This window comes from Lytechinus variegatus, chromosome 3 (genome assembly GCF_018143015.1).
Source record: "Lytechinus variegatus isolate NC3 chromosome 3, Lvar_3.0, whole genome shotgun sequence".
In the NCBI taxonomy this organism is placed as follows: Eukaryota; Metazoa; Echinodermata; class Echinoidea; order Temnopleuroida; family Toxopneustidae; genus Lytechinus; species Lytechinus variegatus.
In genome coordinates this window covers 12,583,329-12,655,417 of record NC_054742.1, presented here as the reverse complement: position 1 = coordinate 12,655,417, position 72,089 = coordinate 12,583,329, and the positions used below count along the sequence as shown (strand labels likewise).

Here is a 72,089-nt window from a genome sequence, read left to right as displayed (position 1 = left end):
AAAATTGGAGGAGGACCAGAGTTATCCGCATTATTTTGATGCTGCTATTATCCGCATAATAGCAGCATCAAGACAAGATTTTGAGTTTATGAACGCATTTCCAAACAATGCGGATAATTGCCATGGTGCGGTCACAAGGTCACCCTTTTCCAACACAACCGCATCGGAGGGGGCATGTCCAGTTGTCATGACGATTATCCGCCTTTTTTCAGGACGGGCGCTCGTAAATATAATGCGGCTTATTTTCGGAATTTGTGAATGCAATTTTTATTGAATTATCCGCATTACTCTTAGGCGGCTAATTGGAGGATAGGTTTATGAAAAGGGTATTAGACAATTCATAAATGTCATGCAGGCCTACATGTAGGCCTATACTTTTTTAAGATTTATATTTTATTCCACCTGTGTATCACAATTATAAGCTTACATGCACAAGTACATGTAGGCTTACCTGTTCAGAGAAACGTTTGTACATGTGCTGAAGACATTCATTAACTTGATGAGCATTAAAAAACAGAGGTGAACTACATACAGTAGAATAACCTTGGGTACCTCAATGCAATCACTTCTGGCTCTATACAACTTAATTGCATACTTGTTTTTGGTGACAGGAAGACCCGAAGAAAAATAGTCAATTAAGTGTAGCATGAAATAGTGGCTATCCACTACATACCTCTGGTGGCAGTGCTCCAAGCTTGATTACCTTCACATTTCACAGTTGGTGTCTCCCAATGAATTCAAATTAAAATTCAGATCAAAACAAACTGATCAACTGTCTCTAGAGATCCATGTCATCATACCATTTTCTTATTTTGGGGAAGCCACATGATCATTTTCATAGTTTATTTATTTTGCTTCAATTCAAATACACTAAGAAGAGTACAGACTCAAAAGGGGTGACATTTATACCGTGTTTACACAGTGACACGGCTCGGGGGTTCGACACGCGAGCCGTGCTCAACACGGCAATTTTATGCTGTGTAAACGCGATCAGTGTGATCCGCGAGCCGTGTCGAACACGGCTTTTTTGATCCGCCAAAATCGTAGGTTTCAACCCACGAGCCGAGTCAGACTCGGCAATTTTTTCGTGTGTAAACAGAAAGCCGTGTCGAACTCTCTTGACCAGGTCACTGCGCGCGCTTTCACTTTTGGCATTGTTGTTGTTCGCACGGACAAGATTCGATTCCGGCGGTGAATTTCCCGCGTTTAATTTGCGACGTCATAATTCTTCTTCCGTTCGAGATCCGCGAGCCGTGTTGAACTCGCCTTTTTATATGTACGTATAAACGCGATCTCTGATCCCTTCTTCGCAGTGTTCAACCCGGCTTGCGGATTCAACACCCGAGCCGAGTCAATGTGTAAACACGGTATTAGGTGTACATGTAGTTTGCAAAACAAAATTAAAGCCCATTCATCATGTAATCTATTGCAAGACACACGGTATATCATATTATGATTGCTCATGACCTAATGTACTATTTTCAATTTACTGCAGAACAGAGAATAAAGATGATAATTACAAAGAAATACCAAAATTGTAGTATTGCCCACCCAATTTAATAATTTCACCATTCTACCAATCTACAATTTTGTGTATACAGAAAGATGGCCACCCCTCCGATATTTCTTATGATTTGATTTTCTATTAGAGATAAGTATCATCTTACACACATTGGTTACTTGATATCCAATGGCAATTCCATATTGGATGATGTGAGTTTTACTGAACAAGTATGGATAGAAATGCTACAGTACAGTATATCAACCCGGGGGGGGGGGGGCACTTCCATTGACGAGTGGATACCATGCGCGACCAAAAAACATGTTAAAAGGATGTCTTTTTCAAGATAGGGCACGTTACGTACGTAACGTGATAAGGGTGTCAAAAACACAAAAATAATGAAAAAAGGATGCCCTTTTATTGTCCCAAAACTACGTGTTTAGAGTCCGATTTGGACCAGCTGTGGAAGGTGGGGCCGTACAAAACCAAATGATATGTACATGTAAAGGTAAAACCGACGACCCACAGACCAATGATATACATATATATATTTAAAAAAATCACCTCAAAAGATTGAGAAAATTTACATTTTCCCTCTATAATACCAGCAGGGGCTTTTTGTAGTGCTAGGTTGAATTGCATTTTATAGAACTGTATGGTTCCTAATAAATTATTCTAAAGTTCTTTTTTACATACAAAGACACAATGAGAATCTTGCATTTTGTGGTGCAAAATAAGTGATCAGACAGGCATTAATTCATAAAAGAAGTATCACTCTATCTTCAACCTTTCAATTTTGATAGTAAGCAGACTATCAAATTGAAAGGAAATTGTCTCCCAAACAGACAGTCTCATGGCACTCCCATAATCCAAGTTGTTATTTTAGGACTGAATTTAGGGTTCAGAGATTTTCAAGAGACTAAAATGGTACAAACTTCTTCTTGATCCAATTTTTAAAGGAACGTAGGATCGTTAACAAAAGGAAACAAGTAATTTAGAAAGCCTAGACTCTTCCTACACCTCACCTCACTCAGTCAGGAACTATTCACAGCAGAGAATATTTAAAGGACAAGTCCATCCCTACAAAAATTTGATTTGAATAAAAAAAGAAATATCAAACAAGCATAACACTGAAAATTTCATCAAAATTTGATGTAAAATAAAAGTTTAATATATGACATTTTGAATTTTCACATAATTTCACATAATTATTAATACATGTATATGCATCCTGGTCAGTATGCAAATGAGGAGACTGATGACATCTTCCACTCACTATTTCATTTATACTTTATTACATGAAATATGAAATAATGTGATTTTCTCCACACTGTCAAGTGAAACAACAATTAATTTCTCCATGAACATACAGAATTAGCATTGTTTAATACTACAGTATATATGGTTCAGTCAAGTTGGTCCTTATTGTCAAATCTGTACAAAATTAAATTAAATAATGTATAATTCAAACAACAAAAAACAAAAGAAATAGAGAGGGGCATCATCGACTGTCTCATCTGCATATCGCCCAGTTGTGCATTATTTTTGTGAAAAATAAGTGAAACTTAAAAATGTCATGACTTTCTTTTTGTAAATCAAATTTTGATGAAATTTTCAGCATTTTGCTTGTTTGATTTTTCTCTATTTATTCAAATTGATATTTGTCTGAGGTGGACCTGACCTTTAAGGAAGTCTTCCATGAAGCGATCTGGCTGACACCTCTCACATACAAAATGTACACGTAAAAATATGTGGTTACTTTGTTTTTATATGTAATATTATGAGTTCTTTTTACGATATAAAATATATGACATCTCCATAGAGTCCATACATCCTTATTGCCAAAAAGTGCAAAATACATGTAAGATATCCTAATCTATCTAGACTCATATAATCAAACATATATTGTACCATCATACAATATAACACAGAAAATATGCAGAATTTTTTAACATACACGTATTTTCAATGAGCAAAGAGCAAATTCATAGCAAAATTAGTTGGTTTTTTGCTATGCTGAGGTATTACTCTGCCTACGACTGTGGTTTTTTCTATGGGCTACTTCATAGGAGTAAATCGGCCAAGCCTACATGTATAAGGAGATATAGGTCGATTCAGACCACCTCGTAGTTCGTCAGTTCCAGGTATTTTCTGATCGGGAAAGTTACCCAATCAGAAAATACCAGGTAATATTGGCAGTGTGAAAGCAAATTACGCATAATCTCCCCGAAAGAAAATACCCACTAAATAGTGAAAGCAATTCATGGGAACTTTTAGCCCAGCGTGTAGTTGGGCACGGGCGCCGTGGGTGGCTGCTGCTGTGCTAGTGATTTTTAATCTTGCACCTTGCCTGCTTATCAGACCATACTTCGCATGCTCGTAACTTCAAGAACTTATCCCGAAGTGTATGTTTCAGGAATAATTAATGTTTATTTTTCAGCCTCAAAAAATTCTTATGATCAGGGTGGTTTGAAACCACCTTTTAGGACATTCCACTCCAAAGTGGAAGTTCGTTCACAAATTATCTTGCACTTTACAAATGTTTGGAAAAAGCTACATGCATAACAGTTTTCCAGTATTAGCATAATAGCCTACTTTTCATTCAAGAGTAGGCCTACACTGTGCATTGTTTTTCTTAGGAACTTGGAGTTTGTTTGGAAAAGAGAACTATGATAATGATAATGATTAGATGGTAATGGTGATGCTAAATGATGATGAATTATTGATTAAAGTGATTATAATGAATAATGATGATAAAGAATTATTAATGATGGTCATGTTAAATGGTGATAATAATAAAAGTCATTAGATTACAAGATTAGGCCTATATGGTGATTCTTATGATCAATTAATGATTGCGATGACAAAGATGGTAATGATGATGATGGTGGTGGTAATAATGAAGTGGTGGTGGTGATTGATGATGATGATCATCATCACTATCATCTCATTATCATCATTATTTCATCATCATCATCATCACCTCATCATCATCATTTCATCATCATCATCATCTCATCATCATTTCATCATCATCATCACCTCATCATCATTTCATCATCATCATCAACTCATCATCATCATCATCATCATCACCTTATCATCATCATTTCATCATCATCATCATTTCAGCATCACCTCATCATCATCATTTCATCATCACCTCATCATCATCATTTCATCATCATCATCATCACCTCATCATCATCATGGTTTATTGATGAACTGGTGGTGGGGATGGTGAAGGTGAGGGTGGCTGTAAGTACATATGATTGGGATGATGATGGTGGTAATAAATGATTGATGTTTGTGATGATGATTATGATGTTGGTGGTGGTGACAGACACTCACACATATTGCGACATTTGTATTAGTAATTACATGTAACCTTGCACCATGAACTGCGTTTGGTAGTGGATTTCTAACTAGTGGGTCGTGGCTGCTGCGATCCCACTTCTGGTGTCCACAACACACGACTTCTATGGCTTGATTTTTCTGTGCCCGGCGTCATGTAATGAACCCTTGGTGACAGACTGCTTTTTGTCTCATTGGACTACTAACTGGTCTTTAGTTGATTGGTTAAGAAGTGGGGGGGGGTCACATCTTCCATTACAAATTAAATAAATAATAAGGTCCACATCTACATTATTTAAAATGATGTACAAAAGAAAGATAAAGTTTTACAAAATAGAACACTTCTGAAGCGTACAGATCTAAGTTAGAATCTTGTGTCATCTCTTTTTTCTTTTACTTTTTAGCTCTTTAAATGAGTAAACAGAATATACGAACCGAAAATCCTGCCCAATAAGGACATGCATTTCTAATCCTATTTGAAGTGGAGAGGGCGAAAGCAGTGAAGCTAACACCAACAATGGCCAGACCAAGAATCACTTGAGTAATGCCAAATGCCAATGTAGTTCGCCGGGGTCTCTGCATACTGGCACCCCGACGGGCACGGGCAGAACGACGTAGAACAACTCGGTCCCGTTCACTGATAACGGTTGTCGCCCCATTCATAATACCTTCCTGAAAAGGGGGAGGGATGGCAGGGTTCAAAGAGCCATTTACACTCCCTCTTGCCATGATGTTATTGATGAAACATTAAATCTCGACGCAAATATCCAGAATTACAAAGTAAGGACCTTCCACTCTTGTTTCTCAAACTCAGCTGGTAAAATCTAACGTTATAAAAGACGGACAAGACGGTAAACAGAGTCAATCCAACTTTGTTAACTTGCACTTTTTTTATTCCAACATGATCAATCCAAATAAAAAATATTACCCCTGTCCCATCGGCCATGCATCAAAAAATGTTGCCAGGAGAAAAGTTTTGTTGGCAAAGAAAGAGTTTTTCGTATTTATTTTCACGTCCCATCGTCCATCGACTATCAAGTCGTCATGTAAACAAAGCTCAATCGTCAATGGATCCTACAAAATTTTAGCGAACACGCAGTCGATAAGTGTCCGGGTAGGCTTGGCTTGGCCTTGGCTGCATGTTTGGCACTCGATAGTTTCTGCCGGGGTAGTCGGTACAGTACCGGTACGCCTGTGCAAGCCAGCGGCAGCAAGGGAACGTAGCAATACCAGTGGACATGGTATAGGTACCGTACTTTCATTTAACCACAAACAGTCGGTAGATGGAGCTCTAAATGTAAACATAATCATCAACATTAACTCAATAAAATATTCATATTACAGTACAGTGAATGGACATTCATGCCTCGAGCAAACAATAAAAATCAAATGATAGAAGCACTTGTTTCACGACCAAGCAAAACAAAAAAAAAGCAAATTAAAGGAAAGGGATAAGAAACAGAAAGAAAAAAAGAGCAGGAAAAGGAAAAGACTAAAAAATCATCTAATACGCCATATCTGCCCTGTATTTTTATTTTGTTTACTCACTACGCCACTGGATGGCCTTACTATAGTAAAAAAAAAGAAAGGGTGACGAATGGAAACCAAATGAAAGCTCGATTGATTTAGTGATATTTGATTGAGGCCCCTTATTAGGTATAGGTGTATACAAAGAGAGAGGGGAAGGGAGAGATTCTATACTGAAATCAATTCACAATAAGATATTTTCAAAATAGCTTACTAAATTCAGATATATACTTTCAGTTAGGTATGCTTTCACAATAAATATAATTATTTTTATTTAAACGTTAATATCCTCTGATGTCCAATAATTGATAGGACAGTAAGATTATGATGGAGGAGGTAGAGGCAGGATCAAACATAAGTTTGCATTTGTATCACGCATTACCACAATTAAAACTATATAGTAAGATATTTATATCTCTCACGGCTAATCAAAGTTCGTATAATCATTTCTTTTTTAATATGGAATATCATGAGAGATTCCTACTATCTGTATTTGCCGTTACAAAACATCCATGTCTGCGTTTATATCTCAGTGATGTATCATTTTCGTCTAATTAGCCTGTTTTCAATGTTTACCACGAACAAGTCAACTATGCACATTCGTCGTGTTAGTAGCATGTTTTGGTTTTTTTAACAGAAGGCAAAGTTTAAAAGGATTAGGCAAATCAATAAATACGTTTTATGTACAAGAAGTATTATTGGTCTTGTGGATCCTCACACTCATTGGAAGACCAATGTTTTTCTTAAGCCTTGCTTTAGGGCAGGGCATTGGAACGATTTTTTTTTGGTCCGAGTGTGCTTGTTTAAAAAAAATGAAAGCCCCCTCCAAAAACGATAAAATGAAATAAATAAACAAAACAAAATGAATAAAAGAAAGATGAACAAATAAAAATAGAAAAAGTTTTTTTTTACTCACTATTAAGGCGATTTTGGTAAATTTTCTACTTTTTCAGCAAACCCAAACAATCTGTAGGATACGCTGCCTATGTTGTTTAAAGGTTTAGTCTATCCCAGAAAAATGTTGATTTAAAACAATAGAGAAAATTTTAACCAGCATAATGCTGAAAATTTCATCAAATTCGGATGTAGTGTAAAAAAGTTGTGATATTTTAAAGTTTCGCTTATTTTTCTCAAAACGGTTATGATTTTTTAGGCACAACTCAGTGTCTCATTCTATCAAAACGTCGTAACCTCAAAGGAAAAAAACTAGGAATCGACGAAGATCTAACGAAGCAAAATGCAGAGCTTCTGAAAAAGACTAAGGCTATGACAAAAGTCCTAGCTGCCTGGACTTCCGACGGACGAATTATAGCTCTCCTCCCAGCGAGTGGAGGAAAGACTATTAAACGTGTCATCAAAGAAGAGAGTGAATTGGACTTGATATAAATCCTTTTCCGAATGATTGTCATGCTTAATTCAGTATAACTAATGACTTTTTATGCATTGGTGCATTCTTCTTTAATTGTATTAAAATCCAATTAATCCTGTAAGTTGTTGTTGTTGTTTTTAAGTTACTTTAGATATATATATATATTTGCATTGTTAAATGGTTAGGACCTTTTCATGTGTAAGTTGCCTTAAAATTGTAAAAAATAACCATAGGGCATTACAGTGCACAAAGTGCAAAAAGTGGGTTCATATATGTTGCACTGATATAAGTATTAAAACTTACAATGATCCTTCTCACCATTTCTTTAATTGGGAATGTTCGAAATGTCTTTTTAACCACTTACCCTTCTTTGGTATTGATGATGACTTTTTAAATGATATTCAAAATATTCATGATATATCTGATTATGATTCCACCCATGTAATGAATGTTCAAAATCCTTTAAATGTTGACTGTTTGAAAGGAAAAGGCCTTAAATTTGCTCATCTTAATGTCCGGAGTCTTCTCCGTAATATAGATGAAATCAAATTGTTTTTACATAGTAACGATATTCATCTTCTTGCATTAAATGAAACATTCCTTGATGATTCTATTTTTGACAGTGAACTAAATATTGATAATTTTAACCTTGTTCGAAAAGACAGAAATAGGAATGGTGGCGGAGTGGCCGTGTATATACGTAATTCTTTGTCTTTTGAACTTATTAAATATGATGTTGTAAATTCCTTAGAAATCATCCCATTAATTATTCGACCAAAATTCTCTAACCCAATCATTTTTCTTACTTGGTATAGACCACCTAATAGCAATGTTCATTTATATCTTCAATATGAAAATTTGTTATCATTCTTGGATACTTTTAATTATTCAATCATTGTCATGGGAGATACAAACTGTGATTTACTGAAAATATCTGGATCGTCCGATTCAAACCGTTTAAGTGATATACATAACTTATTTTCATTACAGCAAATTAATACAACAGATTATACCAGGATTACAGCAAAAACAATGACACTTATTGACCATATGTTAACTAACTCAATTGAGAAAATAAAATCACATGGTGTTTTGCATGTTGGAATGAGTGATCACTCTTTAAGTTATTTAATATGGAAGTCAAAGACTGAAAATTCTTCTCGAGTTATTAATTATAGAAAATTTTCTGGTTTTGATTTAGAATCTTATTTAGATGATTTAAGTAATCAACCTTGGCATGAAATTCTTGATTGTACGTGTATCAGTGAAGCAGTCAGTAAATGGGAGGCTTTACTTATGAATGTTGTTAACCAGCATATGCCTATCAAGAGCAAGAAAATTAGTAATAAGAAGTCTCCATGGATGAATTCATATATTTTTGAATTGATAAGAAAAAGAGATAAATTAAAGCGAAAAGCTTTGAAAAATAAAGATGAAACAATGATGAAAGAATACAGAAAACTGAGAAATAATGTTACTTTTGAGATAAGGAAAAGAAAGAAAAAATATTATTCCGAAAAGATATTGAAAATAAAAGAAAACTCTGGTAACACCTGGAAGGTATTGACATCTTTATTACCTCGCACCAATAGTAATAAAAATACATTTCAAAGAGATAGTAAAACTTTGTTCGAAAAAAGTGAAAAATTTAACGAGTATTTTGCAAACGTTGGAAATTATTTAGCATCCACAATTCCTATTACAAATGAATCCATATCTAATCAAGAATATCAAGCCGTATCTTCTTTCAATTTTAGAGTATTATCAGAGGCAGCTGTTTTGAAAGAAATAAATCTCTTGAAAAATAAACCTTCTTATGGAATTGATGGAATCACAGCACAGTTTTTGAAATTATCTTCTGCTGTTATAGTTCCTTCTTTAACTTATCTTTTTAATAAGTCACTACTAGATTGTGTTTTTCCTAATCAGTTTAAAATTGCTAAAGTAATTCCATTATTCAAATCTGGTAACAAAGATGACCCTTCTAATTTTAGACCGATATCAATTTTACCAACTGTTTCGAAAATTCTTGAGAAACTTGTTAGTAATCAATTGAAATCTTACATGAAAGAATACAATATACTTTGTCCCCAACAGTCGGGCTTCAGAGAAAAGCATTCGACTGTAACGTCTTTATTGAAAGTTACCGATGAATGGTTGAAAGAAATGGATAATGGCTTTTATACTGGTGCTGTGTTCATCGACCTGAAAAAAGCTTTTGACACCGTAGATACTACAATACTTATTAGAAAACTCTCAAGAATTGGTGTTTCGACGGACGCCTTACGCTGGTTCGAAAGTTACTTGTACAATAGGAAGATGTGTACTTTAATAGATTCTGTAATATCAAATATATCATATATAAACTATGGAATTCCTCAGGGCTCCATACTTGGACCAATTTTATTTACAATTTACATAAATGATCTCATAACACAAGTAAAAAACTGCAAATTGCATTTATATGCAGATGATACAGTGTTGTATTTTTCTCATAGAAATGTTGATATTATTGAAAAAAATATAAATTTTGATCTCCGTAAAATTCATAACTGGTTATGTTGTAATAAACTAAGTCTTAATGTTAATAAAACCATTTGCATGTTATTTGGAACTGGGAAAATGCTATCTAAATGTGATATTTTAAATGTAACTATATCTGGTAAACGTATTGATCAACGAAATACTGTTAAATATCTGGGAATGTACCTTGATCCAAAGTTAAAATGGAATATACACATTGACGAAATGTGCACTAAAATTAGTAAGGTAGTCAGCTTTCTGGCCCGTCTTAGACATTTTATATCAGAATCCAATCTGAAGATGGTTTACAATTCTATTATCCTTCTACTTTTTGATTATGCAGATATTGTTTATGATTCGGCAAGCAAAAAACACACTGAACGTTTGCAAAAATTACAAAATAGGGCCGGACGTCTCATTTTAAAAATAAATCCGTTTAATCACGTTTCAAACAATGATATTCATATAAAACTAGGATGGCAGTCTCTCAAATCAAGGCGTAAATCACATTTAAATATAATGGTATACAAATCTCTTCATAACTTAGCCCCACCTTATTTAGCAGAGTCTTTTCAATATTGTAATCATTCGTATTCTCTCCGATCGCAAGGAAATATTAAAATCCCCAAACCCAAGAGTGAATGCTGTCGAAGAACGTTCTTATATAGAGGATCACAAGAATATAATAACCTACCATCTACAATAAAATTGTCAAATAGCCTATTTACTTTTTATAAAAATTTAAATAAGTTAATTCAGACTTGCCCTGACCTTTAAAAGAAATACTAGCGACAAGTGGGCGGGTGGGGATGGGGGGGGGTCGCGTTATAGGGTATAGATGTATTCTCTTGTATTCTTTTTACTGTTTTTCATTATTGTTTAGTTAAATTATTATGTTTAATTCTATTTTATGTCATGTACAGTAACTGTTGTTATATCATATGTTATGTACAGTAACTGTTGTTACATATTTTCTGGACCCCAAGGAAGAACAGCTTTGTTACATTAACAAAACTGAGTGGGTTAATCCAGCCATCTCACTTTCGATTTTTATCATGTACATACATTTACATTGTATTGTTTTTTTTTTTAACATTGTGATATGGAAAATAAATACCAATACCATACCAATATGCAAATGAGAAAGTCTGTGATGTCCATCACTCAATTTTCTTTTTTTTATTGTTTGAATTATTCAATATCTCATATTTTACAGAAATTACAAAAATGTTAAAATTGACTGAACCTCATAATGTTAAACAATGTTAATTCCACATGTTCTGGGAGGTGTAAATCTCGATTTCGGACAAGGGGGGGGTCAGAATATTTCATTTAGTAGAATACAAAAGAAGAGTGGGTGACGTCATCATCCCCAGCCCACCCCCCCCCCCCCCCAGTTTGGATACCGACCAGGGTGTGTATATAACTTTTGTGATATTTGTTATTTTACATCCGATTTTGATGAAATTCTCAGTGTACCCAGTATATACCCCCCCCCCGCTTATCACGGCCATTCTCAATGAGTGTAATGCCGGTAACCAAGCCCATGCATGTAGGCTGGATCCAGCCAGACGTAACATCCACCAGTGATGTATATGGGCGACCACGATCTTGCCTCCTCGTTATTCTGTTGCTCTGGCGCCATCTCTTGCTGGTTATTCCCAACGCTATTTTGCAAACTTCCTCTTCTGCCAGCTTTGGAAATCACTGCCCAAGAAATAATGGCACCTGTATATGTATTTTATCCTGTATACTAATTGTTAATGTGTTATTGTTGAACCTTTATACATGTTTAAGCCTTTATTTCCCCCCGAGGGCCAAAAGGCGTTCTTTCAATAAAGTTCAAAAGTTAATGAGATACATAGAGGTGGATATTAAAGGGGGAAGGGCACGACCAGGAACTCCCTGGTGCGACCATTGATGAAATTTGTCTTTTTATTCTTGTTAAAACGACATCGAACAAAAATCAAATATTACAAATGGAACATGTCATTGGTCTGTTTCATCATTTTTTTTTCAATCAAAGCGATTGAGAGACTGGTATACACTCTGCATGGTCCTGTAATATTATTATTATTATTTGTTTGGCGCCACCTGTGCCTGGGAGGCGAAAAGAGAACTGAATCACCTCCCGATATAACTGATTGGGGGATGCAGGTGGACCATTACACCGGGGTTTCCCCATCTCTTATACGAATAGTGCAATGGGTTCTTAACGTGCAAAGGTGGTGACTCTCCTCTACACGGGGCCTCCATTTAACGTCTTATCCGAGGGACGGAGTGTTTTCCATTGTAACATAGCCTGCATCTATGAAACATGGGAGAGACGTTTACACACAACGAACTCGCTTCAGTCATCCGCCCGCCCGGGGTGGACTCGAACCCACGATATTTGGTTCGACGGGCAGACGCGTTACCGACTGAGCCAACACCGCTCTTAAATAAGAATTCGACATCAAATCATTGTTCGACATACATGTAATTAAATTAGATATCTTGTAAATTATCACAAAATATCAATGAAGATTTGATCAAAATCATAACTTTCATCGCCCTTTCAATGGTCAGCCATTGTAATATTGCAAAATTAATCTTGATGAATCGGACCTTCTTTCGGCGCTACGGTGTTGTGATCAGGTGAAAAATACAAAAATGTTGCATTCATGCAAGAGGTAATGTATATTTACATAATAAAAATGTATCATTATATGGTACAAAAAATTGTTTCTTAATGTAAATGAAAAGCAGAATATTATATATTTATAATGAAGCACCCAATTTTTGCAGAAAAGTGTTAAATATAATTATGGAAACACAATCATATCAATATTTCTCACCCAATGAATTGTTTTACCCCCAATAATTTTAAGAAATTAATAACAGAAGATGACACTGCTTCCTTTTAACATATTATACACCACATTGATTGTGTGGAATGAATATATCGGAAAAGCTGTAGTCGGTGTTTGCCAAATAAAATGACTTTTTGGGGACTCAGTATATCAAAGATACAAATCTTCACTTCTGAAATATGAATAATGTAAGTAATAAGAGGGGGTACATCGGTAGCAATTCTGGATGGAGGAGAGGGGGGGGGGCAATAGCCCAAGGGATTAACCTTTGTTGGGGGGGGGGGGAGGGCGCGGCTCATGACAATTTTTTTTCGGCGGCATCCAGGGCTGTAGCATAATATTTACAGTGGTCAGAAATGCATGATATTTTCGAAGCAACTTGAAAAAGAGCGATTCAAGCGAATGAGCTTGATGAAGACACCTTTACTTAGTGAATAAGATTTTGATGTCCATAGGTGAATGTTACTAAAAACAAAACAAACAAAACAGCAAAAAGCTACACTTTCACAATCCCCTTTTTAGTGGTGGGTAGTACCCCTGCCAACCTCGGAGTAGTATATTGAGGTGACTCCATATTTGCATTAAATAAGGTTTTATCTCTCTTGCATACCCATTTTAAAAGACATTATTCTAGAATGATCCTGCCTTTCCAAAACAAAATACAAAAGGCCTACTGTTGTTGTTGTTTTTATAGATAAATTATCAGCGTGAATTAAAAAACTGGAATCCTAAAATTAGTTTTGACAAGATGCCTGTTTGTATTAAAAAAAGCATTTTAGTCATTTTCATTTTCTATAAATATTGACTTAAATAGGATCGAAATCTGGCTTAATGATCTTTATCAAAGTCAGTATTTACAGTCATTGTAGACCACGGTGGCATTGAGTGTCGTTGGTAAGCAATCGACTGCAAATTCATTTATTTCTTTTGCATATTCATGATGATATTGTCGGTATACTAATCGCCTTAATGCCAATCTGTCTATTCACCTTCCGAGACGTGTGATTCGTTCCATAACGTAATGATTATAGCTTCGTTTTCACGCTCTATCTACCTAACATCAATAATTGAGATGGGGGCAATAAGGCGTGCCGATGGACTGTGACGAGTATATACAATTAAAAGTGCGTAAATTTACGTATATTCCATTTCATTTGCTTTCTGTCGGTATAAAGGATATTGCAATTAATATAGTTATTCCATTTACCTGTACGACAAAGAGAATATAATACTGACGCGGACTCATTATAAGCTTAATCATAGACATACATGTTTGCTATATATATATTTCTTTTCACTTTTCTACATTGTCATTATTATTTAGTTTGCACTAAGTAAAATTTTGGTGTGTTTGCCGATTGAATGATCATGAATGATAATCATGCATGATATAGGTAAAATAATTTTCATACTAGCAGAAGTAGAAGTATGAATAAGAACACTCTAACAAATGAAGTGCTAATTTAGCTCTTAAAGAGCGTGTATAGTGACTGCACTTCGGAGTGCTGATTTGTCTATATAGTTCAAATTTGAACTATATAGACAAATCAGCACTCCGAAGTGCAGTCACTATACACGCTCTTTAAGAGCTAAATTAGCACTTCATTTTTTAGAGTGAATGATGAAGATGATGATGATGATGGTAATAATAATGACAATTTTATTAACAATAATGATAATGTTGATGTTAATAATAATGATGATAATAATAGAAATAAAAATATTAACATTTATATTTGACATTTCTACATTTTATTGAAAAAGTACAATATTACGGTGTAATGGTTTGAATCATATTTATCTAATCGCAAACGATATTTTTCTTTTAATAATTGCACATCTTTATGTCAATCTGTAAAAGCATGTGTCCACCAGGTATCTATATTAGGGCCGCTTTTATTTTTGTTGTATGTAAATGATGTTGATAAATCTTGCAATTAATGTGATTTTGTTTTTTATGCAGATGATATAACTCTTCTTGTCGCGCATACTGATTCTGATTTGTTAATGCAACTTGTAAATGAAAGTCTGATTGTTTCAAACTGGTTTACACGCAATAATCTCCCATTGAATATCAATAAAACACAATATTTATATTTTTATAGGAGAGGTTCTCGGATACCTGGAAAAATTGAAGTTCATTCACACAATACCGTTTTAATCAGAGCCAAATCTATACATTTTAGGTGTAATATTGAATGAAAATTTGAATTGGAAATATCACATTACTTCTGTTTCTGTAAACGTTTCGAGATATGCTGGAATTTTGTACCATTTGAAATTTATATTACGTACTATTTGATATCTATTACACTTTTATATTATCTGCTTTATCTTACTGTAATTCAGTTTGGGCCAATATACCTTTCGCACTTACATAAACTTATCATACTACAAAAAAGCAATGAGTATTTGTAGCCATTATAACTACATACCCCCCCCCTTGTTTAAAAGGTTGCATGAAATGTTTCCCTTGAATTCCATAAAACATACCCCACACGAAATGCAAACAAATTTCACCGGTGGATACGACCAAACGACAGCTCTAAATACTCCCTCCGCCATACAGGTCCAGTAATATGGAATACTCTTAATCCCGAAATAATGCTACTTTTATTAATACTTTCAGGAGACAATTTAAACGACATTTATATATTAAACAATAATTTGGTAAACATGGTATATAGTACATAGGAATAATGTTAACATATTGTAGTTTACAGGAATTAGGGGAAAGCCACATAAAGCCAGATGGCTTGTCGAGCAGGCTACCCTAGTAGGGGGAATAAATTATTGTCAATATTAAAATAAAACCAGATATAAAACTATATTGAAATTAAATTAACAGAAGAATATGACATATACCACACAACCCTATACAAAGCAGCATATCTAAAATATTTAAGATATCAGCAAATATTTCTTAAGTTTCCTTTTAAATACGTTAGTGTTTTACAAGACCGAATTTCAATTGAAAGACTATTCCAAATAATGCACGATGTCGAAAGTATAATTGATATACTAAGTCATCATTAAGGTGGGCTTTAATCTTGCTCACCTTTTTCAATTTATTAAATGCTGTTAAGTCTAAAAAAAAATTCTTATGCTTTAGATGTATTTTGATGTTCATGTTCTATACTCATGTTACTGTTATTGTTATATATATATATATTTTTTTTTTTATTGTAAAGGTATATTTGAAATTGGAAATAAAGATTGAAATTGAAATGATAATCAATAAGCTCCATTGCTAAATAAAAATGGTGCTGACCAAAGTCTATCTTGTTATTTAATTTTAAGTAGTCTTAATCGTTCTTAAAATACCAGAGACGTACACATGTCTGTCTTATGTCTATAATTTTATGACGGTATTCTCCATTATATCCACAAGACTTATTGAAATATCGATGAATTCATACTTAAGGCATGCTGTCATGGAGAGTAGACATCAAATAGCTGCTTCAGGATGCCATGTTCAAGTAAACACAACTTAAAGTTGTCGACCATTGTGCTTTTAATGGGTATACAAGGAATTATTCAGATTTAGATTCAGAATAATCCTAATTATACATTGTTCGCAGAAATGGGATAAATTTGACCAAATAGATGACGTTATTCACGAGCGAAAAATCTTCATTATGGACATCTTATACTGAAAAGAGAAAAAAGTACCGAATAATGATAAAATCATCGTTAGGAAAACCAGTTTTACAAATTTCTTTGAAAATGCTTTGAAAGTAAATATGAGAATTTGAAGTGTATCTGAGGATTTTGTCATTCTGCACAAAATATAAAAAACGGTCAAAGCAAGGGTGGCACTACCGTGAATAGGGGTATAGAGAGACGGTAGTCATATGATTTTCTTAGAAGAAAAGGAGGTGAAAATAAGAAAAAGGAAAGAGGAACAAATATATTCTTGTTACTCTTTTAAATATCCTTCCGTTTTCCCCCATAAAAACATAAAATTGTCTTACCCCATAATAATGAAATTTCCTGATATCGCTCATCGCCCACGATTTCATTAAAATTAAGTCAATTTCGTCAAATATATCCCATGAATGAGTAGAAATAGATTCATGAATGGATTGTAGAATCGAAGTAGTAGTAGTGGGGAGGGGGGGGGGTCACACACCACAGTTTGTGCTACCCATATGCTAAATAGTATACTGTAAAAATACCCCAGTATTCGATCACATTTTTGTAGGGTATATTTCCAATAGTTTCATGAAAGGTATATGTTAATACTATAAAATCAGGGCCTATATACAGGCAACCGATATAGTCCATTGGATGACGGTTCTCTCTGGGTCTTGTCTTTTGGAAGGTGACATTAAAGGTCGATCTAAACCATCATAAGGATTGTCAATGAATGTCATATGATTTGCATATGGGTCAGCATAACCAATAGGCAATATCCATTGAAAATAAGGTCATTTTACAGAGCAAAGTTTGGTAAAAGCATCCAATTCTCATGAGACTATAATTATGACCATACTTCTACCTTGTTCGATTTTCATCCATTCACTACTAATTATCTCATCCTAATGTTTGCTCTAAAAGACGCTCAGTTTAGTTGGTCTCGCATACCTATTATCATCCTGACCTTGTTATTATAATTGGATTTTGTTTCATTGGGGCTCATCATTTTGGACCAAGACATCATCTTACTCATCATATTAATGATGTAGAAGCCACTGCCCTGTGTGACCGTATGATGTCATGTCGCCAATCTCTGCCTGATTAAAGATCTAATCTTACGTACAAATTAACTTCAAACAAAATGGGACTATGTTTTTCTTCTTTTTCTCATGAGCAAGGTAACCATGACCAAGAAATATAACAGGTTCCCATCCTGGATGAGAAGTCCTCTGGTATTTATTTTCTATCATCATGATCATATTGAAATAAAATCCTTATACAACATTGTACAAGAAGGACAATCTATCTTTATATGGCCTCATTTTTGGCGGGGTTGGGGTTGGGGAGGGGGTTATCATCTTGAACAAGGCTTGTGAATGACAAAAACTCTAATATTGCTTAATGTCTATTTCGTAATTGGTTAAACTTTTTGATACTTTATTGCATTTTGTGATTGAAAGTTTGAAGAACTGTGTAATTTCGTCTATTACGGTGATATTTGATGAGATTAATGCATTGTCGTTATACCGATATTAACGATGTATGTTCCATCTCATCATCCACAATGTCATTTGATTATCATCTCCATGATCAAAATGACAACATTTATCATTTTTATGGTCATCCTTCAGTAATTGCCATAATACAATTTTTTTTCACCCAGTATCACGATAACACGCAGAACCGATAAGGTTGATAACTAAATTGGTGTTTTATCGTTTGATAATTACTTAGTTTACACCAATTCCATTTATTTTCATAAAATTGAGGAGGAATTGATAAATTGTTGGTGGTGTTTAGTAATATGAAGTTTTTAAAAAATAAATCTTCCTCATCAAAGCCAAAGTTTATAACCATGCAACGATACCATGAATATCTTTCCATGATTAATTAGAAAAAAAACCAGAAAACATTCATTATAAAAAAGGATGTATAAAGGTAGCCTTGCAAATTGTTTTATCGAGAATGTTATACATTTTGTTCTATTTTCATTGTATATATTGTAATTGGTTAATATGATTATTACGCTAATTACTGTTTACCCAAAAGCACTTATTTACTTTTCTTGTATCATATTGCTTGCAATGAATATTCATTTGTATTGATTTGTATGGTTATCATTTTACATCTGTGTAATTAATTTCTATGCTGCATCATTGAGTTTAGAAAATGAAATAAACTTGAACTGGACGATATTTGTCAATTGATGTTTTACATGTATCAAATTAAATCCAGGCCCAGGAAAATAGATAGAAGGAATGAACAATTTTTGGAGCGTAAGAAACAAATATAATTATGTATGGTCAATCTTAAATGGAAATGACTTCAAGGGAAGTCTTCTTCAAATCGGATGAAACATCGAGGACTTTCCTTTTTGCTTTGTGTTCTCAGTGTGACATGAAAAAAACAATTGATACTAAATAAATTTGTCTTCATCTTACCAGAGGACATGATAATTATTGTAATGTATGTGTGTCTTCTCTAACGATTCGATGAAACAGCCCCCTATGCGCAGGGGAGACATGTTTACGGTAAATTGTGGTTAATTGCACATTTTTGTTAATAACAAAAATGTGCAATTTATCAAAATGTGCCCTGTTGATTCCGAATTTCTTTCATCTACGATCACCTTCTGTTTTGTACGGAGTCTGCCATCGACTTGACGGCTTGGCGAGATACTTTATCTTGCGCCATGTCGACATAATAACCTTATTATGTCGACATGGCGAGATACGTTATCTTGCCAAGTTGACTTTTTAAACGTTATGTCAACATAGCGAGATATTTTATCTTGCCAAATCAACTTATAAAACATTATGTCGACATAGCAAGATACGAAGTGTCAAAGGCCCGGCGAGAGTCCAAATATCTCGCCAAGTTGACATATAAATTTTTATAAGTCGACTTGCCAAGATAAAATATTTTTTCAATTCAATTCAGCATTTATTTCCAAATTCATTAAAAAGAACAAAATGAGAACAAAAGTATATATACACAAAGTAAAAATAAATAACTGTTTAACATAAAACATAGCAAAGGTATCAACAGAACAGAACCGAAACAAATAGTGGTGATGATAAAATTATGGTTGGCACATAATTATAAAAATATAGAAGAACAAAATAATGAATGGAAATGGAAAATATCTCGCCAAGTTAACATATAACTTTTTATAAGTCAACTTGGCAAGATAACGTATCTCGCCATGTCGACATTATATAACCTTTTATAAGTCGACTTGGCGAGATAACGTATCTCGCCATGTCGACATATAAGGTTGTTACGTCGACATGGCAATATAAAGTATCTCGCCAAGTCTTCAAGTCGATGGCACTTTACAGGCTCCGTAGTTTTGAGTTCTTTTTTTTCATCATCCAAGCCGGTTCATGAAGGTATAATGAGATATAGATTTAAATTCAAAGCTTGCATACTTCGCGCGGGAGCATTGTTGAAATCACAAACTCTACAGTTAACTGTCTCCTTCATCCACCTTTGTTTTTGTACATATTCTAGCATACCAAAGGAGGCGTGATATAGTGTAATGGCTTATAACACTTTTTCAATTTCTCTTTATCTGAGAAAATTGAATGAAACCTCTATTCTTTTTTGCTACGCGATTGAATTTTTACCTCCAAAATCAACATTTCAATGTGTTTAAATTATCCAGGTTGTCGATATTGAAGTTAATCTGTTAAGAGTTTGAAGAAATATCTGTAAATAATGAGATAACAACAAAAATGGCTAGTTAGGTAGGAAGATGTAGTGAATACTATCATTGATAATATCATTTGGCATTGAACAAAAATCAAACTATTTAGTAGAACACTCCCAAAACACTCGCAAAAATGGTTGGGTATGGTATTTAGTATAGAAAAGAATCACATATTGTAGTTGGTAAACACATTGTTTTGCTTTCAGGTTCGTGAAGATACACATCGACAATCGACAAAGCATATATGGATAGTCAAATACGAATTGATATGCTTCTTAATGAATTTGTATCAATGTTATGAATGTTTGTAAAAACAAATTAATTGTTATACTGATGGCATAATTTTTTTTAGAATAAACGCACATTTCATCTTATTGATCGATTTCTTTATTTATTGATTTAATCGTATATTTGAGAATTTATTATTGATTTCTGTTCTTTTTTCAAATTTCAGATAAAGATTGTCAGGTTTGGGGACTTAATCAATTGAATATCAACAGAAAATAGACAGGTCGCTACACAAACAACAGTATGTCAATGATGTCAATAACACAAGTTAAGCCAATAAAATGAAAATAAGGAAAATGGGGGAGGGAAGAAAATTTGAAAAAAAAATAATTGATAGGTAAAAATCGGATGAAAAGACCCGATAAAATGAAAGTGAAAAATAAAGAGAAATGAATGATCTCCATTAGTTGTTAAAAGTAAAGAATGGAAGTTCCATCTTCAGTCGGGAAATGCTCTAGGGTTGAGAGAGATGTTTATTTACATATTGAATCCCTCTCTTAGATATCACGTGTCTGTGTATCGGAAACTGGTGATGCAGAATCGGTGGGTACGCTACCTGGTTACCATGACAACAGTATGGTGTTAGATGCCAAGGAAGTGGGTTTATTGTCGCAAATCATTAAATCGCTGAAGGATTTTGTACAAATCAATGGAGAGTGATGGAATGGCCCAACACTTTGCCGAGGGGGCTTGATACCCTTAATATATTTGGCGTAAGTCGGGTTTCAGGAGCATCATTTTCGGAAAATATTGGGATCTCAACAATTTGGTTCGTAGATTATTGCAATAGGTAAGGTAATTAATCCTGAATCATGTATACAAAATAACATTGTCATCACATTCACATTAATGGGGGGGGGCAGGGTTAACGCCTCTATGATATTTCCAGTTATAAAAATGAACCTGTAAAATTAATGATAAAAGAGAAGTGAACAAATTGGGAGGAGAAGAAAGAAAAGTGATGATAGTAATGTGATTGCATATTATGATACTCCTATTCCTACACTGAAAGAAAAAAAAGACATCTTATGGTCAACCTCCTCATATATATTTCGAATGTGAAGTGGGGTGAATGTAGAAAATATTGATTTGGTGAGTATAAGTAATCGAGACAGAAAACAGAATAAAGATAGATACAAAAAAAAGAAAGAAAGAAAGAAAGAACGAAAAAAGAAAGGTGAGAGTGAGTGAGAGAGAGAGAGAGGGGGGGGGGTGCTAATGGGCACTTCATTGTATGGGTTTCGGCATGGACATGTCCATGGTTTCGGTAGCAAATTGAGTGCGTGGGTAGTGTATTGTGTGGGCTGGGTGAGTGTATCTATGGTGAGTGGGTACGTTGGGGGCGTTATCAATGTGTATCGTGGATGAGAGCGTGTGGGTGGATTTTTGTGAAAAGAAGGGAGAACATGAGGCTACAGTTTAAAGGACAAGTCCACCCCAACAAAAAGTTTATTTTAATAAAAGGAGAAAAATCTAACAAGCATTACAATTAAAATTTCATCAAAATCGGATGTAAAATAAAAGAGTTATTTTTAAAGTTTTTTAAGTTTCGCTTAATTTCACAAATAGTTGTATGCACATCCTGGTCGGCATGCAAAATAATGAGGGGACTGATGACATAATTCACTATTTCTTTTGTATTTTGTTGTATGAAATATGAAATATTCTGATTTTCTCCTCATTGCCCTGTGAAACAAAGCTTCATTCTTCCCTGAACATGGGGTATTATCATTGTTATAACATTTTTTGGTTCAGTTAAGTTGGTCCTAAATTGGTAAAAATTGAAATATTGTATAATTCAAACAATAAAAAAGCAAAAGAAATAGTGAGTGATTGACATCATCGACTCTCTCATTTGCACGTTGTACATAATTGCGCTCTAAACAAAATATTGGGAAAAATGTTCCATGAGGGTGATTATGTGTCCAACCAACATTGGGCATTTCTTTGGGGCATGTTTATTTATCCAGTGTGATGAAAATTTTCCCCATTCTAAAGGAATTGCTGCTTATTTTCAACCTTACTGGACAATATGCTTCCCGCATTGGATAAAATACTGCCCCAAATTGACTGTTATTGATGATTGCCCTCGTGTTGGTTAAAGTTTATCCAATATATTTTACAATGTGTTTTGTGAAAAATCAGCGAAACTTTAAAATGTCATAACTTCCCTATTTTACATTCGATTTTGATGAAATTTTTAACATTATGCTTACTTAATTTTTCTATATTTCTTCAAATCGATATTTTTCCATGTGTGTTTGTACATTTAGCCGGGAATGTGCAAGTGCGTGTTGTACTAGTGGTGGTAGGATAGGTGTGCAGTATGTGTGTGGGTAAGATGGAGGGGAAGAGGCTTATTCATGACGGTGCTCCAGGAATCATTTGAGTTCTAAACCCCCAAAACTTGTCTGTTGAAAACGTGTTTGTTTTTTATTGGTCACATTGACACTTTCACTTGTGACGTCACATGTTCGATTTAGTTGTTTCCAAAATAATCTTCTATTCATTCACGTATAGAAAATATCATTAATAACACCGGTCATGCCATGGGTGAGATTTCCCATGTGTCTCTTTAGGTATCTTCGAGTATCTATACTGTATAGTTGATAGGTGATTGGAACACGTTCATGTATCTATCAAATTAAATTTCATTTCCTCTACATCGTCAAATGATAATTTCTCTGAGTATAAATTTATAAATATCTTCATTAGAAATTAATGACACCCTCTATTTAAAATCACCTATTGAAAACTATAGCAGGTATTGTTTTACGTATTTAGACCAATTTCAATTAGGGTTTTCAAACTTATTAGCAGTGGACTGTCCGGACGCCCACCACAATCATGGAGTGAAATAACAAAGGAAGCAATCGTTTATCATCTTTTCCAAAATAAGTTTAGTAGAATTAGTATATTTGTTATACTATCTATTATTTCACTCTCATTATTGAAAAGTGAGTGATTTCGGCCTGTAGGACTAATAAACCGTGTCACTCATATTTATTTTTTGAAGCCGGGTATTCCATTTAGATAATGACAATTAGCGTCAGGCGTGACATATCAGGCGGAAAAGGTTGCCGCCAGCCGATTGATCATCTTCCTCTGCTATTCACGCATCTCATATAATGACTTCAAAATGCAGAACGGACCAATCAGTATCTTAATAATCTAATATTGATTTTTTTTATTGAATATTTTCCTTAGTTTTTAATCTCTTTTAGTTGATAATAAAAGATAGCTATAATTGATAGTTTTATACTTGAGTGTTAGACGTATTAAACAAGTGAGGCGCCAATATATTGTGACGAGGTTGGCAAGACGAAATAAAGGTGACTTCATGATTTATCTCAGCTGAATTCTAGGGGTACAAAGATGACGAAGAATTTTTCTTTTCATACACTTCTTTTTTTTTATCCCCATTCCCATTGTTTCACTTATTGAAAAAATCATGAGGGGAAGTGGCTTCCCCTGGTCACCGACACTATTAATGCGACCAAAGATTTTTGTAGAGTTTAGTGTAATATTCTGACAACTACTTTAGTTTTAATTTGTAAGTTTCGGTGATATATATTCTTTAGCAAGTTAAGTGAGCAAGTTTTCTTGACTGTTGCATTATGTATGAAAACACAGACGTGAATAAGAATTGAAAATGCCCATTTAGAACCTGGAGGATGGCTATTGGTATAAAAAAAAGTGTTGGTTCGGAGTATGAAAAACCCAAAGGAACAAAAGGTTAAACATAAATATTTGTTGTCACTTTCTTTACTGGAAGTACATAGAAATTTAAAGAGGTTTGTTAAAAAGATAGCCCGATTTAAAACTTGTGGCAATGTTTGCCTATATCAGAGTTGGCATGCACGAAACACATTGAAATCTTACCATCAGATTCCTCCATGTCTGTGTTAAAATCCTAGATGTTCTCAGTCCTTACTCACACCGGTCAATCTTTAGCTATCTTCGGTTTTCTGTTGCTTCTTATTTTTGTTTTTAACTTATTATATTTCCTTTGTCCTTTTTAGTTTTTTTTTTGTCTTTATTAGAAGGAGTGAAAGCTCAATTGATAGATCGATAGTTCCTTAATCCGATGACTCGCATTCTCTGGTGCGCTAGTATCCCTTGGTAAGGTTTTTATCCGCATTTCTAGATCCATCTGAGAAGTCCTTAAACATGGTAAGCCTTCTTGCTTGGTTTCTTAGCAACCAGGTAAAAACAAAACAATCGATGATTGTAATTACACTATCTATATTCAAATTGAGTGTCACAATTTAATATGCCACTCATTTTCATTTTCATTGAAAAGTGACAATTTTTAGTGCTTAACATGTAATTTTATTTTATTGTAAATCATTAGATGTTTTGTACTGATCATTTTACTTCACGGTAAAACTTGAAGTTATAGCCCATATCCGTTCGTAAAATTTCTGATTGTGAATAAACGTGAAATAAAGTAATGAATTAACGATTTTAGTGTATAGCACCATACACGCCTTTATTTTGCATCCATTTGTAAAATTTCTGATTGTGAATAAACGTGAAATAAAGTAATGAATTAAACGATTTTAGTCTATAGTACCATACACGCATTTATTCTTAAAAGTAATTTAGGATAGTACCGTGCACTTCTCTGATACTGTTAAAGAAATCCATTATCCCAGCTGATGTTAGAAAATGAGTAAAGGACAATATATACCCTAAAACAATTTATACAAAACAATTTAACAATTATAAGATCTGCCGTAATTTATTATACATAAGACGATCTTTAAACTTTGTGAGCATTATTTTCATTTACTGACCAAAATTACCCATGCTTTATGATTGAACATTAATAAGGGTAAACCACGTATATATAGTCTTATTTTGATTCGTATAGTGCATGAGGAATTTTTTATTTGAAGCACTTTGTCAAAAATTAAGAACGCCATTGTGATATTAACTTCTTCCATCTTGCAAGATGCATTATACTAAAATCTAAAAGCATTTTGATGAGGATATTTTGGGAAGTGTAAGTGAACTTTATCGGATATCATAGCGTTTATTTAGAAAGTATCACGAATAAAACTATTTACGGGCAACCTAATGGGTGACACGACATTTGCTCTTGCGACAATTGCTCCAGGCTTAATTTGGTCTAAAATGTAGTGTTAGGGTTGCAATATGGTTTTACGTTAGGTTTAGGATAGTGTAGGGTTGAAGTTTGTCATTCGATTAGAGTGTGGAATTGAGAGAGGAGCAATTGCCGCTGGAGCAAATGTCGCTGGAGCAAATGTCGTTGGAGCAAATGTCATGGAACCGGGACATTATGATTGCGTTCGGGAGATGGGTCTGTAAATATTTTCGTCATACCTAGAAATATGCAACTTTAAAGGGAGCTGCTATTCAGTCTTAAACCGGAATAGCAAATTTTTAGCAGTGAGAGTTTGGATCATCAAGACCAACGTTCAATCAATTGTTTATCTGTTTGAACAAGCATTCAATGATTTATGTCATTTACCAATCAATGAAGGACTCAATCAACTATTTCGTTCATTAGTTGATAAAGATATCAATCGATCAATTGTTCATTAGATGAATGAATCAGTGAAACATTTGATTAGTCTACCCCCAAAAAGGAACTGTCAATCAATGACCAAATAAATGAATAAATAATAATTATCTTTTATTGAATACCAATAAAATTGAATTAAATACCAATAAATAAATAGATTAAAATCAATCAATCAATTAATCACACTCTAAAGGTATTGAGTAAAAAATCACCCAATATTTATAAAAAGAAACCTGCGTTTTTGTTGTGTAAGATTGTGTCCCATCTTACGCAAAATGCAAGTTTCGGGGTAAAATCAAAAGTAAAACTGGTATTTACACAGCATCTGGTACCATTTTACCCTTCAAACATCCATATTCACTCTTTACCCAATATTTGCCAAACTGATTTACAGTGCAATTATTTAATCAATCAATCAACCAACCAACCAATCAATCAAGTATTCATTCAATCAATCAATCAATCAATCAATCAATCAATGAATCTATCAATCAACCAATTAATCAATCGATTGATCAGTCAACCAATCTATCAATCAATCAATCAATCAATCGATCAATCAATACATGGAAAGTCCGGGGTTCGATTCCCGACCGCGGCACCTATGCCCGTGAGCAAAGCATTTAATCTACAAAGCTCTTTTATCTTGCTTTCAAATAAATGGAAATGTTATATGCATTATTGGTATCTAGGAGTGCACTTTTTAAAAAAAATCAATCAATCGATCGATCAATCAATCACTCACTCAACCAATCTATCAATCAATCATTCAATCAATCAATCGATTGATCGATCAATCACTCAACCAATCTATCAATCATTCAATCAATCATTCAATCAATCAATCAATCAATCAATCAATCAATCAATCAATCAATCGATCAACCAACCAATAATATTGTCATTCAGTATATGTTTTATCGTTTATGTTTCATTCTTTACATCATTAAGATCATTACATGCCAATTTAACAATCAATTAATGTTCATTTTATCCATCATCGTCATCATCATCAGTCGCAAGAGTATCATCATCAGCAGCAGCAGCATCTTTATCATTATAACATTTATGCCATTATACCATCATAATTATTTCTTTATTTTTGTTCTCATTAAAACCATCATCATCATCGGCATTATAAACATCAGCAGTAGAAACAGTATAGTAACATCGTTACACTAACTGCTCTGCTCAACTTGGTATTTTTCACCGTGGATGCATAAAAAGGAAGGCAGTAAACACACAGCATACAGCTTGTGTTAATGCCAGAGCTCAGAGTGCAGATTACAATCGTGATTTACATAGTTGACGTTAAAAATAACAACTTAAGTATGGAAAAATGAGAGAAAATTATGTGAAAGAGAGTTTTAAAGACATTCCATTATACAGGATCATAAACATTGCTCAAAATGTTCAATCTTCTCGACAAAATAAATTGAATTTCCAAATATTTTAGCTCGAGCTTCGCGCTCTTTCTATTTAATTCTATATCTATATTCTTTTATAAGATTAAAGCTGAGAAATTATTGTCATATATGTATATAAATATATATGTATATATATATATATATATATACTTTATTTCACGAGATATGTAGAATTTTTCGACACTTAACACGAAGAAAATTCGTGAATGAATAACAATAGATTACTATAAGACAATTTCACTTGTAAACAGAGAAATAAGGTCATCAAAATGACCAAACAATTGAAATATTTCATATTTTACAATTCCCGGAAGATAATGCTAGTGTTCGACGTCATTGGTCCCTTGATTACACATCGGCTGTAATGAGCACATAACTGGTAATTTGAAAATTGAGCGAACTTTTTTTTGTACCATTGATTAATTTTACATCTTATTTGACATATTGGTGTTCTACTCGTTGTTGGGGATCTATTCTATCCTAACTAACTGCTTCTTTCCTGATATAAGCTTTACAGGAGGAATCAACATTATGCATCACGGCGTTTAATGCGTGTTTTGTTTTTAAGCATAATTCTCTGCAAATGATTACGTATATAATATTAAACAGTAAATGGAATTATGATGCGATAGATAATTTCCGAGGATTGTTTTTTATTCAAATTGAAAGTCAACGAGAGTTATTTCTTTCAGTCATCATTATGAGGTATGATTGTGCCCAAGTTATTAAAGGATATATCCCACTATCAATTCTCGCGTATATACAGTGAGAACAGTTTAGACTTCTCCTAAAATTCATCTATAGAGTACTGATAATGGTTCTTTTTTTCAATAGAACATTTACATAAAGTATCATTCTAATAATATTTGACTACAAATTTCACAGACATATTGGAAAAGATGTAAATTTTGTAACTTTTTGATAGTTTTCCCATCAGAGCCATTCCGTCAAGACCTGCAGAAGAGAAATGAAATGAGATATTACACTATTTATTTTATATTGAGAGTTTTGCACATCAGCATTGTAACACCAAGACCACGAAGACCAACAGAAACATCTACGTGACACGATGTTTTATTGATAATTTGAAAGCAATTAACACACCTCTTATTTGTTTGATTAATCTAACGTCACAGTCACAGAGATGATCGCTTGTATTTCTGTGAAAACCCCCGGATGAGGTATAAATAGACAACATAGCTTTCCAGTCAGAAATGTCAACATAAATGGCACATTCCCCATCAGATTCATGTTTATAAGAATGAAATATACGTATGGGGATCATGGAAATCATTTATATTAAAAAAAATGAAAACAGATAACCCTATGACAATATTCAGATTGGCAATCAACAACTACACCGCACGATATGATCAATATGGGCACACGATTTCTTGAATGAAGCGTCTGCTTGCAGTCCTCCCATTACTATATCAAGACAATTATTGTCTATTATTACACATGAATATAAGTTCAATGACGTGGAATCTACACCCTTCGGCTCTAATAAAGACTTTAGAAATGTTCGCCTGCGTTAGGGAGAGGCAGTCTGCATTCGAATTAGATCAACCGCAATAAAGTAATTGAATTCTTAAGTAATGCATTTTTCCAAATTTGCAATCGATTTAGCTATTTTCTCTCATGTTGAAAACCTATTGGCTGTTCCTTTATGATTTTGCCAAACTTGCTATGAACATGCAATGAATTTAATCTTTTCATATATACCATAATTGTTATCATATAGAATGTAACTGAAAGATATCATATAGAATGTAACTGAAAGATATACCTGAAATGACGCGTAGACAGTCATTCACATGGCATTGAATGATAAAGACACATGTGTGATTTTTCAAAATGTTGACGGCATTTACAATAATGCCTTTATGCCAAATAAAAACTTTTGTTCGATAGCATCTCCATTATTTTGATGTATGATAAAAGAACAAGGCAAGGGAAAGTATTCATCAAAGTACAATGACCGGGAATTGAATCTGGACTTTCATAGTCAGGGGCCTAGCTAGGCACTAAGCCGACCACTGCACCTCCACAATGATGCATTATAAACATGATAATACGTTTGGTTTTAGCCTTGTTTGTACGTGATGAAACATTCTCCACAGAATACACAGGATAAGTTACATCGACTTTGATTTTCATAAAATAAATTATTTTAATAGCGAATTATTAAGATACGAAATACAAAGGTTGGGTTATCCCCCCCCCCTTAGCCTACGTCCTTTGAAAAGGGAGAGACTGAAAGATTTTAGAATAGATGACAGGGTCGTTTTATACTATCCCCTTTATTCAATGGAGAGAAAGAAAATGAGATCAATTTTAGGTCGTCTTCCCTCGTCTGCCCCTCATTTTGACCAAAACTTCTTCTTTTCTTTACAATCTCTATAGCTTATAATATGCTTGATCGAGGTGTATGTGGGATGTGTGGGGTTGACGCACTGGTTTTTACTTTCGTACTCACCCCCTTCTCTCTCCATTATCCCCACCCCAGATACTCTGCTACACACAACATCGAAGGTCAATTTCTGAACGGGTGTTATCAATTTCGAAAGGAAGATGAAAGTTGAAAGGAAAATGCACCTTGTGGGGACACGTAGATATGCATCCAATATTGAATATGGATGAGATGGGTGTATATATTGCGGTTGACGTGAGATCAGTTTTGATTCAAAATGTTCAGCAAAAACTCACTTACTGCGACATCAAACGATGATTTTGCAATATCTATATATATAATTCGTCTTGAGCGGAATTACAGGATCCTTTGACAAACGAAAATTGGTTGAAAATATTTTGTAAAGATTCATTTAAGCAGTTATGGCATTTTGAATATTATAACTTGCAGATTTAATGTTTAAATTGATTATGTTCTATCATTTAAAATGAATTCATGTTAAAAGGGAAATAAATTGAACGAGCATTTCGACGTCTAAAACCTGCACGAATTAACATAAGACGTTCAGATCTTCCAAATGACGTATGAAAAATCGCATTTTGAGAAGATCATTGCAAAGAATGACCTTGGCCACTACGTGCTTTTTCTTACAATTTGTAATCGGGTTTGATCAAATTAATAGGTATGTCAAAAGGTTTCAGACCCTGCCATGTGATCAATTTGGCCTCACTTGTTAAATTGATGAATTTAGAGCCAGCATAAGCCCTAAAAATTAAGTTAACGGATTGTTAACCACACTTGGCGCCAATATTAACAACTGAAACGCCACTAAATAAAAAGGAATTTAACATAGTTGAATCGTACTTCGAATTTATACGATGAAAAAAAGGTGTAAATGAAACAGGTGTATATGGTGTGTTGAACGGAGACAGGACTAATTTGAATAATGAAGTAAATTCAGCTCATATTTGTTTTCCTTTTATTTACCAAAATTCATTTATCATAACGGTATATTTGGATACATTCCCGTATAATCGATTCCTATGAAGTTTTAATGATAAATGCCCGATTCCAATTCAATGCTATTTTGTACTGTATCATAATAATAGTAATTCTATATGTTACGTGTACATATTGAAATTTCTTTGTTTACCCATTTTCTGACAAGACTGTATGATATTTTGTATGTCTACTTGGAATTGAATCAACGTTGAATGATACCGAATTTTAACCAATATGAATGACGCGTGTAATTATGTTAAGTTGAAAACAGTGGTATTTCAAAACATGTAATTTGTATTGCTTTAGAATCAGTAAATAATTGTACACGTATAACACTCGTATATATAGGGCCTAGTGACTTGCACTGAACATGAACAAAATCGGTTGTGAGTTTTCAAGTTTCATGATGATATGCATTTATGCACTGAAACATAACAGGATGTAACGCCCTATTCAAAGGAATCCCTATTAAAAACAGTTTTCATGACCATTTAAAATATTAACTCTGACCTGCATTACTTGTTCCCTGCCTTCCTCAGATAGAGCATAATATAGGGGATCAATCACACATTTCTTTGACAGAACCTGAAGAAGGATTGAAAAATGAGATTAAGAAAAAACGAAGTCATTATATCATGATTAATAATTTGAAATTTTCGCTTTTAATTAAGCATTAAAACATACATATCATGAACAAATTCTGGTGTTTTGAAACTTATAATATGCAATATTTATATCAATATTGATATAGTAATCATTGTATGTCTGTATACTTATAGAACATGAACCTACATAATTTGTTTAATGTAATAGTCAACTATACCAAAGTGATCTTTGATTTTAATTAAGATTTAAAAAAATGTTTTTGTCCCCATCTACAATTCAGCACTACTCAAGAACAACTACATCCCTTTTGTAAAAAAAAGACATCATCAAAATTATCATAATTAGATACAGTCCAACTGGAAGCTGGGGTTATAATTATTATGATCTAATTATATGACTCCTCTGATATGACCAGTTTGTTGCAACGTGACTGTTACAAAGATAGGCTTCCCCAGCAAGCTACATATCCGATTTTTGACTGATCATAATTCCAGTTTATTGATAGGAGAAACGCTGTGTACAGTCACAGAGACAGGCCAGGCCCAGAGCAATCGGTTGTTGTATTGTCGGCTCTAACAGTTCTGACCGATCAATTCTTCTGCGCAACTTGATTTCGACACTCTTCTTGCTCAACATAGCGTGATTTTTTTTAATTGCATATAAGAGCAATAAAATCACTTTCAGTATCTTTCAATAAAGAATAAACTTATCCTGAAGTATGTTTCTTTATAATGATTCAAACTATGGGTGGCAATCCAAGGGGGACGGAGAGTGTCCTCACCCCCCCCCCCCGAACTTCGAAAAGCCTGGAGGGTCGTCTCGCCCAGGGGTGGATCCAGAATTTTCCAAGGGGGAGGTATTTTTTTACAGACAAATATACCAAGCCCTCCCCCGAAAAAAAGGTCTTCACTCCCAATTAATGGTGATTTATGTCAGAAAAAATTAACTACCCCCCCCCCCCAAAAAAAAAAAACAGGGCTTGCGCTACAAAATGGAGGTAATTTTATTGCAGGAAAATTTTGACAAGTATAAAGAAAGTCTTCACTTGCATGCGCATTTCCCCTAAAAAATATTGGTCATGTTTTTCAAAAGGAGGGTGTGGTACGGGCCGGATGTTCCTCCACTTGAATACGCCGCTGGTCTGCCTCCCCCGATCAAAAATCAAATAGTTCTTGAGTCTCTTTTTATGATAGCATAAACTCCTCTTACATAAATGAAACTACCAAAACGGAGTGGCAATTTAAGCTTACAAAAGTAAATAAAACAATTTACAATGTTGACGACTGTAGAGAAGCTATTCATGTGACATCCATATAACGTCCTGTGCCATTCGTATATGATTACCCACCTGCTTTCATAACAGTATACTCATAATGATCTATATTTCCACCCATGACTGATTAGAAATATTCTTGACATTTTTATATCAATGAGTAAAGACAAATTAAAACAAATAAAGAATTCTAATAAACGATAAGATCAACATGAATTGGTTAACCTGACTATGATTTCTAGAAACTTCTTGCTAAAAAGTCTGTCTGCATGGTTCTTTGATATCTTAAAATATGTTTACTCTAATAGAAAATAGCAGTGAGAACAATGCACAACGATTACATTCTCTCATACATTTAACTCTCCTCAGAATTATTCCACTCAGCAATTGACATTAAAATTGACAAGCTGAGTGCTCAAAATCTCACTCTAATCTCTCCAATCTTATTATCCGATTGAAATTTTACACCAAGTAGTATGATTCATGTGAGAATGAATCGCTACCACAAGACCAATTACATTTTATGTATCAATCCGTTTTCCATATCTTTACAAGTTGCTCACAGTGGTTAAATTTGATATGCAGTAAAAGTTAATTTATGAGAATGAGAGATTGGTGACCAAACCCAGAATAATGATAGAGTTATTCCCGAAGAGAAAATTCGGGAATGATGCAAGTGATGAAATAATTTATTAAAGATTTTGATGTAGAAACATTGTTATTAGCTATATTTGATATTTGTATTTATTTTCCTTACATTCGTGTCATAAAAAGGTGATAAAGAAACATAATATCGTGTGTCTTATGCACTGCAATATGAAAGCAAAAAATGGAGTCAAAGATTACCCTTTTTTAAAGTTTAGAAGACTAAAATGTCCACAATGTATTTTTCAATTATCTTCTTTGTGCTTCCTTAATTTGAAGCCTCTTCAGATATATCATGTTCAAGAAAATAATCAGGTCACTCAGAAAACATGATAAAATAAGTCATGATATATTACAGTTTCTTCCTTGTTCATTTACGAAGTATTATACGTTAAAATTGAAGAAATCTTCCATAATTTCCATAGTTCAGTTCAATATGCATGGAATATGATTTGCGCTTCCAAATGCATATTTTTTGTAATCATATTAAGCACACTGTTTACAATACTTTCAAGGAGTATTTATAGATACAGCAATTTTCTCGCCATTTCTCAACGATCAGGTCATATATATGCGTATGATTTTTTTGCCTGCAGAAAAGAATTTCAAATGGGAAAAGTTTGCACAATATCTCTCATGAGAGAAGTAATTTCAACATTTGTATTTTCACAAGAAGGAAACTGCGAGATCTGAATTACATTGCATCACTATTTGCTCGCTAATTTATATATTTTTTCTAACTGAGAAACGGGCAAGATATTAAGGGATTTTTACGAAGTGTTTAAAATGGCAAGGGTAATAGTAAACAAGTTTGTATGTAGGGGAAGGCGGGGTTAGTTGAGCATGGGGGCAAGTTGAGCCACCATCCCAGGCTAATAATGAATGAGTCAGACATTGTGGTGGTGTCATGTATTGATGACCCATTGCATAACCCCTAACCCCACCACATTGTTTTCAACTTTGAAAGAAAAAGTACATTTTTAGAGGGAAAAATAAAATTTTCATTCAAAAAAGTAAAAAGGGTGTGAAATAGATAAGTGCGTTTAACACACACACACAAACACACATTTCTTTAAATGTAATAAAGACATAAGAACAATATTGTTAGTCCAGGTATGCATCTTCATTCTTGTCATAGTCTTTTACATGATGGATGCATACAAAATGTGGGGATGCGAAATTATCTCAATAAGTTCAGACTGGGGTAAGTTGAGCCAGCCAACATGGGGCAAGTCGAGCCATGGTAATTCTTATGGTAAAGTAAATAAAAAATAAAAAGCCATCGATATGCAGGCAGAAAGGAGCAAATTTCATAATGAATAAGCAAGTGAAAAGACTTTAAATTAAAAAACATGACATGCACAAAGCAAAATGCGCCACAACTTACACCACCTTTCCCTACATGATAATTATGATACTTATGGAAATCTTCTTAAGAAATTTCAAACTTTTATTTGAAATTGTAAATTGTAATTTTGATATTTTCAGGTTACAGATTTGCATAAAGAACCCCCCCCAAAAAAAAAAAAAAACACGTAAATTAGAAAAGGGAATTGAAATCTAAAATAGAAAGAAAACGTAGTCATGTATTTGAATATAAGTAACTATAAACACATATTTTCCACAATACGTAGTATTTTCATGTTTAGTTCAACTTAATTTGTTTCAAATTTACATGATTGACACGAAGGCAGTAATCTTTTGATAGATAGGACTACTTCTTATCATTATATAAGTGAAAAATTGTCATACAGTAAAAACAGAGAGAAAGAGATATACGAAATAGTAACATTACAGACGATAAATGGAAAGAATGGCTAAAGAAAAGAGGGTAAAATGAGTTGAAAATAAAATATTGTCTTACAGATGGGTTATTCTCATTGTTGATATCCTGTACTTCTTCAGATTCGAATCCTCTCTTACCTGCCAAAAAAGTTGAAATAAAATAAACAATATGCAAACATCACATATATTTCATAATTATAGGCTTTGGTCAATGTCGTTTGTCTCTCATCTCAATAAATCATACCCTCATTTCTGAGTGGTCAATCATCTTCTTCTCCCACAGTCTATCAATATCGAAATGTGCTCCCTCTATAATAAACAATTATCACAATCTACATGATTGTTCTTTGTATTGAGTTAAGTTTATATGAACTAAGCTTTTGATGATAAAATAACGATTTGATGCACAAATGCTTATTAGTCTGAATAATATTTACGCATCTTTAGTGACCAGTAAGAACCGAGGGAAAGGGGGGGGGGGGGTGGAGACGGGGGTGGAGGATGGAGGGGTTTAATGTTTATGTCATGGGGGAGGTAATGAGACAATATACGTGCACCACTATCCGAGTAGTTAAGAATATGGATCATGACAATATTACAGGTACAGAATTATTACGGTTATCATGGGTGTTCTTGTTATGGTCATTTTAATAATTGTCATACAGTACATGATTATATTACTTAAATCATTATTCTGAATCAATTACTTTGATAAACTTTACTCAACTAGGTATTTTACTTACTGTTATGATATTGAATTACACATTGTGGTCAAGGTCTATACTTATACATCCACAGATAACACATATACTACTATAGTATAATGTTAACCAAATCAGATGCCATCGTAGTATTGCTCATATTAAAATAGAAAGATTTTGACAAGGTTATTGAAAGGATGTCCATTATCCTTTTTTGTCTTCGTATTTGATTTCCGCTTTGCATGGATTATTGAAACATCTGCCTACCCATGATAGGTCGTAGTGATATTCTAAGCACCCATGATAGTGATTCAGAATAAGTTTAGAGAACGTATTTACTTTTATTTGGTTGTGGGGAAATAGTGATACTCTTACAAAACGTGAGGGCAATAATAAATATTGTTGATGGCAAGATTTTCGTAGCTCGCAAGCCCTCATGTCTTATACTTGTTTTGTAATCTCCATGCCATCTTTAACCAAAAGATAAAATTAGGAAATGTATACGTTAATATAAATAAAATAAATATAATAAACATAAATAAAAACGGTTTCCCCCAAAAAGGTGTAGGAAACGACCCTAAAACACGTTAAAAGAACATCTTATAGTTTGCAACCGTAGCTTTGCCGAATTCGTTGGTATATTTTCGTGATTGTAAAAAAGAAGCGATTTCTCAGTACCGAAAAAATTATGAACTTGATGATGACGGATGCTATGGAAAGATTTCAGAGGGCGCTTCTGGTCGCTTTGCCCATTGTAACCCGACATAGCAGCACAGCGACTCGGACGCGCCTTCAGATCTCTTTCACGTCGAATCGAACGCTGAATGGACACAAAGCCTCCTTCTGTCCCCAACTTTTTTCATGTAGTTGTCATGCTTATTTTTTGCGTCTGCTTTTTTCCATAAAATTAATTCATCCCTCAACAAACTACTTTGAATAATGTTATTCAAAGGACAAGTTCACCCCAATAAAAATTTGATTTGAATAAGAAGAGCAAAATCAAACAAGTCTAACACTGAAAATTTCATAAAAATCAGATGTAAGCTAAAAAAGTTATGACATTTAAAGATTTGCTTAATTTAAAAAAATACATCCTGTTCGGTATGCAAATGAGGAAACTGATGACGTCATCCACTCACTATTTCTTTTGTATTCTATTAAATGAAACATGAATTATTATATTTTCCCCATCGTCAAGTAAAACAAGTGAATTGATTTCTCCTTGAACACATGGAATTATCATTAATACCATATGGTTCAGTCAAGTTGGTCCTGATAGTCAAATCTGTAAAAAATGAAATACTGTACAATTCAAACATTAAAAAAAAGAACTAATAATAATAATAGCTGGATTTATTCGTATTTTGCCTGAGGATACAAAGCGCTTGCTATATTACCCCGGCTTTAGCCCGAGCTACCATCACCGGCGCTCAGTGCATGCTAGGACTTAATCCTACCGGGTACCCATTCACCTCACCTGGGTTGAGTGCATCACAATGTGGATAAATTTCTTGCTAAAGGAAAACACGCCATGGCTAGGATTCGAGCCCGCGACCCTCTGTTTGAAAGGCGAGAGTTAGATCCACTAGACCACGACGCACCCACATAAGAAATAAAGAGAGAGGGCATAGTCGACTGTCTCATTTGCATGCTCCTGCGTTGTCCATATCACTGTTTTGTGAAAAATAAGCGAAACTTTAAAATGTCATAACTTTTTTTTTATTTTACAACCGATTTTGATGAATGTTTCAGCGTCATGCTAGTTTGATTTTTCTCTATTTAACCAAATCAACATTTTTCTGGGGGTGAACTTGACCTTTAAGGAGATTTTCATGTTGTAGTTATTCTCTGTTCATTCTTCCCCATTCCTATCAAATATCTCTTGTTTTTCTTTCTTTACTTTTTTGATGATTTATTTATTGACTTAAAGAAAAATCTTCTGTGAAATATCCTCTTATTCAATTATAATAATGATAATAAAAACAATAATAATAATGACAATAATAATAATAACATGAATAATAATGATTATGATGAAAATAAAGTATCGCTTAATATTTATTTCATGAGAAGTCTCAAAGCACTCTATATACAAAACATATTTTCCTATTTTTTCTCGTCTTCTTCTTGCATTTCCCTCCTCCTCCATTTTATCTCTTTCGTCTACTTTTTCTTTTCCTTCTCCTATTTTTTCTTATGTTTGTACCTCCTCCTACTTCTCATCCCATGTTTGATCATCTCGTGATAGTGTTACTCCTCTTTCTCCCTTGAGTTTTACTTTATGAATCTTCACCCAAATGTTATTGTCTCTTCTTATATTTTAATTATATTACGATTTGAGGTGGTTCACTGACCAGTTGCCCATCTCATTTTATCTCAAATAATATCCATCGGGCAAAATATAAGACAGTATGCGTTATTTTTAAAAGCTACACGAAATTTTCTTTTTTCAAAATGTTTTCTTTGAAAAAAGTCATTATATCTTAAATTTGTTTCTAATCACCATTATAGTTTACTGGCAGCTGATCCCCTTGTAATACTTAAGTAGGGTTTCATTTTTCTTAGAATATTCTTACAAAAGAGTCTGTGTTAGTCTCTACAAATTAGCTTTATAATCATTATTATTATTCATTGGTATATATAAACATAAAAATTGATTAGCAGCACATGCTGGAAGGGTCAATTTACAAACAAAATCATGAAAATCATGAAGCACAATAACAGAGCAAATGAAGGAAAACGTATATGTCAGTATTCTATACCAAAGTTACTTACTATTATCTTACTTCATGCAATCGCAGACGATGACTCACAGAGTAAAATATATATTTATAAGCTACAATTTAAACACTCTCTTTTTCATTAGACATAGATGTTTTTTATGTAGAGCTTGAAGCCAAAATCTCATCTCTTATTTAAATCTAAAATTTTTATCTTATACTTTCATAAATCGTACATCTATATCCCATTACTTATTCTTAATTATAAATCAACGCATGCGATTGGTTATTATCTAGATAAGGGATAATGGGATTAACATTTAATTCATCAGCATGAATCTTTGAAGAGAAAACTTAATATTTGAGTAAAAAAACAAAATAATGATTAATTATTATCTTTTTCCTCGTTTTCTTTCAAAAAACCCAAACAGATATGTGCTTACTATCTGTATATCTTATTCCCCGGTTTGACGCTTATACGACTATAAAAACGGAAACATGTTGTTTATGTATGTGAAGAAAGCTATTCTTATTTTTTTTAGAATGGGAGGATGACTCTCTCCATTCAGATTTTGGCACAATCATTTCATTTACACATTTACATTTCATTTCATATTCGTGATTTATTTTGATGACGATCTATGACCAGTGGTCTTTTTCCCAAGCCAGCTGCATGCAGTGTTGGATCGAAGTAAATTCATAGCGAGCAAAAATGAAATACTCTCAAGGCGTAGATAGTAAATGACTTAGAGGTAACAGTATCATAATGGCAATGAAATCGAAACGGGTGAACAATAAAGCTAATGTAATTTGGCAAGCAAGGCAAAACCATCCTACTTACCTAAAGGCCGAGTACAGATATTTTTGCAAGTATCCATGTGCGAGATGAGATATTCCTTGTTTACTGAACACTGTCTACAGTCTGTAAAGGGGAGGGGGAGTAAATTGAGAAATATTCCTTCTAATTAAATCAAATATTTGTTTTTAGAAAAAAGATAGAGACTCAGGGTGAGTGTAAAATCGTAAAAAGTATAAATAAAATATGGTCTTGATGCAAACTTCAATTTATAATAATAATAATAATAGCCAATTTTTTATAAAGCGCTTTTCCCAGAATGGCCCAAAGCGCGTAACAGCATATTATTACCCCGGTCATTGAATTCATTTCAATCAAGCTGATTGTGAATATACGAACACATGTGGAACAAATCTTTATCTCGAAGTATTTAATAGTAGGATTCATTTACATAACATCATAAACAACAATCTTCTTTAATATGGTTCATATTTTCTTTCTTTAGTTTTTATTGATTAATATAAGAATGAGAGGATGACTCTCTCCATTCATATTTTGGCACAATTATTTCATTTACACCGTTCCAATTCATTTCATATTCGCGATTTTTTTTTATGTCAATCAATGACCAAAGTAAAATCAACAATTATACATCTATGTAACAGGCATATGAAACATTGATGTAACATTTCCATCTCTAACTCAAGGTGAAATCGGGGGGGGGGGGGGCTCAATGCAATGCTAATTCAGAACTTTATATACCAATGCATAACATTCCTTCATTATGTTATATTTATTTTTTTTTCAGCCTAAATACCAATGATTCATGCATGAATCATTTCAATGCTTCATAATATAAAAAGGATGTTTAAGATTGTGTTATTTTTCAACCAGTTTTGTAATGTCTAGACAGTCATCTAAAATACACCTTGGAAGTACCTTTTTGCCTAAAAGCATGAAAACAGGAAATGAAAGTCAAAGTCAAAGTGAGCTGGTGTTATTACTTTCTGTGATATTGTAATGAATTGTATGAACATTCCACCAGAATATTCATTAAAAATCGATATAGGTATTGAGATGGGTATAGCAAGAATAATAAATGACAACAGCTTTAAGCAATGTTACCAATCATTGCGATGGAAAAAATGCATTCATGTAGTGCTTTCATCATGTATTTCAGCCTATGTATTTCTACTCTCTCTGTCTGTCTCTTTCTATATATATCTTTACATTTATCCACCCATTTACTAATCTATCTATTTTTTTATCTCTCTATCTATCTATCTATCTATCTATGAATCTACCTATCTATCTATCTATCTATCTATCTACCTATCTATCTATCTATCTTTATCTATCTATCTATCTATCCATCTATTTATCTTTTGATCTATCTGTAAATCGATCGATATATGTCTATCTATCTATCTATCCATCCATCCATCCATCCATCCATCCATCCATCCATCCATCCATCCATCCATCCATCCATCCATCCATCCATCTATCTATCTATCTATCTCTCTATCAATCTCTATGTCTATTTATCTATCTATCTATCTATCTATCTCTCTATCTATCAATCTCTCTATCTATTTATCTATCTGTCTATCTATCTATCTATCTATCTATCTTTATTTATCTATCTACCTATCTATCTATTACCTATCTGTCTATCTATCCATCTATTTATCTTTTGATCTATCTGTCAATCGATCGATATATGTCTATCTATCTATCTATCTATCCATCTATCTATCTATCTATCTATCTATCTATATATCTATCTATCTATCTATCTATCTATCGAGTTACCTTCCTAATAATATATTTATCTTTGCTTCTCCAATTAGCCCATTGCATTTGTCTTTTGTCTTACTTCACCCATTGCATTTGTGTTTTGTCTTACTTCATTAAGCATTCCTCTTAATTCTATATCCTGTTCTCTCTCACTGTATTTTGCTACTTCTGTTTTCTATTTCAAATGCACTTAGAAACTGTTGTATTAAGCGCTATATAAATGTTAATTATTATTATTATTTATCTCCTAAAATGTTTTCATTCCATCTCTTCTGAATCTCTTTTCACGTGCAATTGCTAAGCCGATGTTAAGAAAGGGAGAGAGGGAGAGAAAGAGAGAGAGAGAGAGAGAGAGAGAGAGGGAGGGAGGGGGAGAGGACCAGGGGTAGATAGGAGAGAGATGGGGAGGTGCATGACAAAGGAGCAAGGAAACAAAGAAACGTATGAACAATAAGAATAACATAAGACTTATGAATTTGCGCTTCAGAGTGAGAAAGTTTGATGTCAGCATTATAGCGATTTAGATTAACAGCATGATATCATGTAGTTTCTATCAGCATGATCATCACATCCCATGACGGTATATCTTCTCGTTTTACACTAACTCTATATCCACCATCACCACCAAACACTCAATAACCCGTCAAAAGGAATTATCCATACATGTATGTCATCTGTTACTTTATTTCCATTATTTGCGGGAACTCCCCCAATGATAACACATGCTAGGTTTCCGTGAATACAGTACTATAATAATGGGTTAAAGGAAAACGTGTATCAAGCTGAAATAGAACGAGATGAGAAAGGATTCGAAGTGTTCTCACAAAACACGGTTAATTATACTCTAATCAATGCTTAATGGGCATAGGACGGGTTTTCATTCCATTATAATTTCTGATTAGACGCTAAAAATGTCACCTATATATTATTTTACTCTTCAATCTCTTTTTAGATACAGTTTTAGGTGTCATACACGTATAGATTCTACTTTCACACTTCAGTTTCCCCTTTCTTATTAATACATTCGAAAACACTAATCATGTTTCTAATAATGGGGATGTTATGTAATACAATTATTAATTATGTTTATATGAAATAAATAGGTATATATATTTTCTTACTTTCATAACTCCTTTTGAAAATGAATGCAAACACATTGAAGCAAACATTTTCACTTTATAATTTTACACTTGACTTATAACACAAACACTTGACATAAACTAATACGGTAGATACAATGTAGATGAATTATTTACTTTATACTTACTTAAACCACTCTTTTTGTCTGCATTCCTGTATCTGATGATGTCCATTTGATTGAGGAGACCGCATGTCGAGTATTCAACAACAACCATAAGGCACGCAACCATAAGCCAAATCTGTACCCCACTCAAATGCCTGGATTCGGACATTCTCTGTGAAAAACGAATCTTAAACTCAAAGAAGATAAAACTTCTTTAATTAATGCTTGCCTAAACCTAATACTTTGACAAATCTAGATTGATGTTCGTACACGAAGGTTTGATGGGAAAAATACTACAAATCTTGTTGATACCAGTAAAGAAAGATGTGTTGAGATATTGACTGAATGCCCTATAGATAATGTCGGCAATTTTTACTCCACGCGTTAAAGAGCAGGTGATAGCTAAAAGCAATGCATTTGCTTCAGAGTTGAAGACTTTAGATTGTAACGAATACGGGATCCTTTCTCTAGATTCCAATTATAAGACGCTTTCCAATTTCAGATGTCGAACAACTTTTCTTGTATCTCAGATCTGGAAAGTGATCCTACCATTCGATAGGTGGGAATCCTAGCACTTTTATGTCAAAATATAAAGTATGCTGGGTATGATATTTATAAGGAAGTAGATTGGCGGTCTTCACAGGAAATTCGTGACATAAAAGGCGGGCAATATCGATGTTTATTATGGCACAACCAATAGTGCCAAAAGAAATATAAAAGATTCCCATGAATATCTATCGGTTGATTCCATGTCATTAACTAAAAGAGGCGGGACTTAAAGAGATCGTCATATTGTTTTGCCCATATGCCTATTAATAGATGTTACATGACGACATGTAGCGTCACAGGACTGGACAAAATATGTCCTCACCTTAAGGGCCCCATCAACAATGTGTTTACAGTTTTCCACTGATCTCAAACACACAGAAACTAAAAACATGTTCATGTTTTTAAAAAAAGTGAATATGAGTTCTTATTTTAAATCTCTAACAAAGTGCCATTTAACTTGATTATGTTATGTATGGTGACACGTAATTTGCTCCTGCGACAGTTGCTTCGGGCTTAAATTCGTCCAAGATGTAGGGTTAGGGTTGTATGTTTGGTTCAGGGTAGGGTATAGTGTTAAACCTAGAGTTGAAGTTAGCAGTGTTATGTATATCATCAAGAACAATATTTCCAAGTAATATCATGATAATGCTATTTGAAATTTATATAGCGCATAATAGTCAAAAGACTCTCTATGTACTTTACAAAATATATAAAATTACTGAATTATACATTAAACCTAAACCTTAGGCAAAAAATTGTGATAAAAATTAGAAGAAATTGAATCAATACATAAAAGTTACATACATGTAACTAATGAAAACTGACAATATTTAACAACAGCATACTATGTTGAACATTATAAACTTTATTTTGAAAATAAACTAAATTTTAAGAATGGATTCAAATATGGAGAAGGATTGTGCAGTTCTAATATATTAATCGGTGGAGAATTCCAGAGTACAGGGACAGATAGGGAAATGCTCTTTGACCATATGCACTTGTATTTGTGGAGGGAACAGTGAGAAGATGTTTTGAGGATGATTTAAGGTTGCGTCTTGGTTTATATACGGTCTACGAGTTCTGATATATACTTTTCTTGGAATTTTTTATTGGGTAATAAAAAGTTCACAGATAGATAAAAAGATCATGCGCAGTGGTATTTTCTTTTGAAAAGGATGATTGCAGGAATATGTTCAATATTGGAGGAAGCAAGATCGTGAGCGAACGAATCAAACGAATATAAGCCTGAGCTGTTTGGAAACAAGACTGTTTTTTTTTAATTAATGTGAATTTCGAGGAAATTATTAATAAGAAATCAATAAGCAAGAAAAATAATAAAAAGAAGAATTATGTCAATAAGAGAATAAATGAATCGGGAAGGAGGATTCATTCCATTTTCTCCATGAAAAATTCTCATGTGGCGTCCCAACCCATAATGGGTTGAAGTATATTTTACTTCTTGTAAATGTTTGATTTGATCTACTATTTAGATTATTGTGTTGAGGCCTAAAAAATATCGTGTCTCACTTATGGGCTCAAAATGTATATTTTACTTATGATTTATTTTTTTAAGCTGATTTTTTTTCGTTTGATTTTTTAACGATAAAGAAATATCCTATACATTTTATACATTCATATCTACCAAAGATATAACCTAAACACAATATACATGTATTGAATCTATCTTTACATATCTATCGGCCTGCTCAGTAACGTAATTCAGAAGCTCGACTTGATTGATTTTTATTCTATCTCTCCTTTCCTTCTGGTTTTGAATGAGTTTGTCTGTTTTATTATTTTAAAATGGCTGAATGGATCGAATAAATAACAATTCGATGCTCTGAAGAGAAAAAAACCCTTAGATACAACATTGATTGAAACTTTATATACATTTCTTCGCAAAATATTATTTCCTTGACTCTTTGATGAATGTTGCTGTAACAACAAGACATCATCACTTCCCTGTGTAATATTTCATCGGTATATGATCGGAAAGATTACGCGAAATGGAGGAAAGTGGGCTGTCTTTTTCAATATCCGTTATTCTTTTACCTCATGATCTACAATGAATGCTATACTGACTACTTTAAAGATAGGGTGGGTTTTCTCTTCATTTAAAATATAATATGGCAGTTAATCTAATAGGAAAATATACATATACATCTCCCTATGTGTTGTAATTATGCCATAAAGGTAGGCTATTATACACTAATATAGATTCACTGGGACGGTTTCTTTCATTATGTTCAGTATGATATCATTAATTTGAATTAATTGTTGATGAAGAGGTTTTTGGTTGATATCATTGTATGAATGAGATCGTGATATGGGTAATAAATGGAAAAATAAAAGACTTTTGAACCAATCCGTGTTAGTCATTATCCTATTCATACGGTAGATTGAATCAGACATATATATTTATATTAGAAAAACCCTACGAGTGTGCTTGTTACTGCCAACTTTTCGTAACATCGATGGATGTACATTAGAGAACATAGAATGGTTCTCACGCTGACATGACTGATGAGTTGATAACATGTATGAATAATTAAAATCAATTAAATATGTCACTATAATTGGTAAAAACCAATCATTTTTCTTAAATGGAATTCTATTGTTTCCTTTGTTTGTTGAAGAGCATTTATTTTTAATGAATATAATGAATATTGAGTATATAGCTAGAACATGTCTAAAGATGTAATGTTGGAAACTAAATACTTTTTATTTGTTTTTATATGTTTATCTTTCCGTAAAAAAATCATATTCTGCATGTAAAATATTTAACATCCTCTCTTAGCATTTTCTTGTTTGAAAAAAGGAAAGATAATTTTGTCACCTATTTTAGAAAATTAATGATTGTAAATTAAGAAAGCGACAAAGATTATTTTTCTTAAAAAATATTAGCCCATTTTTTCGTGTCAGACAAATTAGAAATAAGACAAGTTAGAAACGAGTAGTTATTTTTATTCTGGATTCCAACAAAAATATTTTCATGTAAACTTGTTTAAAAAATGCACTAAATGCAATTTTGCTTCATCATTCTAACCAAAAACTATTCTATTACATAAACAATAATAGTAATTACCTGGAATAGTAAAATACGCTTTTGGAGTATACATGTATAATACCAAAGCTAAAGGCGGCTATAAAGTTTTTGTTGTCTTTAAAACTTAAACACTCCATCCGGTAAATCTTGCATTTATAAGAAAGCAAAATTTCTATCGCATAACTCTCTTTATATTTTATATCTGATCATTGACAGATTGATAAAGTTGGGAGGAAACACATTTCAAGCGATGACGACAATTGAGAGACTACCGGGGTTCCGCTGACATGAAAACCAGAAACGTGTAATTAGTCTTAATGTGTCCAGTCGTGCGCAGAATGTAATGGCTGTCCGATAACAGCTAATTTCATCGTATGAAAGAAATCGCCGTCGAATGAAGGGGAAAATCAATTTTAACAGTCATTACCATGGGCCGAACTCCATCATATATATTTCATTGACAGACAAAAAAATTGTTATTTGCATTGTTATGCCGACGGTAGAGGACGTGCTAAATCTGGCGTACCGGAATACCGTATGTAGTAGACGATGTATGAATACACTTGCGTAGCTTTCCACGAATCAGATAGATGTTAGTACTCACGCTAGACAAAGTTTCATTTCCTATAGGATAATTATCATTTTTTGTTGATGAGTATTGTCAATTTAAACAGATCGAGTCTCGTTTGGTTGAAAACCCCACACTGGATCTATCTCAGAACCAGGATTGTACGTCATTTTCATCACTCACTACGTGGAAGTAAGAGATAGTATCCAGTAATTATATTGTCAGACGATTTTCATTGAAGAGGAAATGTCGATATAAGGAAGCGTCAAGCACAAATGAATTAGAAACTTTTTGGGGATCACGTCAACACTAATCGTTAACTTTTATATTTTGTTCTCCATATTGAAACAGAATATTTTCGGACAGCAGAGTTTGGATTAAATATCAACTAAACAGTACACTTCTCGCAATAATTTATGCATAAATTGACTGAAAGTAAGACAGTAATGGCTCAGAAAGGGACATCAACGAGTTACCAATCTTATCTTACAGTGGTCTTTTTATTGATGCTGATTGCAGACCAATGTAGGTGTAACATTCTAGATGACATGGATATGACAAGATACAACCAACAATATAAGAGAGGAGGCAGAATAGGTATGTATATTCGAATATCAAGATGCTTCAGTTGGCTGAACCAACGTTTCGTGCACAAAATGATTTAAAGACTATAATCATTTTTGACCGTTTTTTTACCCCAGTTAGGCAATGTATTGTAATTTATAAAGGTATTTGTAGGTTATTTACAGTTGCAATTAAATACGTTAACGAACATGGAAATCAGGATAAAATGGTATGTAACCAGTAAACCCCAGGATTTGAATACTAATTAAACATAATTCGCTGATATTTCATAAATATATATACTATAAAAAGTGATCCTTGATGATCAAGCTAAGTATAGACCGTTGGATATTTAGCCTGTAGCATATAAGTCTCATTTAAATTAGTATGTAAATGGAGCTCTCGCTAATGTAGGATTTTAGTGCAACCTATACTTGTATATTACCTGAGGATGTATTCATGTAGCAACATCATTTCAATCGCTAATGGAGTTACCATCCATCCATACTATGCATATCTACCAGTTGTTTGGATCCTCCGGTCCGTATTCTGAAGTCAGGTTTAACTTAGACCACGGTCTATGTCGGTGCTAAAATTATGGAGAGCCAAAAATTCTGTTTTTATTGTATATTTCTTTTGTTTATTATTTTGTTTCCTTTTGTTTTTATAATGAACAAAAATACTTCAGTTATCATTCCCAGACAGTTATGAACATTTTGGATGTTGTATAAGTTAATAAATTGGGCTGTTAGGGTTTTTTGCCCCAATTGGCTCTTCATACTTAAACCACAACTTTAACCCTATCCAGGCCGGGAAGGGGGGTCCGAAATTACGCAACATTACGTAAGTGCATGTCAGATCAAAAATTGCTCAAAAAACGTACAAAGTCAATGCAAATTGTCTTTTCGACCAAAAATCATAAATGTATGATTATTTTTAGTTTTGCTGGTCTAAATGTATTTATTTTAGGCCATTAATATGATTTCAGAAGAGTCCCCAACAAATTTCATTGAAAAAACATTGAAAAACAAAAGGTAAAAAAACAAGGAAATACATAAGAAATTGCAAAACACAACAAAATTCATAAAAAGTTGATCTGATGTCGCAATTTTTTTCATGTACACTTGCTAGGAACACCCAAAGAGTTTTTATACCAAAAATTGGAACATTTGGAACTTTATTTAGGGAGTTAGAGGGAAAAGTATGATTTGCATAACGACTACGCATATATTAGCATAATCGTTTAATACCAAATTGCATGAAATAAATTATGACACAGTTTTGTAGATTATGTCCAAGACATCCTGCGTGCCAATTTTCGGCGCGATCGCGCAGCCAACGACCGAGATCTCAAGGGGGGGGGGGGGGCGGCCATATGAACTCCCAAAATACCCCGGCCTAGATAGGGATTAAACCAGGCTTTGATTTCAACCTGAGTTCAGAATTCGGGCCTCCATGTATATAAGTCCATGACGGACGCCCGACACCTTGTTACATAATTATGAAGCCCTAATTTCTCGAATCCCTCTGTGTTAGCACTTGACTGTCCTTCTCTCCTCCTCTCATTCCCTTCATCACTCCATTCTGTCTCCATTCGATCCTGTTTCACCTCACTACTTGGTTTCTTTTCCCTTCCTCCGTTTTATTTCCATTTTCTAACCATTACTTCATCTTCTCAATTTTCTCCTTCCTCCCTCTTCCCCTCCATTCTTCATTGCAATTTCCCTTTTATTCTTATTCTAACTCTCCTACCTACTCTCTTTTTACACATATGGATTATAATTTATATGGAAAATGTCCAAAGGGCTCGTACCTCGACCTGTAAACTAATTATCCATTCTTTTTTCTGCATAAGTTGAGAAGGAATGCATTTTTAAATTAATCTTAATCATGTTGATATTTGTATTCACTCCTCTGAGTTAGACCTCTCCCTTTCTGAAAGTAATGAGAAAGGGTTAATGATATCTTGTACACTTTAGGTGCAGCTTTACATTTGAATAGGGTGTTAAAACTGCCATGCATTTCGTGTTCTAAAATAATGACTACATCATAAGGTGTTAAATTTACTAAGTTGAACATAACATAAGACAGTGTTCAAATAACATCCACAGGATTTGTGCAAATGGGCTTCAACATAACACCAGGGAAAATGACGAATGTGGTCACCTATATGAACACCAGTTGAAACCACAGATTTTATTTGCTCTAAAGCTGTAGCATTTATGGCCACAATTTACAAACGCAGTGTTGCCACAGTGTGTTCCGTATAGTTGTCATATGTGTAAATTGAGTGATCACAAAGTTGCCACAGTGCAGGAATTTAGATCATATAGTTAACCACATAATTACCCACATAGTTGGCATTCCGAACACAGAGTGGCACACAAGTCAAGTCATATACCACAGTGTGGTATGCATTAAACTATGTGTAAACCATGTATTCATTGTGTAGTCCACAGTGTGTTCACATAGTTGACCGTTGGAATTTTTGTGTTAACCATGTGGTCATAGTGTTGTGACAGTGTACGACTTCAAATCACATAGTTAATCACATAATTACCCATATAGTTGGCATTTCAAACACAGAGTTACACATATACCACAGTGTGGTGTATAGAAAATTATGTGTAAATCATATGTTCACAGTGAATTGTCACTGTCTGAAATTTCAGTGTTTTCCACATAATTTCCACATAGTTGGTATACTGAACACATAACGGTGCATTTTTAACAATGTGTAAGCTCCCTGTGTTCATAGTGTTGTCACACTGCGAGAGTTTAGACCGTTCATTTACTACATAATCATCTCCACAGACTTAGCATACTAAAATAAACTTCGTATACTTACTATACGGTGTAATGCTGAACTGTGTGTAAACCTTGCGTGTGTTCATAGTGTTATCCAAAGGTGTTATCACACTGTTTGGTTTCAAATCATTCATTAATTTATCACATCACTATGACGTCATGCATTCAATTTAATTTATTTATTGATTTCACTCGATAAAAATAACATTATATAAGGTTACATATAGCAAGAAAGAACAATACAAAGAAACGAAAATGACAATCCAGTAAAATGATGTATAGAACAGGCTTCGAGTGTGGACGGGCGTAAAAGATATGTTGGTTCTTAGAAGTTTCTGCCCAATAAAGTTAGAAAAAGAAGGGATACAAAATAGAACATACAAGGACAAAAACATACAAGGGAGAAACAAACATTAACAAACTGAAAATGAAGTATTTGTCTTTCTAGAAAAATGGTAGAAAAGGGGTAAAGGGCTAGCATAATATGTGGAGGGTCACAGAAAATTGACAGTTGAAATTAGTGAGAATAAGAGTACGAGAAGGGCAAACATAGAAATTATAATCAGTGACTTAGTTTTTAAAATGTATTTATCAGTCTACAAGGAGCAAACTTGAATGAACACGTTAATATGAAGTGAAGTTAAAAATCGAGTAAATGTTTAGTTCTATCTGAATGACCAGATTAAATTTACCGAGCAATCACATTTTCAGAATATTCATCAAACGTTTTCTTTATGGTGACTATTATTATTGTTGTTATTTTGTTTACATCATTGTCATTACTATCATAATCTTTTATTCTAATATGTTAACTATCATCAGGTCTACTTTTTAAAAATTTATTTATTTGAACAAACCTCCTTTGTATCGGAGGTATTGACAAATCATGATGCGTTCATGCTGATAAAAAATTATGCAAGCAACACAAGCATTAAAAAGCAATAAAAGAAAACCGCATAAAAGCATTAAACTCTTTACACCACAAAACTATTGTGTTTGATAAACATGATAATTAATACTCATTATCATCAACTTTAACGTGTATTTGCCAAATCAGCAATCAGGTGACTCCAAGTATAAGCCTTACTCGATATGCACAGAACTAATGCGATATACCGATGCTTGCGAGCCATATTTAATTCGTGCATTAAAACCAAAACGGTTAAGCCTCTATTGGAGTCGACTCTGCAGACTCTTCAGTTTTCAATAAGGCTTATTCAGTCAGACTACACCCCATGCATGAAACAAAATAAAGCGTAATTTTGAACCCGCACACTAAGCAGTTCGACTGGTGTGGCGGAATTGGTAGGATCATGCGCTAATGTTAAGGTTATTCTATTTTGCTGGCAGAGGTTCGACACTCGCCTCGTTCCATCGAAACAAGATTATTTTTTGAGATTATGAATTGAGGCAGGGTTATGGTAACCATGTGGTAAATACAGGGTTGCCACACGCCCCCAAATCATATAGTAACCACATAGTGATAAAACCATGTGGTAAATTTTGTTACCACACGTCCCCAAAACATATATTGCACATATGTGTCACACACTGTGGTACACATTGTGTTGAATAGTGTGGTTATAGTGCGATCTTTCCATAAGGGTTTGTTATCTATTTAAAATTTATGTAACTTGGTTCAATTGTATTGCATGTGTGTGAACAAGTAGTTTTTATTTGTTGCTTATATTTAGTAGAAATGTGAACATTTCAACGAAAGGAAAGTAATTTTGATTATGCTGTGCATGTATGTTTAATTGAAGTCATTGATGTCAATGACCCGCAATACGGGATAATTAAGATTCCTTCTAAATAGATGAATAATATACTTATCATTCAATGCATGAAACTTCGATCTAATATTCTTGATGACATAATTAGGCTGTTATCATCTCTTTGTTATGATATCAATGAATCATGAATGAGTTACAAATTGAATCATTATAGTGTCTTGAATTATTTAGTGTTCCATTTTGGAAGATTATTACAGATATTATAAACAAAATACACAATTTAAAGCCTGACAATTCAAAAAGACATTGATTTGTGGGTGATCGACGGTGATTATTTCGGAATGGGTATGTTTATGTCTGTAAATGAAGACGTGATGATTATGAAACTGACAATGCAATTCGTGATCGGATGACTTTTTTTTTTAGACAAGACAAACTATAAACGAGACACTCGGTGAATAGAAGAAAAAGGAGAGAGAGAGAGAAAGAGGGGGACAGAAAATGTATGTAAGGGTATGTGTGCGTGTGTGTGTGTGCGAAAGTGCGAGAGAGAGAGAGGGGGGGGGTCATGGGGAATTGGTAAGGGAAGTGGGATGGACAACGGATTTTGAAGGAAATCAATCAGAGCATCATAAATCCTGTCTTATTCTGAAATCATTTTTATTTGTACCTTCACTTTTAGAATGCAGATCGTGTGCCACACTCTCCTGCATTCGGACATGTGCTTGTAAGTATCTTATTTCAAAGCAATAATCTTGTACGGCTGTATTAAATTTAAGAAATTTAATTTTCATCAATGTCTACTTTTGTACCTGCCAATATTTTACCATGTATAAAGAGAGTTATAGATTTCCTATATAACCATTGAAAACTTTGTTCACAGGCAGTGCAATCATGATGAATATTTGTGCCACACTATATGACATATTTGAATTTGTTATGACATTTCTCAAATTATGCAGACCTAGCTTTCCAGAGTTCTTAATGATAATGGGATTTCTATGACATTCAGCAACAGAGGTAATCTTCTTTCGGCAGTTTTCGGAAAAGTTCGGAGGCGCGTTCGAGTCGCTTCGCTAGTTTCATCTTGATAACGTAAAAGCAAAGCGATCGAAATCGCCCTCGAAATTTTACCATACATCAACTCATAGAGAATAAGAAGTCAAGCTCTGTTTCTTCTTGTCGGAGACGGAATATATCAGTGGTTTTCACATTGATATAGTTTAGGCAGGGTGAAGGTTATACCTACAATTTTGAATTACTTACAAGATGAAGAACATCGATGTAGACTAATCTTTTTATTTTCAAGGATCTTTTTTTAACTATGTCCTTGCGTTTGAATCAAGTGAATGCTCAAATATCAATCACATAAGCTATAATCTGAGCATTTGCAGATACAGTCATTTTATTTCGACTAAAATTTGAATTCCACTGATGAAACACACGGAGGGTGGTCTGACATACCTATACATACTTGCAGATGCCTATATAGCTGAGACTTGCATGTAGAAATAGAAATGCCTCCTGGAGCAGTTAATTATTATCCATGATACCCAGTCGAGGAAATCACTTTAGTTTTTTACTTTTCGATGATCTCTCAAGTTAACATTTATCAGTTATCGGAAGTATGCACAAAATTGAATTTATTGCATTATTTACTATATGAGATTGAAATTCGTTTTTTTGGTGTACTGCATGCAGTGCTATAGAAACATTGTATTATGCACTTGTTATAATGATAATAATGATAATAATCATAATGATGATGAAAATAATAATAATAGTGATTATTATTATTGTTATCATTATTATCATTCATAATTCTATCATTATTTTTATCTTACCCGTAAGTGCATTGAACGTTCAAAATATTATTCTAATTTATATCCATGTGCGTTTTTATTGGAAATAAACACAAACAACTCTGAAATCAAAACACGAAGCGCTTTGGCTTGTATTCCTGATTTCAACCATATCAATTCAGTCGATATGTGTTATATCTAAAGAAATGTCCTCCCTTTGATTTCGATAACCAGGTTTTTCTGATATGGAATATAATGTAAGTAAAATCACATTTTAAACATAAGTTCAGGAGAGATTCGAATTGCCTCGGAAATGATTGCTTGTCTCATCATTGCAATTCGCTCGGCCACACTCCATTCTGGGTTAAAAAAAAGATGACCGGAGTAATTCCACCAAAAAGGGGGCAAGATCTGACCCACAAAATAAATAGTCAGACTGGGGTTTATTGTGGGTCATTTTGTGCGCGGAGTATGGGAATGGCAGAGTAATTTCCGGATCAAATCTGACCCGTTTACCACAGTGTATGAAAACGAAATGGCTGCTATGCTAACCGACCAAGATTAGAATATCAAAATTTTGGCTTCGATGTGTACAATTTTGAAATAATTCCCACTTATATCACACTAAAGTTTTTACGAAGTTCACATAACATATCTTGTTTGTACAATTTTAAAGCATCAAAATTTCTTTTTAAAAAGCTATGTTAGTAAATAATTTCATATACTGTAATAATCCAACATGCAATCACAACGTAGTTACCATGACATTATGAACAGATTTTAGAGCATACGATAGCTAGTAACAAAATAATTTTACAGATTGTAACCTTGGCAACAAGGAGTAGTGTATGGATTCATATCCTTTCCGTTTGATGCTTCCATAATTGTTGATACGAATCGCATTAGGATTAAAGACGTGAATCTCAATTTTTTTGACGAATTCAGTAATAATGACAAGTATTAATTGCATTTTCTTTCTTTCATTTTCTGCTAGTGGGAAAGCGATCCTTCAGTCTGGAACCAGAAGATCATGAAGCAGTGTCAAAAGATAATGTAAATATGAATATATTGATTTGTGGAACTAAGACGCCGTCATTGTTCTTGGAATATAAACACCATAATATATTCGACATAGGGAAAGTAACGTTAAAAGAAATATAGCCATTATTTCCTTTTAAGTCATGTCAGCAAAAATCTAGTAGACACAAATAAACTTTGTACTTCCATACAAATACTTATGTTCATATTTTGATTAGAAAAGGATTTAAGTTGTTATGAAAGAGAAACATTTAAGTCGTAACTAAAATCAAAGTTTTTCATAGCTATCCTCCCTGCGAGGCCGAAAATATCTTTGCCGGGAATCGAGGCTCTAGGATGGCTAGGAGGGAATTGAAGACTTACTATTATGTAAGCCTACTCATTTCACATCTAACATAGATGGAATTTGCAAGAAACTTGAAATCAAGCGTTTTTATTTGGGTAACCACGTTTGCACGCTATGAACCCACTGTACTATTGGTATAGGTGGAAACCCCGACGAAGTGGTCCAGCTGCACTCCCCCAATCAGCATGGGTAATATCGGGAGGAGAGACGTGCGGGTCATAGTGAGTAAGTAAATTTAGTAAATTATCAAAGTGACTTGAAGAACGATTTTTTACCACACGTTTTCATGGTCTGATTAAATAAAAACTCTGAAGAATACTGACGAAGAAAATCGGGAAAAGAGAACCCATCGACAATGTTTTTCAAGATATCGAAACACCTTTTTATTATTATTTTTTATCTTTATTCTTGTATTTTAGTATATTCCTGTAGTGAGCAGCCAAACATGCCTCCTAGATTCCTTCTTTGAATTGCTGTCAGAAGAAGGCAAAGATCGAATTATTCAGGTAAGAATAACGATAAGGAAAGAAAGAAGGAGTGACAGACAGGGTGTGTGTGGGAGTGGGTGTATGTAAGGGTGTGTATGTATGTGGAGAGGGAGAGAGTGTGAAGGAGAGAGAGAGGGGGAGAGAGAGGGGGAGGGGGAGAGGAAAGAACCAATGGTTGATTAGGACATGAAGAATTGTAATGAAAAATACAAATAAAGTCTTAAATGACTCTGATTTAAAAATATATATATAAATTAGATCTGACCTGATGCAGGCCTAAATGTTTTGCTGTATACTTTTTATAATACTTCAGACAAACGACTAATTACGCTATGCAGACCTAGATGCCACGAATGAAAACATTAAGCCACATGTATAGGAAATCATTCAAAGCTTATACACCTCATTTTAGGGAATCCTGACGTATATGAAATCAAATTGATTCAATAAGAAAGCGAGTACTTTATAGGTAAAAAAATGGAATGATGATCTGCAGAAAATAGACAATGATAAAAAAAGAGAAGACAAAGTTCATAAATTCGCGTGAACTTTGATATTTTAAAAAAATTATTGACAAAGCGGTCTGACGTTATCTTTTCTAAATATACTGCTCATTTGAATAATAAGATGACGCATAGATCTATTCTTCTTTAAAATGTTAACTCTTATAGAATATTGGACTCACATATTCTGGGAATGCATGATCAACAAAAGCATCAAGGTTACAAAACAATTATTCCTTATAGAAAAAGATTTTGAATTTTTCTCATTCAACCACATTAGACACAACGCAAACTAGCATTTGACATTCGATGAAAAAGAAAAGAAGTTATAATTAGTACTATATTATGTATGTATGTACGTATGTATGTATGTATGTATGTGTGTACGTACGCGTGTATGTATGTATGTATATATACATGTATATACATGTATATATACAGTGCGTACTCCCAGAAAAGGAAACCGTGATTCTGTGTCATTTTACCTATCATGATGATAAATTTGCTTCATGAAAATGTACATGAATTGAAAGATTTACTTCTCTTCTTTCATCTTGGGTTAATCTCAACGTTCATAATGCACGCTCGACTGAATTAGAAAAATGGAAGCTTGTGTAACCAAAGTTTATTTACGATTTTGAGTGAGTTTTTCTGGCTTCTATATACTGCTATTATATCTATTCGGCAAACAGATTTATAACTTGAATATCCATATTTTTTCCTCTTCCATTTGAAACCTTATACGTTAAATATGAAATAGGCATGGTCAAGAAAAAGTCGCATTAAAACATGCTTAATTTCTACCAATTCGAAGAAAAGGAAGCATTTCGTTTTTCCAACAAAGCAGCAGACAATAGGCTAACCGTGCTAACGGTGAATCTTGTTCAGGTGAAGGATTAAAGCCCTTTTTGTTGCGGGCTATAGAGTCTATAATTATGGGAATTCAATGTTACAATTTAATAATCTTTATATCAACTTCTCTCGTTTCACTCGTCTTTACATTTCACAGGGTATTTCACAGGGGACGCGGAATATGTTTGAAGGGGCAGTGCCAAACAGACAAGGGGCATATCATGTTTTCCATGTGTAGGGGAGAAAGCATTTTTTTGCTCAGAAGGTTGTTTTTATTTTAAGTGGGTCACCCCCTCCCAACATTCTGCTGCCCCTGCCTTTTTTAATCAAAAATAATTTCAAGCAATTTTAAATAAGGAATTCAAACATGATTACCATTCAAGCTAACCACAATATCACACTGACCGCGAATATACCGGTAGTACATTGCCGCTTTGATGAAAATACTTTTTTTAATGATTCGTCTATTAGCTAGAAATTAATCATGTTTTTATGCAACTTTTTATCGACCATACGTCAATTATATTGGCGACATCCCGATAGTCCATGGGTCCGTTAGTCCGCGGGTCCGATAGTCCTATTCTATCTTGCCAAGTCGATATGTCGACATGGCGAGATATAAACTGTTAAGTCTCGGCGAGAATCAAGATTTCTCGCCATACTGACATATAACTTGTTATAAGTCCACTTAGCAAGATGAAAATATCTCGCCATGTTGACATATAACTTTTTATAAGTGGACTTGGCAAGATAATACTCTCGCCATATCAACATGCAATTTTTCAAAAGTCGGCTCGGCAAGATAACGTATCTCTTGATGTCGTCAAGTCGATGGCATTTTAAAGGCTTCGTACTAGAGGTAATTGACGTAAAGAGGGTAAATCTTCCGGGGGGGGAGGGAACATTCCCCTTCGATGAAAATATGGAGATAATATTTTCCTTGAAGTGTAGTTGTCAGGGGCGATTTTCCTTTGGGTTATCGTTATAGAACCCCATAGACTCGTATCATTTGACCTTTTTACCTCCCGATGACATAAAATTTTGATATCACCATATCCTGATCATAATTTTACACACACCGAGGACTATCGGACCCGCGGACTAACGAATCGCAGAGTATCGGACCGCGGACTATCGGGCTTTAACCATTATATTTTATGCACATGGTCTCAAATAAAAGATGAAAGATGGATATCTAAGTTACAAACTTGCTCGAGCAAATAGCAATTTACTAGTACCACTTTCCATTGTTTTAACTCGGGTGTGTGTGCGTGTGTGTTGTGTGTGTATAATAATAATAATTATAATAGTATTAATAGTAGCCATTTATATAGCGCCATTTATCGATAAATAATCTATTCCGAGGCGCATTACTTATTATTATTATTACCCCGAATTTAGCTCGAGCTGCCTTTTAGCGCTCAGTCCACTCAAGGAATTAATGCCGGGTACCCATTTACGTCTGCTGAAGGATATTACACCATGGCTGGAATATACACACACATATATATATATTTTGTAAATACAAATACCCCGGTCAGTCGCATAACACTTTGTCGGGCACTACAAATTTGACATTTTTTTAAAACCTTTCCACATCTTATGTTTGAAAATTTTATTCTAATTTCATGTAAAATGACGACCTTCAGATTTCCAACTGAAAATTTTACAAAACAAACAATAGTTTTCTGTTCAATCAAAATTAAGTAAAATCAAATATGTTTAGTCCCGAAACAAAGGAAACAAACTTGAGGCTAATTATGATCACCCTTTATATTTATGGAAAATGTTCGCATTTGCTTGGAATCGCCCATATACTAAACAAAAGAAGAGACCTTCACAATGATAGGTCATTCTTCTAATGTAATTGTGATTGTATATGTTATGATAAATCATCGATAATTTTCAGTTTAGTTTTTGTTTACTTAGGGTCAATGAATTTTGGCCATATCGGAGGTAGTTTAAAAATTGTCATCACAACTTTGAAATTTTATGGATCTGGTTCATGAAACTTGGGTGTAAGAGCAATCAAGTATCTTTGAACATCCTGTGCTAGTTTCAGTTCACATTACCAAGGTCAAAGGCCGTTTATTGTTCACAATCTTTGATAATGTCGGGGGTATTTGGGGAATAATTTTAAAAGTCTATGGAGCTACTTCATGAAACTTGGACATAAGATCAGCCATGTATATGTGTGCATTTCAGGAACATGGCCAAGATCAAAGGTCATTAAACCGGCAATGTACTCTGGCCGTGTTGGGAGTATGTGTTGAATTGGCCTCATTACTAATGAAGTTTATGGATCAAGCTCATGAAACATCAACATAAGGGTAAACAAGTATGAATGATTGTTTTGCACATGTCTTTGGTCAAATGATCTCATTTTGGTCAATGGACATAATATTTTATTATCATATTGGTGTTTTCTTTTGTGAATAATTATTCATTAGCTGTTTCAAAGGAAGCACTGCTGTTATATCGAATTGCGTAATGCAGGCGAGACTGCCAGACGCGTTCCACTTGTTTTGTATGGGATGCACTGTTTGAATGTGTTATTATATCTGATGTTTTTATCAAATCAATTTATGTTTAAACAGTTTGAATTTGGCAAAAAAAATTAAAATGACATAATAGGGGAGAAGAAAATGCTTTTGAAATTAAATTTGCAAGTTTAAGAAATTAATCAATCGAATTAACTTCATTAACAAAATAACATGCAGGGATTGATTTCAATTACAAAAGTAAATAACTTTGTATTGGTTTCATGATTTTATATTTTTCGACCATCAAAGTGAAATGACAATGGTAAACTTAAATTCAACACTTTATTGGTCGAGGTAGGCTTCTTGGTTAAATAGATAAACAAATGAAACTGAAATAAATCTATATTACTCATTTTTATCGATTCTTCTTACCTTTCTCTTTCTTTTGATGTAATCTTCACAGGCTTTCCTGGAAGCTGAATGACAGGCTTTTGGTGTTTGGTGTCATGATAGACAGTTTGTCCTATCGACGGACCATCATCATTCCAAGACACATTTTGATCGCTAAAATAACTCTATGAATACTCCAGGGTAGACCTTCAAATAGTCACTTCTTCATCAGCGCAACTTATGATAAAAGAATACAGCGTTGATCGTTCTTTCTTAATGTTATTATTTCTAGATGTATAGCTTTTATACAAAGAGATTTTGTAACATTTTCGATGAAATCACACTTTTGAGTATTATGTAATACTTCGACCTTGAAGATATTAACATTAATCAAACCAACTTTGGACATCATTGCTTAACTTTCTTTATTGTATCTCATCATGGAAAGATATACAATCTACATTTTGAAGCATATGTCTACTTTAGAAAGCCTATCAACATTAAGCAATTTGGGTTTTTAAAATTATCAAACGTTGTAACACTAGTTGAACAATGTTTAAGAATACGTGACATTGAATAAGGCGCAAACTATGGGTGTTCTAAGTGCACTGTGGTCTGTCTATGGTTTACACTTGGGATCAAAAGAAAAGAAAGAAAATACTTCGAAGGAGAAATGTCACAGCTAATGCAACTAATACTAATAATCATAACTGGTGTGCACTTCCAACTCACTGACCCACAACCATCTATTAAACAAGTAGTTTTTAGGGAGAGCCTTGAATGGATTCACATTATTCTAAAAGGAAATTTAAGGGACAATAGAAGAAAAAGCGCAGTCACCATACTTTGTAGAGGCTCGTTGTAGACGATGAACGGAGAGGTCTTGAGGAGGTACTAGAGCGTAGGGAAATGAGATCTGTAAGATATTTTGGGTATAGGCAATTGATAATTTTGTTGGAGAGAAGAAGAACTTTGAAAGAGATACGGTGATGTATGGGGAGCCAATGAAGAGAACGCAGAATTGGAGTTATGTGCTCGGATAGCCTAAAGGTGTTACTGTCCTAAATTTTGATCAGGGAGCATAAAAAAATCGTACAATATAATGCCAACAACTATTTTTTAATAGGGCAATATTTAGCAATCTCTTTGCAGACGCTTTTTAGAACGCAAATAATCTTTTGTCGAAAGCCCTTCATGACACAGCCTTTGTCAATCAAAAATTGGGAATCAAACCATCAATGTTGTCCTGGGGAGCGTTTCATGAAAGTTGTCAGCACTGACAAGTTGGCTTTCTCTGACAGTTACCATAGTAAAAGCAATCAAAACCAAGGATTTCACTGAAATTGTCAGCCCCGACAATTTAGTCAGTGCTGACAACTTTCATGAAACACCATCCTGGACTCGGGATAAACGACATATTTGCAGTTTGTGTCTGGTCCGAATCTTAAGACAACGTACTTACTTTCGACAATAACCTTTGGTCTGTACATTCTAATCTGATGGACATTTTCAATAGATTCTGAACGTTGCAGAAAACGTTTGCGCTGTTATCGGCAGCAGATACAGTCCCTTCTTCATTAATAATAAATAAATAACGATGATAATGATAATTTGTTTTTTCATCATTTACTCAAGTACTGCAATTTGACTATGCAGGGGGAATAATAACTATATAGTATTTGCTATTGATGGATAACATATCGGGGTCTTTTTGAAAATACCCCAATCATAATTTTAATTTTCATCGAAAATTGTTGATGTTGAGGATTCAATTGTTAAATTATAATGATTGAAATCGGATAATATGATATTGGTGCATATTTGAATACTTCTTGCCTCTTGCAGAACAATATGGTGATTAATCAAACTCTATTTCATGCTTTATGTCCACTAGGGATAGTATACGAGCAATTATCATTTTAAATTATGTAAAATATAAGAAGCAGGTGTTGAATTGCCTTCTGTTTGCTTTGGTACTCAGTGGAAATGAACATTAACCCAAAAATGCAAATATTACACCTGCAAAAGTTATAAATATCATCTTTTAATTACACCTGCAAAAGTTATAAATATCATCTTTTAACAGTAGTAATATATTAGATTTTCATGTTAAAGTATATTGAAGTGTACCATTTAACGAAATAATTTATTTTCACAAATCTCTTCAAAAATCGAAGCCAACAATCGATTTTGTTGTTCTTGTTGTTCATGATTCTGTTTGCATTAGTTGAAATAAGTAAATAGGTAGCCCTATGGTATTGAATAAAATAAAACAATCTCATTTCATTAATTTGTTTTATTTTATTGTTTTTGTCTTCCTCTGCATAATTTAGGACTTATATATACAAGGAAAATTACAATATCTAAACTGTTTCAAAATTCAATACAGCTATAGATGACAGAGTCTTGTCAAACAAACAATGCCCAGCGAAAACTTCGAACAGCACATGATTGCATTATTTGAAAACATTGATGATTTTTATTTTACATCGTAAAATTAATTGCAATGTTATCTTTTATAAATCATGCATCGAAAACGGGTTTTAAATAATATCTCTACATTCTAATCATCTCAAAAAGCTTGTAAAAGCTGTCTTAATCTAACCAAACTTACAAAGACAATAAAATTGTTGTGAGAAGTAACTACAAAAATAAACTTGTTTCATAAAGCAAGGATGATGTAAATAATTACGGTTTGGCTCCTACCATTTGATCCATATTTTTTTCTTCAGATGTCTTGCAGTATCTGTGACTTAGAAACGTTTTCATAATATTCGAATATACACGTGTAATAGTAAACGTAAAGAGTAACTTTCGGTTTACTATCTGTTAAGGTATTAATGGGCTAAATATTTGGTTCCAGACAAAATATAAGTGGCTAAAACCAAGAGGCGGAATAATGCTTTATGCACCTTTTTCTTATAGAATTAATCTTATAGTTTCATGTCATCCCTGATATCTAGGCCCAGTTACGATTGATCCGATCAAACTCAACTATATAGGAAATCCATCAATGGCACAATTTTTTCTGCAGGAGATTTGCACAATGACCTTAAGGCCTGGTCACACCGCCCGAGCGTTGTTGAAGCGGTCGTGGAGCGAAGAGAAAAAAAATCATCACCGCTCGCTAGCGTTCACCATTTTCGATTTCGATTGTTTTTATTTTTTTTCCGATTTTTTACCCAATTTTGTGAGCGAAATTCGACTCCCTCTCCCTACCGCTCCACGACCGCTCCAACAACGCTCGGGCGGTGTGACCACGCCTTTCGTAAACTAAGAGAAGTACACTGAAGGGCAGAGAAAACATGAGTTAACATCGTATAGTAAACATTTTGGACAAACATGATATTGACGTTGGTTCTATAGTAGTAGTTGATCGGTACAATCGTAAATCAGGTTCCGACAAATAGGCATTTACATGTGAGTGTGCGTGTGGGTGTTTGTTTGTTTTGTTTGGGGTACATGAAATTAGTTGTTATTAGTATAGGAGGAAACTAAAGTTTCCTTTTTTTGTTATTAGAAAATCAACAAGTGATCAAACCTTAACCTCTCTAAAGAATATTTTATACATGCACTCGATAACATGATATTTCTTCGACGACCCACAGACCCAACCGCAAAATAGTATAGGTGGCCTAGTGATTCACCTAAAAACTGCAAATCGCAATGCAATTGTTGACAATGCGTTATCAGCATTTCATTCAAGAAAACACAATTTCCATGTGTTTTAATTTGACAATGCATTCAACCCAGAATGTTCTTAAAAGAACGAAAAAAATATAAGACACATACAATTGGTAATAATTGTAACAATGCATTTTTACCTTAACAGTTGCCGAATATATAAAGATTTTCTAAGGACAATTGAACAAATAGTCTTATTTCAAATAGACTCTAGAATGAAATGAAACTGAATATCATATAACTTAGGAGTATATCTTTGATCTGCTTTCGATATTTTTTGTGTTTTAATTGCTACTCTTTACTAATGAAAGGGATCACTACAATCGGAGCTGAATTTTTGACTTTAGACGCATAGATTTGCATTTTCTGAAAGAGTATAAGAAAATCTCAAATATAAATGGCGGCTATTCATTTGTTTCCAGACTGTTTCACATAATCGTGTGTATAACATTATTGGAGACATTATAATTTTTGTAATTTTATAATTTTCCATTCTCTTATTATCAATATGAATTTATGTTTGCCACCACAAGCTTTAACTAGAAAATAGCGCTATAAAATTCGACCATTTTATTCATTTGATATATTTCCTCGTGTCAATGGGAAAATGTGCTCAATGGGGAAAATATGAATTCACACCTTCACCCTAATCAGCGTGTCATTCTCTCTATTAGTCCCTAGACGAAAACTCATTCTTATAGTGGTCAGCGACCAATCCGAAATTCATCGAAAGTTTCATTCGAATAAAATGGAATTCTGAATGTAACTTCAATCCAACTTTGGTCCCTGATCAGGGACGTTGATCCATTTTTCAGATTGGGGGGGGGGGGGCGAAATCATGAATCGACGTTCCAAATGCGCTCGATCGTACAAAACACCCACCCACACACCATCACACACACACACACTCACACATATATATATATATTATAAATTTGTTAGTATACTGACCTTAAAACAGGAAAATCGTACCTGTTTAGGATTGTTTATAGTAAGTCATGAGGAGGATACATGTCTCACTAAACACATAATGCGAGTTCCGATCGAGAACGAGCTGAAATCTCTTTATATTCTGACCTGAAAGCTTGATATTGCAAGCATTTTTGGTACCAATGATTAAGATTGGTATCTAAAAGAACAATTGATGCGAGCGCGAAGCGCGAGATGAAAATTTTGATATTTCGATCTGAAAAAATTACAGTTTGATGGACATTTGTGATTAAAAAAAAGAAGATATATATCAAATATGTTTTATCGTTACGGGTCCTTCGGTCGTCGGCTTTACCTTATTTGGTTTAGTACGACCCCACCTTCTACACCTCGCGCAAATCGGACTCTAAGCACGAAGTGTTGGGGCAAAAAGGACATGCTTTATAAAACGTTTTAATTTTCTTTTATCATTCCCGCCAATTCGACCCTAAACACGTAATTTTCCTAGCGAAATAGTTACCCTTTTTTCATTATTTTTGTGTTTTTGACACCGTACGTAACGTGCCCTATCGTGAAAAAAGACATCCTTTTTACGTATTTTTTAGGTCGCGCATGGTATCCACTCGTCAATGTAAGTGGGCCCTCAAAACAACACATAAAAAGGATGTCTTTATCAAGATAGGGCACGTTACGTACGTAACGTAATAAGGGTGTCGAAAACACTACATAATCTAAAAAGGGAATCTATTGTGCTAGGAAAACTAAGTGTTTACGGTCCAAATTGCGAGGGTTTATAAGATTATAACACTTTAGAAAGGATGCACTTTTTTGAACCCACAGTACGTGTTTAGGGTCCTGCGGGAGATGGGGTGGTACATACCCGGAGGCTGCCTTAACTTGAACGCTAACGTATTAAAGTTACCCGGTTTGTTTGTGTGCTTCTCTTGTATTGGAACTCAAATGTCCATACATTGCTACTAATGCTGGGGCTGTTAAACTATCGCTGTAGATCTACTTGTTGAGGGGGTCAAAGTAAAGTAATACTTGATAAGGATATCGTTTTGTTTCTAATTCTTGTTAAGGGTAGGATTTCACACGTCAATACTTGTTAAGGGGTGCATTTCCAGAACATGGAAAATACTTGTTTAAGGTGCTTTTCGAAACCCCATGTTCACGCTTGGTATCCACTCGTCAATGTAAGTGCCCCCCCCCTCTCGGCTTCAGATTTCAGAATCCAAATCTCACATGAAGGCGATCTCGTTTAAAATCATCGTATCTCGAGCCTATTATGCCGCAAGATACGTAGCACATGCACAATTGTGTTTTAAAGCACCGCTTGACGGCTTACAAATTGGTTAGAAAGCCCGGGGGGGGGGCACTTACATTGACGAGTGGATACCATGTGCGACCAAAAAAACACGTAAAAAGGATGTCTTTTTCACGATAGGGCACGTTACGTACGTAACGTGATAAGGGTGTCAAAACACAAAAATAATGAAAAAGGGTATCTATTTCGCTAGGAAAATTACGTGTTTAGGGTCGAATTTGCGTGGATGATAAAACAAAATTAAAATGTTTTATAAAGCATGTCCTTTTTGCCCCAACACTTCGTGTTTAGAGTCCGATTTGGGCGAGGTGTAGAAGGTGGGGTCGTACTAAACCAAATAAGGTAAAGCCGACGATCGAAGGACCCGTACAATAAAACATTCCTATAGTCTTGTTTAGGGGTTCATTTCAGTGAGTATCGTTTTGGTTCCAATACTTGTTAAGGGTAGGGTTTCACACGCCCATACTTGTTAAGGGGTGCATTTTCAGAATATGGAAATTACGTGTTTAGGGTGCTTTTCGAGACCCCATGGTCGCGCATGGTATCCACTCGTGAATGGAAGTGCCCCCCCCCCCGGGTTAGAAAGTCATGGACCGGGTTATGGAGTAGGGGTATCAGCCTTGGTATAAGCAAAGATCAGCATCTACATAGGGGCTTGAGTCGTGTAGCGAATATACATGTAGATTAACGTAAATAGAATACTCAACTCACTCAAGTTGATTCTGATTCTCAAGACGGTTCTGCCAAGATTTTAAATCTTGTTAGATCGCTCAAGTCGCATTGCAAGTGAGGTGGGGGTATAACAAAACACACAAATCTTCATAATAATAATATAGGATATTTGTATTGCGCACATATCCACCTTTTAAGGTGCTCAAGGCATACACACCTAATAACACCGAAATAGTATTATCCACATGAAAATTGTTGAAAGCCATTTTTATTTACATTTTGGTCTACCTACATGTATGCTATATGACGTCATTTTACTTAATATCAATTGAGACTTCATGTAGAAACCAAAGCAATAGAAGAAATTTATACATGTAACACCATCTAACTGAAAAGGAAGGATAAATAAACGAGAAAAGGCATGAAATTATTTTAATCATTTACTAGATAAATATTGACATGCTATTCAAATCAATACATTACTGTGATTACACTGCGTTCATCTTTCTTCAGTGTAACAACTCTCCCAAAACACGTGATAATCGTAAAAATGATTGAAGTAAACCCATTTCATTTTCGTGGAAAAATCTTAAAATATGTGTTGATGATTCATCAATCTCTTTGTTCATTTGGCTACTCTCATCGGGCAAAGTGTTGATATAAAGCAGTGCTGCTAGTGCATAAATAAACATTATAAAGATTCATCTCGAGCTAAAGAAATCTCGTTAAAATATCTATGTATAGCGTTTACTTATGATAAAAAAATGAAATACCAGTGTCACTGTGCAAGTGTGCAATATAAATCTGTCTTCAGTTACTAAATTCAACATACTTAATAGAGACATAAGAGCTTTCTAATCTAGCGCCATCTCTAGATCGAGACGAGCACGTTTCCTAGTGGACAACTTCTATAAAAGACAATGAAGTTTGATATGTCCCTATGCCTCAAATTAGATTTGCACACAAGCTTAAAATAAATCCATGAAGCATTACGCCTCACATTTTTCAATGAATATATGCCTAATTCAGAAGTAAATATTTACCTCTAAAATAAATCTGACATAATTATACATGCATGCTCCTATCTATACTCGTGAATTGAATATTAATTTTATACAACCGGTAATGGCTCAGTTCTCATCCAAAAACTATAATATTCATTTCTGGTGTACTAACAAGATGATTAGCTAAGGCATCATATCTGAAAACAACATTTCAGCATGGACATTTGCTATCATTGTGCTCAATTTGTAATTCTGTGATGTGTACAATTTGTTTTATCCATGAAAACAAAAATACAATAATCAATGAAAATGCTTTCCACAACTCATTCATTGTCATCCGACTGACTCGGTTAGCCAAAGCTACGCTTCTTTACTAAGTACAATCAAAAGGGAAAGAAATAGAGTGTCACCTTATTTGAAGTGGCATGATATTGAACAGCAATCAAAATGTTTTCCAACAATTACTATGACTGCAATCTAACTATGCAGATTGCGTTAAAAAGGCATTTGATTGCACGGAAAGAGAATCGAAACAGCAACAATCTTCCAATGGCAGTCTATTTGTTCCTGGTATTTGAACCAGCATGAAGGCGTTGTTCCAGTAAATCAGCCTTTCATGTCGTTCCAGTCAATTCAAAGAAATCTATATTCCGACTGGTTTTCCATTGATGTTAACGAACTACATAGTATAAAAGGGACTTACAATGGATTGAATACTATAACCAGTAAATGAACAATAAACATGCTATGATAGTTGATTGTAATTGAACATAATAATTTATATTAAGAGCATAGTTTTTAGTAAAATACAGTACGCTAATCAAATTGTATTAAGGAGCTGATCATTATGTTCCAGTTTATATCTTTTCTTAGAAGAGTTGTATAAACCTGACACGAAAATGATTATTCACATAATATTCAACTTCACTTCTAAAAGCATCCAGTTATGAGAGATGTTCAAATCCTATTCATTTCACTATTCCGAGTATAAGTCAACGAATATATGTAAAAGTGATGTGTGTCAAAAGTCAACATACAGTGCAAAGACTATTGGAATGCATACATTTTGTTCACAAATGATGGAGACGACAAAGACGAGGATGAGTATTAAGATAATGACAACAATCATAACAACATTAATTATAAATGATTATGTGATGAAAAAAATGGTGGAAACAGTGAAAACAATGACGACGACGATGATGATGATATTGATAATAATAATAAGGATAATAATAATAATGATAACAATGATACTACTACTACTACTACTACTACTACTACTACTACTACTACTACTACTACTACTACTACTACTACTACTACTACTACTACTACTACTACTACTACTACTACTACTACTACTACTACTACTACTACTACTACTGCTACTACTACTAATACTAATGATAATAAATAATAATAATAACAATAACAGTAATAATAATAATGATACTAAAAAAATAATAGTAATAAAGATGATAATAATGATAATAATTATAATAATAATCATAATATTGATAAAAATAATTATAGTGATAAAATATAGTGATACTATACTACTACTACCATTTCTTCTTCATTTTTTTTTCTTCCTCTCCTTTTCTTCTTCTTTTTCTTCTTGCATGTCATGTACACGTTATAGGCATAATTGTATGTGAGTGTATGCGAGTGTGGATGAATTTGTATATTATTGTGTTGGTGCAGTAACGTAATGAGCCAAATACTTGTTTTTATTGGTGCAGAACATGATTATGTCAAAATTATCTTATAAGTTGCTAGCGAGCGAAGAGAACAAACAAAAAATTGTTGACATTTCCCCAAAATAAATATGCGTTGCTTTGGGTAGTGTAATTTTATTTTTCATTTGTACTTATATATTATCTCCTTTTTTTAACCAATCAATGATTATCTATTCATTCATCTATTATTTTATTCAATCTTTTTATTGGTTGATTTGTTTTTTGGGAGTGGGCTCTAAACCCCAATCTTTACGTCAATGTGTATGTGTGTGTGGGTGGTGAGCGCGTGTGGGTGTGAGGGTATGTTTACGTCCCGGTGTACGAGGAGGTGCCGTGGTGCCGAGTGGTCTTAGGCGCCTGGCTATACATGGAAAGTCCGGGGTTCGATCCCCGGCCGCGGCACCTATGCCCGTTAGCAAGGCATTTAATCTACAATGCTCTTTTATCTTGCTTTCAAATAAATGGAAATGCTATATGCATTATTGGTAACTAGGTGTGCACTTGTTTAAAAAAAAAGTACGTCTAAACATAATTACATTATATGGGTGTATGTACTAATATACTCCTAACCAAACAAACGCATTTATCTAGCAAAATGGAGATCACCTGATGGCACGACAGTGAATCAAATTGATCACACACTAATTGTTAACAAACGATTAGAAACTCAGACACTTGCGTGATGAGATCTGCTGATGTAGCAAGTGATCATTACCTTACAGTGAGGCTAAACATGCTGAAAGTAAAGAGAGCGCCAAAAGCTAAAAATGACAACAGCAGAATACGTTTTGATACCAACAAGCTCAAGCAAGAAGTTTTTAGAGCCAGATTTGCCATAACATCAAGGAACAAATTCGAAACACTGGAGGATGAGGTGAAGGGAGAGGAAGGTGATGAGAAAGAAGAAGAAAGCCAAAGGATAGAGAAGTGTTACACTGAAATAGCGAAAGATGTACTTGGAAAGAAACAGAGGGAGAAAGAGCTATGGATTTCTGAACAGTCTTTGGCACTAATTGAACAGAGAAATAATCTGCATAAGAAAATCGTTGGGACAAGTTCTGAAACAATCAAACAAAGAATGAAGGATGAATTCAAAGATGTAAACAGAGAGGTAAAAAGGCAAATAAGAACTGATAAAGAAACTGGGCTGATACCATAGCATCAGAGACAGAAACAACAGCTAATAGCCATCTAATGAGAACACTCTACAGGCTCACAAATGTTCTGTGTAACAAACCACCAAAACAAAGTGGAGGACCAGAATAGAAACTTAGCAAGTGAGACAGAGGAAACCCTGAAGAGATGGAGGGATCACTTCAAGGAAGTTTTGAACAGAGAAGAACACAACCAACCCGTCCGCGGCGATGAAGTAAATGATAATCACATAGGTATTGATACAAGAGAACCAAGCAGATTAAAGAATGCAATCAAGCAATTAAAGAATGGGAAGGCAACTGGAATTGATTCAATTACAGCCGAACCCCTTAAAGCAGACATTGAAATTGCAACAGACAAAGTAATAAAAAACACTTATTGATAAGATGTGGAATGAAGAGAGAATACCTAAGAAATGTAAACAGGCCTGATAATAAAACTACCATGAAAGAAAACCTCAAACAGTGTGAAAATTGAAGAGGAATAACGCTACTACCAATCATAAGCAAAGTCCTTAGCTGAGTTATCATTGACAGAATAAGGAGAGGAATTGACGAAAGCCTTAGACGTGGAACAGGTTGGATTTAGGAAGGGAAGAGGAACAACAGAATTCATTCTTCGTAACATATTGAACAAGTCAACGAATGGTTAGCAACATTATACCTCAATTTCATTGATTTCATTGATTTCGAATAAGCATTCGACTCTGTGGACAGAGACAGGGACAACGATATTATATTATTCGAGTTTCAGGTCACATGACCAAGGTCAAAGTTCTTCAAGGTCAATGAACTTTGGCCATGTTGGGGGTATGGTGTACCAGAAAAGTCGACCATCCTTGTGAAAGCTTGTTACGATGACTTTAAATGTGCAGTGATGCATCAAGGGAAAACATCAGAATAGTTTGATATCAAAACAGGAGTAAAACAAAGGTGCAATTTATCAGGGTTTCTGTTTCTCATTGTGGTTGATTATTGTGGTTGATTGGGTCATGAGAATGACTGTACAATGCGATGAAACAGGAATTCGATGGAAATTCACATCAGAGTTAGATGACCTGGTTTTTGCAGATGATTTAGCCCTGATAGCATCCACAAAACAACGCATCAAATTGAAAACAGACAGGTTATGTAGAGAAGCCCAAAGAGTTGGCCTAAAAGTAAATTCGCAGAAGACAAAGGTAATGAGAATTAATACAAGAAAATGTTGACAAAATTCACATCAATGGAAAAGAAGCCGAAGATGTTGACAAATTTGTGCATCTGGGAGCAACCTTAACATAATCAGGCGGAGGAATGGGCGACATGGAAAACAGAGTTTCAAAAGGGAGAAATACATACAGGCAGCTCAACAAAAAATGGAACCGTAACAAAGTCAAGAGAACAACGAAGTAGGTTAAATATAAATAAAACGTTGGTACTCTTGGTGTTATTGTAATGGATCTGAAACATGGAAAATGACAAAAGGGGAAGAAAGGAAATTCAATATTTTTCAGACAAAATGTTTAAGAAGAATAATGAAGATAAAATGGCAAGAAACACACAAGAAATGAAGAGCTCTGAAACAAGGCCAAAATGGAGAAACTGAGCACAAAATAATGAGGAGAAGATGTAAACTTATTGGGCACACACTAAGGGGGGGGGGGGGAACCTGCAAGCATCTGCAACACAGCATTGAC

At 34.0% G+C, this 72,089-nt stretch overlaps 2 protein-coding genes and 1 long non-coding RNA gene across 3 annotated transcripts; 1 reads left to right on the top strand and 2 right to left on the bottom strand.

The window, feature by feature from the left end:
* Window positions 1-28,408: 28,408 nt before the first annotated feature.
* Window positions 28,409-43,414, bottom strand: LOC121412178. The gene is made up of 5 exons (XM_041605084.1): window positions 42,752-43,414; window positions 39,730-39,810; window positions 35,547-35,605; window positions 31,669-31,743; window positions 28,409-28,697 (listed from the first exon to the last, which is right to left on the bottom strand). The coding sequence occupies exons 1-5, from the start codon at window positions 42,894-42,896 to the stop codon at window positions 28,677-28,679; spliced, it is 381 nt and encodes a 126-aa protein (XP_041461018.1). The 5' UTR covers window positions 42,897-43,414; the 3' UTR covers window positions 28,409-28,676.
* Window positions 43,415-46,785: 3,371 nt separating this feature from the next.
* On the top strand, window positions 46,786-60,970 carry LOC121410244. The gene is made up of 5 exons (XM_041602184.1): window positions 46,786-47,487; window positions 52,678-52,722; window positions 54,792-54,850; window positions 55,601-55,687; window positions 59,971-60,970. The coding sequence occupies exons 1-5, from the start codon at window positions 47,307-47,309 to the stop codon at window positions 59,989-59,991; spliced, it is 393 nt and encodes a 130-aa protein (XP_041458118.1). The 5' UTR covers window positions 46,786-47,306; the 3' UTR covers window positions 59,992-60,970.
* A 650-nt stretch (window positions 60,971-61,620) lies between these two features.
* LOC121410243 lies at window positions 61,621-62,585 on the bottom strand. Its single transcript, XR_005969300.1, has 2 exons — window positions 61,952-62,585; window positions 61,621-61,916 (listed from the first exon to the last, which is right to left on the bottom strand). It is a non-coding gene; the product is annotated as an uncharacterized LOC121410243 (long non-coding RNA).
* Between the last annotated feature and the right edge of the window lie 9,504 nt (window positions 62,586-72,089).

Coding starts and splice junctions, on each gene's coding strand:
- LOC121412178 (XM_041605084.1), bottom strand. CDS start 42,896: ATGTCCGAATCCAGGCATTTGAGTGGGGTACAGATTTGGCTTATGGTT. Junction 39,811..42,751: donor AGACAAAAAGAGTGGTTTAA/GTAAGTATAAAG, acceptor TCCCCTTTACAG/ACTGTAGACAGTGTTCAGTA. Junction 35,606..39,729: donor TATCTGTACTCGGCCTTTAG/GTAAGTAGGATG, acceptor CTTTTTTGGCAG/GTAAGAGAGGATTCGAATCT.
- LOC121410244 (XM_041602184.1), top strand. CDS start 47,307: ATGCATAAATTGACTGAAAGTAAGACAGTAATGGCTCAGAAAGGGACA. Junction 52,723..54,791: donor CTGCATTCGGACATGTGCTT/GTAAGTATCTTA, acceptor ATTTTCTGCTAG/TGGGAAAGCGATCCTTCAGT. Junction 55,688..59,970: donor GCAAAGATCGAATTATTCAG/GTAAGAATAACG, acceptor TAATCTTCACAG/GCTTTCCTGGAAGCTGAATG.